At 36.2% G+C, this 72,089-nt stretch overlaps 3 protein-coding genes and 2 long non-coding RNA genes across 6 annotated transcripts; all 5 read left to right on the plus strand.

The window, feature by feature from the left end:
• The first annotated feature begins 5,130 nt into the window (after nt 1-5,130).
• Nucleotides 5,131-12,864, plus strand: LOC113724503 (uncharacterized). The gene is made up of 10 exons (XM_027247397.1): nt 5,131-5,187; nt 5,488-5,541; nt 5,653-5,747; nt 6,580-6,661; nt 7,157-7,544; nt 7,688-8,008; nt 8,100-8,327; nt 8,440-9,351; nt 9,442-12,067; nt 12,153-12,864. Exons 1-10 carry the CDS (start codon nt 5,131-5,133, stop codon nt 12,862-12,864), a joined length of 5,475 nt encoding a protein of 1,824 aa, XP_027103198.1.
• A 118-nt stretch (nt 12,865-12,982) lies between these two features.
• On the plus strand, nt 12,983-15,289 carry LOC113724504 (replication protein A 70 kDa DNA-binding subunit B-like). Its single transcript, XM_027247398.1, has 10 exons — nt 12,983-13,126; nt 13,267-13,492; nt 13,576-13,672; nt 13,781-13,905; nt 14,008-14,086; nt 14,184-14,313; nt 14,400-14,551; nt 14,654-14,774; nt 14,847-15,075; nt 15,162-15,289. The coding sequence occupies exons 1-10, from the start codon at nt 12,983-12,985 to the stop codon at nt 15,287-15,289; spliced, it is 1,431 nt and encodes a 476-aa protein (XP_027103199.1).
• A 12,042-nt stretch (nt 15,290-27,331) lies between these two features.
• On the plus strand, nt 27,332-32,397 carry LOC113727438 (uncharacterized). The gene is made up of 3 exons (XR_011839526.1): nt 27,332-27,668; nt 30,378-30,947; nt 32,183-32,397. It is a non-coding gene; the product is annotated as an uncharacterized lncRNA (long non-coding RNA).
• A 14,857-nt stretch (nt 32,398-47,254) lies between these two features.
• Nucleotides 47,255-52,555, plus strand: LOC113727440 (uncharacterized). Of its 2 annotated transcripts, XR_003457806.2 has the most exons (3): nt 47,280-47,737; nt 50,714-50,790; nt 52,146-52,555. It is a non-coding gene; the product is annotated as an uncharacterized lncRNA (long non-coding RNA). The 2 variants fall into 2 exon arrangements; XR_003457805.2 differs by lacking the exon at nt 50,714-50,790 and having other exon boundaries at nt 47,255-47,737.
• Nucleotides 52,556-60,378: 7,823 nt separating this feature from the next.
• LOC113727441 (uncharacterized) lies at nt 60,379-65,449 on the plus strand. The gene is made up of 2 exons (XM_072076091.1): nt 60,379-64,313; nt 64,505-65,449. The coding sequence occupies exons 1-2, from the start codon at nt 63,924-63,926 to the stop codon at nt 64,790-64,792; spliced, it is 678 nt and encodes a 225-aa protein (XP_071932192.1). The 5' UTR covers nt 60,379-63,923; the 3' UTR covers nt 64,793-65,449.
• The last annotated feature ends 6,640 nt before the right edge of the window (nt 65,450-72,089 follow it).

Raw genomic sequence — 72,089 nt, forward strand, 5'->3', positions numbered from 1 at the left:
TGACAACAAGATTACTCATCCGAAGATAAGTAACCACCTCTCATTTCATGAAGAGTTCGTTTGGTCCATCGGATCATATGATAATTTGGAGTTATTTACTTCTATTACTATAATGACATTTTATTCTAGCAAGTGCATCAAGTCTACTATTTCTCTATAACATAATCTAATTTGTGAACTAATTTCACCATGACTATAAATGACTATCAAGCTAAAGTTGATATTATTTTCTAAAACTTCCTAGATGACATAAAACATTCGAAACTCGAACTTATAAATGAATATATTTTAACAAATTTACGTTATAAATGACTATTTTATTCTTATTTTAACAAATAAAATAATAACTACTTGTTATTATTTCTCTCAAGCTCAACTAGGTTCGAACTCGAGATCGATGTTGAGCTCTAGTTTTACAATCAAAACTAATGGAGCTCGGGATCGTGCTGGAAGTCGAGAAAATTGAATCGATTCAACTCATTTTACAATCCTATAAATGATAACCTTTTCATTAAATCTATATGTTTTTTGTAAATTTAATATTAATATATGTAATCAAAAAATGAATGAAAAAAAAATTAAGCTTTAGACGAATCTATGTTAATCATATACCATGGTTTTGGACCGATGTGGTCATACAACTAACAAAATTAAACTTTTTATGCATTTACCCATTTTAAAGAAAAATATAATGTTTTCTCTGAATCCCACTCCTACGAATACAAAATTTATGTGTTGGAATACATTGGCCATGACAATTAAACTTTACTTTTTTGGACTAATTTACCCCTATTATTGATAGAATTAATAGTAGATTTGCCCAAAAGCAATTTTGGTCTATAAGTAAGTAAATACATCTCATCCTATTCCTGATGAAACACAAGGAACTTGGTTTTCTGTTAAACTAAACATCTAAAGTAAAACTAACCAAACGCTTGACAACTAGATTACTCATCCGAAGATAAGTAACCACCTCTCATTTCATGAAGAGTTCGTTTGGTCCATTAGATCATATGATAATTTGGGGTTATTTACTTCTATTACTATAATGACATTTTATTCTAACAACTACATTGACTCTATTATTTTCCTATAATATAATCTAATTTGTGAACTAATTTGACCATGACTATAAATGACTATCAAGTTAAAGTTGATGTTATTTTCTAAAACTTCCTAGGTAGCATAAAACATTCGAAACTCGAAGTTATAAATGAATATATTTAACAAATTGATGTTATAAATGACTATTTTATTCTTATTTTATAAATGACTATTTTACCAATGACTTGTTATAAATGACTATTCATTTATGTTATAAATTACTATTTTATTATTATTTTAATAAATAAAATAATTACCACTTATTATTATTTTTTCTCGAACTCAATTAAGCTCGAACTTGAAATTGATGATATTAAATTAGAGTTTTACAATGAAAGCTTGCGGAGAGCTCAGGATCGCGCTGGAAGTCAAAGAAAATTGAGTCAATTCATCTCATTGTTCATTCTTGATAATGCATATTTTTCATCTGGTGATGTCCCTAATCCCTCTGATAATGTGTCAAGAAGAATCCCTCGATTGCATCTCAGACGCTTTTGATGTCTCTAAGGTGCATCATATTATATTGAACAACTAGTACTCTTCTTTACTTTTCACCCCATGTCCTATTGCTGAGTTTTTGGCTATATTAGTTGACAAGTTTTAATCTGACTTCTTCTTCTATATTTTATTAATTCCCACACCACTTGTACAATTTTGATACTAGACTGTAGAGGCGTCCAATAGAATATCTGTGCCAATAGTAAAGCTGACGCTGGCCAGAAGGCTGCCACCTTGATTCTCATTTTCTTTGCAATCTCGAGTACCCATCCCATTGTCTCATCAGCAATAATGCATGTGATTTTGTCACCATCTGGGATTGACACCAGTTGCATTACAGTTGGTGCATTGTCCTCTTGTGATAATGACTAGAGGTATCTCGGCTGTGCGAGGCACAGCCTTGGCTCCTTTCATAACTTAATTGAACATATAACAGCAAAACTTTTTGGTACATAATAAACAAAAACATGAGAAAAATTGAGCATCAGAAGAAATTCCATCTATGAAGTTAGCTCTTATAAATCAAGGAGACAATAAACATAGCATCTATTAAATCCATAACTGATCTTGAAGTTAATGAAGGCAAGCAATGAAACAGGTGCACAGTTGAATACAATTGGGAAGGAAGAAATCTGATTTTTCTGTGCAACTTTTAGAAACAATTTATAAAGAAATAGAAAAAGAGACTTTAATTGATTACATAAAGGAGCTGTTTAAATGTAATAGTTGGTTAGCTACTAATCAAACATAATTAATCAATATCCAAGGATTAAAAGTTTTTCATTAATCTATAAAGCTTGATTTTATAGTCATAAATTAGACAATATATAAAAACAATACAAGTTCTTGTAGTTATGCAAAATGACTTGCAATTGAAATCTTTTGTCTTATCCTGTATGGTATATCTTTTGTCTTGATCCATCAAGATAGAAGTAGGGAGATAAAAAATAGGAGAAAAATCATAGATTTTTCGAAGGAGAGTTATGTCATGTGTCAAGAAATGGGAGTGCTACATTAAATTCCCATGTCTTCTTATATAATATGTAGACAATTAGAACAGAATGAAAATTGATCCAAGGGTTGTAATGTAGTATTAGTATATTAAAACTAATCTAATGGTGATGAATTAGACAGTACACTCACTTAATGAAATAATTAAGGTTTAAAAAATTCATTGGGCTTAGAAGGGGAATAAAAGAGCCAGACTTGCTCGGTTTGGCATGAAGAAAGAGCAGAAAAAAAAAACCGATATGCAAGTGGCAAGAAAAACCATGTACAAGAAAAATATTAGAGTTATGCAACTTGTCAAATTATTAGGAGGCCAAGTGGCATCAAGGGAGGCAAAGAACTAAACCTCCCTTTCTTCTTATATATAAGGTAGAAAAGACAAATGTTCACATATCAATAAATTAAAATAAAATTGATTCGAAAGTGTATATTCTATTAGTTGGCTATTTCAGTTTTGCATTTATAAGAAATTGGAACCATTTTTTTTTTATCAGTTTCCCACTTTGAAGATATCTCTTTCTTTTCCTCCGAGTTCAAAAATAGCCAAGATTTGATTAAGAAAGTTTAAATATTTTTTTAGCATGTAGATTAAAATAATAAAATTCTTGCTATCAGATTTGGATATTTCTTTTAATTTTTGAAAATGTGACAATTTTTCTATCATTTTTTGACGGCTTCTAAAATAGCAAAAGTTATATTAACAACGTAGCAAAAAAATAAAAAATATAAACTTAAAAAAAGACGAATAGAATTTTATGATTTTTAATAAAGTCAAGTTAATCTGTGAAATATAAGTTTAAATGATATTTCAAATCATAATAAATGTATAAATTCAAATAATGATAATGATAATAATATTATAATTGGATTACATCTGTCCAAGACCTAGAGCTTAAAATCAATTTTAATTTTTTTTTTGTTTTTGAAAATACGATGATCTGAAAAATACTCTCTCAAATTGACATCATGATAAATATAAATTGAAATAATGATAATAATAATAATAATAATTTGTAATTGAATTACATCTATCAAAAGCTTACAAATTGAAAAATCCAATAAAAATAATTGGACCTCATACTTGAATGTCAATGCCAGACCAAATTTGGTCATTGTGCAATGCAGTCCAATCTATCTATCCACCATTGCCTATAAAAAGAAAAGGAAAGAATGAAAGCTCAAAAATTCACCAAGAGTGGCATGTGTCAACGAGATAGCATGCTACAGTAACAGTGCAATGGCAAAAGAAAGAAAAGAAATAGAAGGCTTCGGACAAGAGAAGCTTTAGATTTAGACAATTTACAAAAAACATTTTACCTTGCAAGAAACATTTTACCTTGCCACTTGTCAGATAATTAAGAAGCCATGTGGCAAGAGAAAAGGAAAATACTAAACCTTGCTCTTTTCTTATATACAAGGTAGATTTGACAACTCTCTTGTGATCGAATTCTGTGTTTACGAATGTAACTCAAATACCCTGCCTGGCTAAGCACATAAGGCCAGTTCCATTAGGAGAAGTACTCATCACTTGTTGTGAGTATCAAAAATTAATTATTAGAGACCCGCCAACTTTACCGTCTGGTTCTTCAACAGAGTATTTTTGATGATTTTCACAGTAGCCTTAGATATTGATATTCATAGATGTAGTAATACAAAATAAAAGATCATTATTCATTAATACAATCAAATTGATCTTCTTCAAAAAATATATATTTTTTTGCAACTCTTTTTTTTTTAAAAAAAAAAGTGGAAGAACTTGAACCCGAAATCTCGCACTTACACTCCTTCCCTTCAAATATTATGATGCACAAAGCTTCCTTTTAAGCAAACATATTTATAAAGAGTTTTAAAAAATTATAACTTCAACTTGCATGAATTACTTATGATGCTTAATAGCAAGACAATAGCTAATGTCGTTTATTGAGTTGGATTTTTGCTTCCGCAATATCGTTTATTTCTTCTCTCAATTCAGTCCCCCAAACAGTCTCTTTCCCAGATTTCACCTACTAATTAACTAGTTAGTGTTCTTTTAATTCATTCGACTTTGGGTTGTAAACATTTTTGTTACCATTATCACGCAATCGTTATTTGTGGAATGCATAAACCTCTTGGGAGTTCCCTAATCGCACCAGCTGATGACAGAAAAATAAGTAGGCCTATCATTTAGGCTTTTCTAGTAGGACTTCTTGAAGGTGGACTTGTTCCCATCACAGAAGATCACATCTCGGCCGGAATTTAGTATATTTCTGTATCACTGTCAAGGCCCAAAATTAGTTCTATGAAACACTTTTCAACCTATATAGTAAAAGCGTGAATGGGTTCGGTGGTTGCTGTGCTAATGTGGATGTATTTTATTGGGTGGAATTTGGTCGTCAATCACGTGCGCCTCGCGTGCTTACATTCGTTCTTCGCTCGGAGGAGAAGTATAATTCTTGCTTTTGTCTGCTGGGAGGAGGAGTAGAATTGGTGCTTTTGTCCGATAGAAGAAAATGAGCACCAGCTGACCAGCTGATTGAACTTATGGCGGTCGATGATGGCTTGATTGATGACAGGTGTTGGGTGATGGGCTCAATGTGGGTTTGCATGCTTTTACGATTTCGCCCTTCTTTAAAAAAAAAAACAAGTTCACCGCTTTCTGTTTCTGAGCTTCTTACTTTCCTTTATCCTTTGTTCAAATGGGGTTTCGCCTCCGTTCAAGAGAGATGGCAAAAAAACCCTTTTTGCTCTTCTTTTTTTGATTGAGAGCACTGAAACCTCTTTCTCTCTCCGTTTGCCTGAGAGAAGAGCGCTCTCTGCCTTCTCTTCCCGAGGACAACCCCAAATCTCTTTCCTTTGATTGAAAGGACTGAAACCTCTTTGTTCCTCCAATGTATGCAGAGGTATCTATGCTACTGGTGCCGCCTTTTCCCCGAGGCATCATCATGGTCCGCGGTAAGTGTGCCTCATGCTGATTGTTCTTTCCTTGCCCTTCCTCTGTCCGCTTGTATGTGCTGCGTTATTAGCTCGTTTCTTTCTGTTCCCTTCTTTTCTTCCTCGGATCAGCTGTCTTACTGGCTTCTTGTGTCAAGCTTACTTCTTACTTCCCCTGTTATTGTTAGCTTTTTGCCTCCTGGTGAGCTTGCTGTCTGCATTGGCGTGTTTATTTGATTTTCTTCCCTCAATTTTATGCCCTGGTTTGCTGTTACTGTTGCATTTTCTGCTTGCTTTGCTTTACTCCTCATTTTGCTGTTCCTGCCGACGCTTTTGCTTTCCTGCCAACATTTTTTTACCTGCGTGCTTCGTTTCCGTCCTGTCAACTGTACTTACGGCCCTTTTTCCTTTGTAGCTCCTGTTCTGCCGTGCTTACCTCGTTCAGGTTTGCTTTCCCCACCTTCTGTTTTATACTTTCTGTCCATTTCTCATTGATTCTCTTATACCTTTTTCCCTTTTGATCTCTGCTGCGTATTATACCGCATTTACCCTTTCTCCTTGTCTCTTCTTAATCTTTTCCCGCCCCTCGTTGGTTTGTTTGGTGCAGGGACAGGTTCTGCCCTCTTTTCTGCTGCTCTACTGTTGGCTGAATACGCCTTGTTGTGTCTATCTAACGTTAAGGTAACATTCCTTGTTCTCTCTTCTACAAATGCTTAGCTTTTTTGCCTTGCCTGTTAGCTTGCTTCTGCCCACTACCCATTTGCTTCATGCTTTCTGCTGCGTCACTTTTTAAATATTATTTTTTGCCTTGCCTGTTAGCTTGCTTCTGCCTACTAACCATTTGCTTCATGCTTTCTGCTGCGCCACTTTTAAAATATTACAAAGGTATTCTCAACCATTTACCTTCTTTATTCTTATCTGCTTGGTTTCATGTAGCTGCCAAAGAACTTTACTTTGCCTTTTCTTTGCTCTGATTCCCCCCCCCCCACCCCCCAATAAGAAATATTTGTTGTGTGCCTTTGTTGTGGCATTTCTTTACGTTAACCTTTTTTGCTTCAGCTTTAGCCTCCTTTGTGCTTATTTTGTCGGCTCTATGCCTGTGCATTACATTGATGCGCTAGCCTTCCTTTCACCTTCTAAGGTATGTAGTTATTAGATCGAAAAAGTGCTCGCTTCAGTGGTGCTGTATAAGGACTTTGCTTTAGCTTTAATTTCCTCTGTCTTTTTTCTCCTTTGATAGTAGGCACTTAATGCATACCTTTGTTATGGCATTCCTTTATGTTGGCCTCTTTTCTCCTAAACTTTGGCCTCTGTTGTGCTTATTTTGTCGGCCCTATGATAGTGCATTAGAGATGTGTGTGAACCTCTCTTTCGCCTACTAACACATGTATTAATCAAACGGATTGAATGCTCAGCTAAGTGGTGCTGCATATAAACTTTTCTTTGGCTTCTCTTTCCTCTGTTTTTCCCCCCCTTGATGACAGCCATTTAGCGCGCCTTTGTTATGCCATTTCTTTGTGCTTGCCTTTTCCCTTGAGCTTAACCCTCCTTAGTGCTTATTTTTCGCAGTCCTATAGTAGTGCATTAGGGGTATGTGTTAGCTTTTCTTTCAACTACTGAGGTGTGTAGTAATCAGATGGATAGAAATGCTATGCGCCGCAAAAAATATGGCGAAATGTCTCCTACAAAGAAAGCCGACCTCCTGCGCTCTCGGAGAGAAGCGAGAGCAGCAAAGAGAGCTGAAAAACCTTTACCTGTTCGCGTTCGCAAGGTTCCTTTAGGCTATGTGGAATCTGGTGTGTCGTTGCCAAATGCTCGTTGTATGCCTTGCCGTGGTGCAGATCAGACGTCTGTTCATTCTCAATCGTTGGGGAACACAGATGTTGTGTTTCCCGCTGATAATGTCCTTGCGACTGGTGAAGGATTAGAATTCATGTCCGGGCAACTGCTTAGTCCCTTTGGTTCTTCTTCTTCTTCCTCCTTTAACAGAACAATTCCTGTCCATAAGCCGCCTCCTGCTGCAGGTATATCAACATTTCTCATCGTCCGATCCCTAGGACTGTTTAGCTCCCCCCTCTGAAGCGCCGTTAAACCTTATTCATCTCTATTGGCTGACATTCCTTCCTTGTACCTCTCAAATCAAATCTGCCTCTGTTCGTAACTGCAGACCTTCCGTTCCATCATAGCCTTGCGCCGGTAAAATATCAAAGGTCGTCTAATGGTGCGGACCCAACAAAAATCCCTGTTCATTCTACTGATTGCCAAGTCAGTGCTGGATCAAGTAAAGGAGTCCCTAAGAACATACTACCCTTTTCCCCTGAAAATGAACACTTCATGAACAATGAACATTCTGAAATTATGCTTGGCTTGTTCTCCTTGAATTCAACTCTTATCAACTCTGAACAACCAGTCCAGAAACATCTTCCTTGTGAAAGTAATTCTTTCACTACTCCATTTTCAGATTCTGTTTTACCCCCTCCTGGCACAGGTACTGCCTTACCTTGGCATATTCATTGTCTTTGTATCATTGCTGCACTGCTTCGACCAGGCTGTAAAAAAATGAATACTCATCTTTATAGCCTGGTTTCTGAGACCCTTTGCCCTTTCTCCGACGTGTCCCTTTAAGGGATTTTGGGCTATTTTTGAATGCTTATTTGGTCCTGGAAAGTATGTCGTCGGTTGTGAACCAGCAACTGGTCATTTGGAAATAGGAAGCAGGGAAGCAAATCCTTCTACTTCTCCATCTTTTAGCCGACCTCGTAGCAGGAAACGCAATGCTCCTGGAACTGTAGCCAACCAGAAATCAGGTTGTCATCAGTTTCTGATCTCCCTTGGTCGTTGACTCCCTTAAACTCAGATTTATCTATATATCCATCCAGCGCTAATAGAGACACTTGTATGTAAAAAATAAAACTGCAGCGATAGAACGAACACCTTCATCTTCGTATCTATCTCGTCTTGCCAATATTCCTTCTTCATCTCTGGTTCTACCAGATGCTCCTGATTGTGAGCACTGTGGAGCGAAGAGGTTCCATTTGGAGCCTCCTACATTTTGCTGCTCGGGAGGAGAAATCTCTATCGTCGCTCCTTCAATGCCTTACGATCTGAAACGTTTGTTCATTGGCAACGATGAAGAGAGTGCTCATTTCAGAAACAATGTGCGCACTTATAACAACAACCTGGGCTTCACAACCTTTGCTGCGAAGTATGACTCTGACCTAACAAAGAACACAAAAGGTGTTTATACCTTCCGTGTTCAGGGCCAGGTCTACCACTTCCTTGATGGCCTTATTCACTTGGGCGATAGACCATCTGGCATCCAATTATATTTCTTTGACACTGATGAAGAATTAGCAAAGAGGCTTGGTAACTCTGATAAGCTGCGCGAACACACTTTAAGATTACTTATGCGCGTTCTTTCTAATAATCCTTATACTCGCTTCTTTAAAAGCCTTAAGGATGTTCCGAACATTGACAACCTAAACATTGTCCTTAATTGTTATCCTTCACTTGACCAGCGCGTGTATAATCTTCCCTCTGCCTCTCAAGTAGCAGCTATATGGACTGAAAGTGAAGATCAGTCATCTGATAGGCGCGCTCATATTCGGGTCTATTCTCGCTCAGCTGGTAGCCATAGGATCCAGCATTATTATGGTTGTTATGACCCTTTACAGTACCCTCTCCTTTTCCCCCGTGGTGAGTGTGGTTGGCACCATGGAATTAAGAGACTTCACAAAAGGAAAAGAGGAGGGGACTCCTGTGAAAGTGATATTACCCTTGATCCAGCTTCAGTTAGATCCTCATCAGAATTAATAGATTTAGAACAGAGAGGCGAGTACATTTCTCCCTTGTTATAAGTTACTCAATCCATCCGTTGCATTATATCATCTAATCATGTCCAACCTATTTTTCGTCTTTTAGCTGCTGATCGAGGCAAAACAGAGGCTGATACTGTATCAGTTAGGGAGTACTACTATTATAGGTTTCAAATAAGGGACACTGATGAGTCAATGTTGTTACACACCCTTAGATTGCTACAGCAGTTTTCGGTTGATGGTTATGTCAAGATAGAAACATCTAGGCTTGACTTCCATAGACATCGGCAAAACAAGATACGCTCCGAAATTCTTCAAGGAGTTCTTGATAGTGTTTCGATTGGCCAAACTGCTGGTTCTAAGGTTGGTCGTAAGGTCATCTTGCCTGGTTCCTTTATAGGTGGGCCGAGGGATATGCGTCGTCGCTACCTTGATGCGATGGCGCTGGTCCAAAAGTACGGAAAACCGGACATTTTCCTTACAATGACATGTAATCCAGCATGGAAAGAGATTCAAGAGAACTTGAAATACCATGAAAAACCTCAAGACAGGCCGGACCTTCTAGCCAGAGTTTTTAGATCCAAGTTTGAAATGCTTAAAGCAGAGATCCTGAATAGGCAAATCTTTGGCGAAGTTGCAGCGTGTGTTTATGTGATCGAGTTTCAGAAACGGGGATTTCCTCATGCCCATTTATTATTGATCTTAAAGCCTGGTCATAAGCTACTTAACCCGGAGTCATATGACAAAATAGTTTGTGCTGAGCTGCCCGACAAAGATCGCTATCCTCACTTGTATTCTCTCGTTATCAAACATATGATCCATGGTCCTTGCGGGGCCATGGATAAATCTTGCCCTTGCATGAGAGACGGAACCTGCAAAAATCGCTATCCAAAAAACTTTTGTGCACAAACAACCCATGGTGAGGATACTTATCCATACTACAGAAGAAGAGACGACGGCAAGAGTATCAAAGTTCGCAGATTTACTCTTGATAATAGGTGGGTTGTGCCTTATAACCCTTACCTACTTGCTTTATTTGATTGCCACATCAACGTGGAAATCTGTTCAACTCTTAAGCTCGTGAAGTACTTGTATAAGTATGTTTTCAAAGGACATGATCTGGTGAGCTTTAAGATTATTTCTTATGAATCAGTCAATGATATTGATGAAATAAGAGACTTTCAGAAAGGTAGATGGGTTTCACCTCCGGAAGCTTTTTGGCGTATTTATGAATTCAAGCTCAATGAAATGACTCCAGCAGTTTACACTCTTCAAGTTCATCTTCCAGACCAGCAGCTTGTTTCCTTCGACAAGAATTCTGACCTGTTGCAATTACTGAACAAAGTTGATTTTTCTAAATCAATGTTAACTCAGTTTTTCCACATGAATAGAACAAATCACAGAGCACAAACCCTGAAATGCTTCTATAGAGATTTCCCTGAACATTTTGTTTGGTCTCCTAAATATAAGGAGTGGACTGAACGAAAGCGTCGAAAAGTCATTGGCCGGATGGTGACTGTTAGTCCAAAAGAAGGAGAGAGATATTATTTGAGGTTGCTTTTAACTCACATTGCTGGGCCGACGTCTTTTGAAGCCCTTTTGTCTGTTAACGGGCAAAGATTAGCTTCGTTTAGAGAGTCTGCTTTAGCTCTCGGCCTTCTGCAGTCTGATGCATACATAGAGGACACGCTTCGGGAAGCAGTGGCATTCCAAATGCCGTCCTCATTGCATTTATTGTTTGCCACTCTCCTTGTGTACTGTTCTCCGACGAATCCTAGATTGCTTTGGGACAGCTTTGAACTTGACCTTTCTGCCGACTACCATCACCAGCAACCATTCCATCGCCTTTCTTCTCTTGAAATTAAAAGAAAGGTTTTGCAGGATATAAACAGTTCACTCGAACAAATGGGCAAGAGCCTTGCTGAATTTCACTTTGTCTCCAATGAATTTACATCCAGTTATGTTGAAAGGCTAACAAAGGAGATTGAGAGTGAAAAAAGCTTACCCGTAGATCCTGAGGATCTGTTGTTGTCTCACAAGTTGAACCCTGAGCAAAAACATGCCTATGATCTAATTCTGAGAGCATGCTTTTCCTTACAAGGACAAGCTTTTTTCATTGATGGCCCCGGCGGGACCGGAAAAACTTTTCTGTATAGGTCACTCCTCGCCACCTTGCGCTCACAGAACCATGTTGCAATTGCAGTGGCAACATCTGGAATTGCAGCATCGATCCTTCCCGGTGGAAGGACAGCTCACTCGAGATTCAAGATACCGCTTGATTTCTCGAAAACTAAAACTTGTCAGCTTAGTAAACAAAGCTCAGCTTCAAAACTCCTTTTTGAATCTACCCTTATTTTGTGGGATGAAGCTTCCATGGCTAAGCGGGAAACAATTGAAGCATTTGACGAATTGCTAAAAGATTTAATGGATTCAGATTTGCCTTTTGGAGGAAAGGTTGTTGTTTTCAGCGGCGATTTCCGACAAACTCTGCCAATCATTGAGCAAGCGACTAAGGAAGTTCTCATAGAATCGACCTTCCCCGTTTCTCCCTTGTGGTCTAAACTACACAAAATCAGGCTCACAAAAAACATGCGAGCTATGCTTGATCCAGGCTTTTCTCAATTCCTTTTAAGAGTAGGAGAGGGGACAGAACCTGTGGACGATCGAGGCGAGATAACTTTATCCCCAGATATAGTTATTCCTTATGTAGATAAAGAGGTGTCTTTGAATAGGTTAGCTTGCCACATCTAATCAAAATCAGCCGTTTTTATAGTTATTCCTTCTACTGCCATTATTAATGAATATTTTTATGTACAGGTTAATAGAAAGTGTTTTTCCAGATCTGGACTTCTATACCCATGATCCTTACAACCTGATAAATAGATGCATCCTTGCTCCTAAAAATAGCTCTGTCGACGAGCTCAATGAAATGATGATTAGGAAGTTTCCTGGAAACCGTCAAACTTACATTAGCTCAGACAAGACTGTAGATCAACGCCACCAAAGCGATTATGAGGACTTCCTCAATTCGCAGAATCCTAAAGGTCTCCCTCCTCATAAGTTGTTGTTGAAGAAAAACTGTCCAATAATGCTTCTAAGAAATTTAAACCCAGCTGAAGGTCTCTGCAATGGAACAAGGTTGATATGCAGAGATCTCGCACAACACACAATTTCTGCCGAGATTGTTTTTGGCCATCACAGAGGAAAAACAGTTTTTATTCCAAGGATACCTCTTCAGTCGCCTGACAACGATAAGAATGGGATTCCATTCATGCGAACGCAGTTTCCTGTCCGCCTTTGCTTCGCCCTGACCATCAATAAATCACAGGGTCAAACACTTGACTACGTCGGCATCTATCTACGAGAACCAGTTTTTTCTCATGGACAGTTGTATGTTGCTTTGTCCAGAGCTAAGACTGCCGCTAAAGTCAGAATTCTTCTTGTTCCTGGAACATTTGAAGGCACAAAAATAGATTGCAAAACTCGGAATGTTGTCTGTCATGAAATTTTTAGATTAACCCAGGAATAGATCATTTTCTACTGCGATCATGCTGCGGCAAGGTGTTATTCAGCTTTTTAATTCTTAGATATTGTGTTCTTGGATATTTTATTCGTTTCACTTACGCAGCAACTTATGTGTTTATAGGATGGCTAACTTGCTGCCGATGCGGGATATTGTGCCTCATATGAAAAATTGGAGCTGCGACATCACTGTTCAAGAAAGGCAACAGATAACCAGCTCAATGGGAACACCGACAAAGAAGCAAAAGTTTGTTTTCTACGATTCAGAAGTTAGTCAAAACTAATGCTCTGTTTTAGAAGTAATTAGTTAAGTAGGTTGTTCTCTTGCTTTCTTAATCTTGTGTTTCTTTTGCTGCTTTAAATAGGGGACGAGGGTCGAAGGAATCATCTTCAATGATGACATTCCTAGAATGAGTCAGATCTTGCAGATTATAAAAAGTATAGAATCTCCAATGCTGAAGTCAGACCTATACCAGCAAAGTTCCAGACGTTTGGCCTTACAGTTCAATGGGTAATCAGTAGCAGGACTGTCATTGACAAAATTCCTGATGATGATGAAGTCATGCCTGTGAGTTTCTGCTATTCAAAGTTTACTGATTTAGTTCAGTACATGGATGACAAAACTAAATCAGTAGGTGAGTGCTTCAATGCTTTACTCTTAATAAGTTTACATTCTCAAGACCGTTTTTTATAATCAGCTTCTCTGTGTTATTCATAGACGTGCTGGGAGTTGTCATTAGTGCACTTGAGAGGAAAACAATTACTAAAAACTCAAGGCAATCAGATGTTCAGAAATTTGTTCTGCTTAATGAAGAGTAAGTCCTTTAAACTCCAGCTTAACCAAAGCTTCACATTGCGCCTCCTGCTCTTTCTCTGCAACCATTTTCCCAATCTGTGACTGTTAACTTTGATCCCAACTACAGATCACACACTGTCCTACTGTCTCTATGGGATACCTTTCTAGCTAATGAGGGAGAAGACATACTATCTAAGCTTCACAGCTATCCTGTGATCATTGCTCGCAGAGTCAAAGTGAATAACTATAATGGTTTGCTCCCAACATTTATTTTTTACCTTTTCACTTACGTTTATCCTCCTATAGTCATCTGCAACCCCTGTAAATCTTTCTCCATTTCTTTTTGCCATATAGGGGTCGCACTAGGTACTTGGTTTGATTCAGCGATTCTTGTTGATCCACCTATACAAGAAGCCAGGGAACTCAAGAACTGGTACAATATATTTACAGTCATCATTCTGTACAGAGTTTAAATGGAAAAACTGTCCTGCCTTCCAGTTCTAACATTTTTTATGTCTCCTTTGGCCCAGGGCCTTGAGAAACACTGACTTGATTAAAGAGCTTGTTGAAAACAAGGCCTATATTAAATATAATCCACAGCTGTCATTAAAATCAGACCAGAAAACTACTTGGATTTGTAACATAACTTCATCACAAAAGGTCTGTCACCAGCAACTGTTTACCTCCTTTTGTACTTTTCCTCATGTATGAACACTTTTTTCGACTCATGCTTGCTGGTCTTTCAGACTATATGGGTGAAGGCGCAGATCTCTTTTGAACACATCTTCCAAAAATATTGGTACATGAGCTGTAAAAACTGTTGCCGAGCTACATCAGCAGGCCATGAAGTTGTGTTTACATGTAACTCGTGCAAAGAGAAACATCCTGCAGTTCCTAGGTACTAAATAATATACGTTTCATGTATTGCTTTCTATTCGCTATTATCTAATACTGATCGAGTCAATAAATGCCTCCCTGCATACTGTGTGCCCCTTTTCAGATGCCGCTTTGATGTTGATTTGACTGATAGCACTGGTGTGATACCGGCTTCATTGTTTGGCGAACTAGCAGAGAAGCTATTAACATTTAATGCGCTAGAAGCAATGCAGCATTTTAATGAGGTTCTTACCTCGTAAATCTTAATACTAAAGATATTATCCAATTTTTACTCTTATTTTTTGTTTTCTTAACAGAATGTTGAGCTGCCACTCGAGTTTGTCCACAATGAGCTCAAATCAAAAAACTTTCTCCTACACATCAAACCTGTACAAGCACAGCTGGCCGATGCAAGGCAGCGTTACACGATTATATACTACTCTGAAATTCATGACGCTACTGATTCTGTCCAGTTAGCAATGCAAACAAAAGATGACTCTCCTTTTCCTAGCAAAGATTCTGACACCATACAGTTAGGGACTCCAGGTAAAGAACCAGATACCTGATTTCTTTTCTACACTTATCTGCTAAATTTATGCATATCATGACATGTCACAAATTTATGATCACAGGAGAGAATAGTGCTCGTTCAAAGATTTGTGTTCGACTTTCTGATAGGTTTGATGAACCACAAAACATTGACCTGGAGCAAGATGGAAATCCAGAATGCAGCTCTAACAAGAAGCAAAAACTGAACTAGGTTGCTGCTGCGGCCTCTTGCATCCACCTGATCTTTACGTGTTGGAACTAACCTGGTGTCATCTATTTTTTCCAAAGTTTCTTTTCCAATCTTACAAGGCTTATTTAAGTGCCAACGAAGGATGTGTTTTTGTCCATGGATACCCCTTTAACTTCTTTTGTTCTACGGCCTTTTGTCTTTGCTACTAAGCTGCAATCAGCAATAACTATGTATCTAGATTGGTGCGTTACAACTGTTATGTACTTGTTGCAGTAGCCTTTAAATTCAACCTCTGTTGTGTTCAGTTTATTAATTGCCCTCCTGGTGGATGTGATATTTCTTGTGCATCAATTTTTCAGAATGCATTCCTCAGAACATATTCAAGTCTTCCCCTTGGCATAACTCTCTTATTAAATATCACACCTGCTTTATCACCTGAACTTACTCTTCTCACCAGCTCAGCCTCCGGGATCTATTATCCGTAAAATCTGTAGTTGCTCAGGCTTCAATAAATTTAAGGAAAAACAACTTTTCCCTTTGTCCAACCTTGAATAACTTTAAGAAAGACAGACATGACAGATCATTAAGCCATTTGCTTGCGAAAAAATGGGAGCCAGACTAAATATAAAAACCTTTATTACCAAAAATAAAAAACTATTAGCCATCCATTCTTTATATATACCTGCTACTTAAATAGAGTATACATTCCAAGCAAATCACTGCAACAAGTTAACTTTTCCGCTTCTTTCCCCAGGTTATCCCTACCATTTGCCACTTTTCTTTACCTGCGTATAGTTACATCTTTCCTGGTTTTTTTAAAAATTAACTTCTCTGATTAGATCGATGGCAGAAGAATTATCCACCCATGGATTGACAAACAGCAGCTCGATAGCCTGTTGTTTTCTGCTTAAATGCAACCACAGAGGAGAGGTATAATCATTCGTTCGTGTGCTGGAAAATGCATGTTGACGATATACAGCCAATTTACATATATTCATTTAACATTTCCTATTCGTATCTCTAAATACACAGATTTTGCCCGCTGAATTCAAGCTATTACTAAATCAGCACCGCCACAGTACAATCATTCTCAGGCATGGAATTCATAAATGGCCTGTTGTCGTCGGCGATCGTTCATTTGAAGAAGGTTGGGATGAATATTGCCATGAAAATGTCACAACCAGACATGATATGTTGCTTCTACGGCATATCGGCAATCTCGTCTTCGATGTCATTCATTTTTCCGAGCTGCAACAACAAGTTTACCTATCTTGGACAGTTCCATTGCCAAGTTTATTACAATCTGGTGCTGACCCTCCCCAAGGTCAGTTTATGCCTCGCTTTATATCATGTTGTTACTTGTACCAAATTTCTCCCTAATTTATTATCTACTGGATACCTTCTCATCCTGCAGATTCTGTGATGCTTCAGCAGTCGGTTGCTTCATCAATGAAACCCAATTTAGCCCAAAACCTCACTGACTCGGTTTCCTTCTATCAAACCTTTCATGCAGCAACTCCAAACACATTGGTAACTTATCCTTGATCTATTTCTTTCTCCTCCTCTTACTACATTGCTATAAACAAGCTCTATACATTATGTACTCGGAACTAACTTTCATCCATTTCTATTAGAAAATCCCAAGATTCGTCGATCGCTTTGTTAATGAACAAAGAACACCGACGCTTCTCATTAGGACTGGAGAAAATCTCACAGAGATTGGTGTGAAAGGGAAAAAGTTAAAAAAAAATTGGAGAAACTTCGTCCTCCAGCATCGATTGCAGCACAATGAGATCCTTGTGTTTGTTCCAGAATCAGCAACTACCTTCACAGTTTTAATATTTGATGATCGTGGAGTCGAGAGGGTCTTTCCATGGTCTTGCATCTTCAGAATTTTTTCTAATTGTCCTATTTCTACCTAGATTAGGTAGTATGGTTTTCTCTGTAAACAAAATTCGCTTTTCTCTTGAAGCTTTTTATCAAACATGGTCGAAATTTTTTCCCCTTCGAGCGCACTATACATTCTTACTAAATATAACTGATTTGCAATGAATTTATGCATGCGGCAACAACATTTCAAATACGTAACATCGCTCTTTACCGCTAATTTTCTTCGCATACGCAGTAATTAATTTTATTGACTCTGGCATGAAACACAACTACACGGACGGATTTCCACCTTTCAATACATCAACTGCTTAATTCATTCTCCCGACAATAACTTCATTTAGGAGACAATTCCATTCGCTGCAAAGAAACAATACATTTCAATTGTGAGACATTTCCATAGAATAAACAATATGCAAACTATTGAACAGCATCAGAGTCAATTCTTATTGTAAATTTAAAAAACAACGGAAATTATCAACCTTCCACAAGAAAATAGAAAAAAAAACCCTTTGTTCATTGTTTAATAATTTTAGATCTCACATTTACTTCTCTCAACACTTCACCACGTCTCTACATCAAACAAAACAATCCTGATAAACTTCAATTTTACTCGCCTCCATTTTTCCTATTCAATCTTTTCAACAGCATGTTGAATGCAAACTTTCATTTACTCACGTTTTTTCTTGCACCATTGCTTACTTCAAGGGTTAATCATTTTTTAACCAACTAACTCAGACACAATACATATACTTTATGATATTTTCGCTGGTAAAACTGGGCATTTTCTGGGCAACATGGAATTAACACCGCGCATCGCGCGGTGATCCCCTCCTAGTATACTTTAAGCTATGGTCAAGAAAGGCCAGCCGTTTTGAACTTGTGTCTGAAGACAAGCAGTGCACCTTCAAAAAAAAAAAAAAACCAGTGCTTTAATAAACAAATCGTTTTGCATTAATTAAATGTGTATTGGAACTGGTATAAAATATGATTTACGGAAAACATCTCTTTAGTATGGCCTCGCATGAGATCCCATCAGACCACTTTCAATTGTGAGTTAGAAAATGCAAAAACAATGGCCATTATAATAAGTTGTTTAATTTGAATAATATGCCTGAAATGAATAATCCTACTATTGTATGATAGGAAACTTGGGCTGTAAGTACCAACTGGTGATATTGGAATCAATGTGTAGGGCTAAACTCAACATACCTCAAGATAAAAAAAAAAAAGGTTTGAATTTTCTTAAGATGGGCTGGACCAAGTTGAAAATGGTTCTTCAATGGGTAATGTTACAATATTGGCTGCGGGAAGGTCTACAAATGGTCTGGGACTTTTGGTGGTTGTCATGCTGTATTTGAAGCTGATTCCCTCTTGGCAATATATTTTGTTAACAACGCTTTAGCTAATCATACTTAATATAATCTTATATGTAAAAGACATGAGAAAATCGCAGATGGGATTGTACTCTTTCTTAATTCTAGAGAGAAGGCAAAACGTAAATGGATGTTTTGACGAAATTTATTTAGAATTCACAATGATGCATGACCTTGGTAAAGGTGACATTACATGAAAACTTGTTGAGCATAACATGCAGCAGACATCTAATAAGTATGTGATTTGGCTTCGGCCTTCACTTCATTGAAAAAAAGAAGGTTCAGCCCTATGAATAAGACTTTCGGGCAACGTTTTGCTTTAAGTATGCGCATACCTTTGGCATAATATTGATGGAACGTTTAAAAGAATGAAGCCTAGTAGTCTAGTGTTCAAAGAAGATTTCAGCCAAAAGTGTTGGGTAGAAGACTTTCTGCGTAAAGGAGCAATTCAGGTTGTAGATGCCAACTTGCTCAAGCCCGAGGTTGAGCATCTAAATGAGAATTTAGAAAGACAAAAGAAATTTTTAACTACAATGTGAAGGATGAAACAAGTTATTTTCTCATGTTTATATTGACGTCAAAACAACTTCAGTATGTTACCAGTGCATTCAGTTTCATATTAACTGCAATTCCATATGGCATTCCATTCGGAATAATGGTATGCGCTGAGTTTCTATGTGAGGAAACAACTTCCTATCAAACTTCTGAAACTTGAGGGATGAAGTTCTGGGCTCTAGGCGATATCAAATCCTACTGAATATTCCTGATTTTGGAGGAAAAGAAAAAGTGGAAATAAGAAACATTTAACACCAGATTATATTGTGTCAGTGATTGGCAATGGAGATTCCACTTTTACATGGTTCGAAAATTAATGGCACCCTCTGTTGCGGAAATATGGCCGTACTATAGTGAGGCAGTTTTGTAGTATTAAACTGCCAATGGGAAGAAGAAAGGGATGAGACTGTGTCTTTCTTCATTATGCCAGCAGTGTTATGACCTGCCTTTATCATGAGTTATGTGTAGAAATATCGATTGGATACTAAAGACAGGTTGATAAGGTGGGGCGTCATTGCTGATCAGTGGTGTCCATTGTGTAACCGTTTGCTGATTTCTTCACTGCTCTTATTCAACTATTTGTCAGTTAACCATCTTCCTTGGTTAGTTAACTATTCCTGTGTTCCATATCGAGACATTGTCCCAGAAATCAAGCTAATTTGCTTTATCTGCCACAATACTGCTACATTGTGGCTGAGATAAAGTCCCCAATTCACTTTCGGAGAAGACTTGGGACTCCAATTATTGAATACTTGAAGTGTAATCGTTGTGCTGACTTGGACTTAGACTTTTCAATAAGCTGGCACATATATTATCGATATGAATGTAATAAAGAAAAGATGGATATCTTCTTTTTTTTTTTTTTTTGGAATAAAAATTAGTACAAATACCTTTGCTCTACAAGTGCAATCTCCATCACTCATGTTTTCTTAAGGAAGAACATAGGCAGGGGATTCCTTCCGACCATGCCCTGCCCGTCCCCTTCTTTCCCAGCCCCATTTGGCCCCCGATGGGTGAATGCTATCGCTATTATCTCAGTCTTTGCATCCTTCGTATTCTTGTCTCCTTTCGATGAATAATCTAATTAAGAACCAACTTTATTTTAAGTAATGTACATCCAATCTCATTTTGCATGTTAAAGACTTAATTTGCATCCTTGAGCTAGCAAAACGTCCCAAATTACCTCATTTCTAAGCACTCTTGATAGAAATAGGTGAAATTAATGTGTATGTACAATATTTTTCTTCATTGACAAAGGAGAGTAGCTTTATTTTTTTTCCTAGCAAGGTTGACTCACCCCCTTTTTTTTAATGATAAAGGAGAGCAGTTGGGATGTGCATAATCCTAAGTTTCCATACCTCTCTTAATAGTGTGAAAGATTGGGATGCGTCAGTAACTTTAGATTGTGAATTAGTTAGCATTCAATTTTATGTTATTTGATTTTATTATTATTATTATTATCTTTTTGTTCAAGAAAGATTCTAAATCTTACAAGGATTAAAAAAAAAAAGAATTTGAGAGTCAAACTAAAGATCTCGCGACATTTTTATTAATGTTGTTACCAAATTGAGTTAGGTCATGAAGACGTACGTGCGCAAATATAATTTGCAAAGCAAGAGTATAATAATACTATTGTTTGTGAAGTTGCACCAAAAAAAATAGAAAGGTAAAAATTAAATTGATCAAAACATTAAGGATACAGAGTGGAATTAGGGCAAATTAGAAATTGCAAGGGAGAGGGTCGCAGGGGTTGTAGATTTGAACTTTGATCCCCTATAAATTTTGAGAAATACTTTTGAAGTCCTCCTCCTCGCTGCCATATAATTTTGGGAGAAGGCCCAATTGACTTCCGCCTCGCTCCCTCCCCAAGCTTTTGCTTTAAGAAAAGCTCTTAAAATTTACTCGTCAAATGTTCTTAGATTTTGCATTTGGCTATAGTTGGTCCACTTTTTATAACTTTTGTTCCTCATTTTGGACAATGCTCTTTAATTGATTTAGTTTGTGAATTCTCTTGGATAAAGTATTGCATTTTAATATAGCAACTAGATCTATTAATAGTTGGTCTTCCTTTTGTACAAATTATCTCAAATAATTGAAATTGCAATTGGTCGGAATTCGTTGTCGTGAAAACCTATAAGATATATATGAAGATCATTTAATCCATCCTTTCTATTTAAGATTTGAGATTGACTTACTTTCCAAAATTAGAGAGTATAGAGCAACTCATTTATAGCTATATAAAGTGTTTGTATCTCTTGCTTTATTTGCAGTCATCTTGTGATGACAAGAATTTTCTTCTTCCTTGTCTTCTTTTGTTAATTTTGTGTAAACTCCAAGACATCTTCACTTCAACGTAACCACCGAGTTTTGGATCAATAGCCGCAAAATAGGAATTAAATCCCTTTTTGGCCTATTGTGAAAAAAATTCAAAGGAAGTGTCAGAATATTTCTTTAGTCTAGTTGGATCTGTATACTTGCTAGTCCCTTGTATAGTTTCTTTAGACTCCTCTTCTTGTAGAATAAGATTAGTTTCTAAGAATGTTATCATTGCAGCAAAAAAAAAAAAAAAAAAATTCTCTTCAACATACTTCTACATGTCATCAAATGAAGTTAAAAGATAGGAAGCAAAGATTTTTTACTCACTTTCAATTTGCTTCTTACAGGACTATATTTGAATGAGTGGGAACAAAAAAAAGAGAGATAAGTTTGTATTACTAAATGTGAATGGTAACCCTGGCAAGGTACCCTTTTGTATTTATAGTCACCAAACAACCTTGACTGTGGCACCATCTGCAATGAAGACTGAAACTGAGGAAAACGATTGAATGATGAATTTAAGCAATACAATTTCATAGATTTACGTCTAAGATCAGCAAAATTTGTTTGTACGTCTTTCGCCTTGATCGGGAAGATAAGTATAAAATACAAAATAGTGTTCTGTGTTGAATGGGAAGATAATGTTCCGATTATGTAGAAAAATGGTATTGTATTGTCGTTGTACATCCCAAAGTCTTGGTTAACTTGGTTTGTCCTAGCCCATTAGTCCAGAATACACGTTGAAGACTTGTAACAATGTCATGGAGAAAAAACAGATGAACAGAAAATGAGTTGAGAGATTGAGTGCAACCGAAAGTGAGTTGAGAGCGAGTGCTCAATATAGCCACAAAACTTGGAGTAATGAACGGTTGTTCATTTCGAAAATTCCTGTATGGGAGAACACAAGATACATATAATGTAACTCAATGTTGAGACTCCTAGATGTTTTCTTAAAGATCAAAATGTGAAAGAAAAGGTAATCCAACTATTTGTTTTAAGTGTAATATGCATCTTTTTAGAGAAATTTCTAATATTATGATGATTTTTAAAAAAATTCTACAAAGGGGCATTTTGTGTATGGGATTCTGTAAAAGGGTTGTTCGCATTTGTCAAATGCGAGTTCCTTGAGCTCGCATTTATCAAATGCGAACTCTTCTGAATTTTCCAACGACCGACATACAAAAAAAAGAAAAGAAAAAGAGGTTGAAGACCTCGCATTTAAAAAATGCGAGGTAGTACCTGACATTAGAGGTGGCAAAATGGGCGGGATGGGCGGGATTTGCTTGGGTTTGAGATGGAACCGAGTCATATGGGTTTGGGCCTAACATTACCCATATGTGTTTTGGGACTAACTTGGGCGGGATCAGTTTGGGATGAGTTTAGATTGATCCCGCCCAATACCCAAATCCATTTTCTACATATTTTTTTTCCTTTAATTCATTTTTTATTTTTATATAATTTTAATATTTTTGATTTATTAAATTTCTTTTAGTTTTATTAAATAAACATGCAAGTGCTTTATACTCAAGATTCCCATAAAAAATTGGATTAACAAATAAAAGAAAAGATAGATATACAGCCATATTCCAACATATATCAAGATGGCCAAGATCCTTAGGATGTTGAATATTTATCCTCATCATTGTCCAAGGATGACAGGTCTAAACTAACTGAAATGTTGGAAATTCTTATGGATAATGACTAGGAAGACTACTAGATTATATTCGCTGATATGACTATAAAAATTGTTAAAGATAATTTTTGAATCTAAGACTCCGTTTGGATTGACTATTTTTTCAAAAAAATAAGTTTTTCAAATACAATGTTACAGTAATATACAATAACTCAAGAAACATCCCATCCATATTAGTATATCAAATATTTCAAAAAAATTTTATAGTAAAAATTTTTCATATACACTGCTACAATAAAATATTTCAAAAACACCCCCCAAAAACAGTTAATCCAAACGGAGCCCTTGTCATTTGAGCCCAATGGGTACCCAAGTATTTCCCATCCTTTCCCATTCATTAATGGGTATAGTTGGGATGTGTCCCAACTTAAACCCAATACCAAATTATAATACCCATCCCGCCCAAAATTCCTTTGGGCATGGGTAGCCCATTGGGACTTGGGACAAATTGCCAGCTCTACCTGACATTACTTTGTCTCTTTCACCTAAACCCAAAAACAGAGCTCTGTTCTTTACATCAAACATTCGGCATTCAAATCTGTGAGCAGAGCAGCAGAAATTGGAACGAAACTTTGCACATCCAGCTCACTCTCTCTTGTCTTTGCTTAGCTAGACACCAGTCCAAGCTTCCAAGAGGAAATTGCCCGAAATCCCTCACTCTCTCTCTTTCTCGTCGGTTGTTGTCCGCCATTGTTGACCTTCCACCAGATTTCTGAGCTTCCACCATACGCCATTTGCACGCCAGCCAGCTGCCATTTCTGCCTCAGCAGTCATCCCCAACCAATTTTGTGACCCATTGCGCTGCACATTTTCTTTTCCCTTCGCAAATGGCTTTCAAATTCGTGGCTGTGCTTTGCAGCTCACAAACAGCATAAAAGGCATGAACTTTTGTGTTCAGATTGAGAAAGCGGCGACCAAGAGAAGAGAGAGTGAGGAGTGAGCTGGACGGAGAGAGTGAAGGGAGAGTGAGACAGACTTGAATGCCGAAATTGGGAACTCTGTTTGTGTTCAGATTGAATACCTTGCATTCAAGAAATGCGAGGTATCTCAGCTCGCATTCTCCAAATGCGTGCTTGTTTTTATTTTTTATTTTGGAAACACTTACCCCGCATTTGTGAAATGAGAGATATCTAAACTCGCATTTCACAAACGCGAAGATCATATTTGTGGAACCAACTTCACAAATTACCCCCTTTGTAGAATAATTTTTTTTTTTCATCACAATTTAAGAATTTTCTCCTTATATGTTTCTACGGTTTCAATCTTTGAAAGATTATGTAACGGGGTTTTTTTTTCGATAGTTTCTTCCAATTTTTTTAGGCACTTTCTTCCAATTTTGGTAATTTAATTCTTTGATACTTCATTTGTTGCTTGTTGGGTCCAGGCACTGTCATTTTTGATACTTTCATTTGATAGTCTATTTGCTCAAACAAATAAGTTTTTGGTCTCAGTTAAAAAAAAAATTTTTATTTTGGACCAACAGGTTCAACCAGCTTTCTGTGTTTTTGATCTATTTTCTAAGCATGTTTCTAAGTTTAAAGAAGATCGAGTTTAGTTTGAAGGGACATCAGCCTGATTACTAAGAGGTTCGTGGTTGCTATAGTGAGGCAGTTTGGTAGTATTAAACTGCCAATGGGAAGAAGAAAGGGATGAGACTGTCTTTCTTCATTAAGCCAGCAATGGAATTGTTATGACCTGCCTTTATCATGAGCTATGTGTAGAAATATCGATTGGATACTAAAGACAGGTTGATAAGGTGGGGCGTCATTGCTGATCAGTGGTGTCCATTGTGTAACCGTTTGCTGATTTCTTCAATGCTCTTATTCAACTATTTGTCAGTTAACCATCTTCCTTGGTTAGTTAACTATTCCTGTGTTCCATATCGAGACATTGTCCCAGAAATCAAGCTAATTTGCGTTATCTGCTACATTGTGGCTGAGATAAAGTCCACAATTCACTTTCGGAGAAGACTTGGGACTCCAATTATTGAATACTTGAAGTGTAATTGTTGTGCAGACTGGGACTTGGACTTGGGCTTGGACTTGGACTTTTCAATAAGCCAGTATATATTTTCTTATACTATATAAGAATGAGTTGTGGTTTTGAATTTCAGTCGCATAAATAAGGGCATTTGGAAAATGTGGAATAATGTGTAGTTTTTTTTAAAAATTTTTAGTACAACTGATGACAGCATGTTTTTGGGTTTGTTTATGGAAATGTCCTCATGTTTGTACATTTAAAACTTTTATTTATAAAGATATTTGGTTATTTCTACAATGTGAAATTATTTTTGAATCTCACTACAAGAAATATATTTTTCAGTGACAAAAATTTATGTGACAACAAAAATCTTGTCACAGATAACCTAATTCAGTGACGACATTAGGTGTCATCACTGATGAGTACAGCACAAACATAATCAGTGACAACATTGGAAGTTGTCATTCTCAACTCGTCACGAAATAGTTGGCGCGCATCTCATTTGATGCCGCAGGAAATGATTTTATGACAACTCAAGTAAAGTCGTCACAAATGCTCTCTCTACAGTGACAACATAACTTGTTGTCATTGAAGGTCTACCCGATTCCAATTTTGTGACAATTTTTTGCATCACTGTATACTACAGTATTTTCATCAACTTTCACTAATTTTACTATGACACCCTAATTTTATTTTTTAGCCTCCAATTCTTTTATATTAGCAAAAGCACCGAAGATATGACACCCTAATTTTATAATTTAGCCCCTATTCATTACGTATTAGCAAAATGCAAATGATATAATAACAAACTATTTTTAGATATTTGTAATTTTTGCTAAGTTGACATAATAGACATGTCTGAGCATAAAATTTTTTTCACAAATTTTTTATTATTCCTTATAACAACCCCCAAAATTCAATAACTGAAATAATTTGAAAAAGTGTAATTGAATATAATTTGTAGTCTAATGTTAGCACTGTGAAAGATTAGTATAACGTGTAATACATCATAAGTAATAATTATTTTCATATGGAATGGGTATATACGAAATTAAAATTATTCAGTAAAATATCTGTCGTGCAATAAGATTGAGAGTTGTAACACATTTAACAGAATATTTGATTACATGTTTCTTTTAATTTATTATAAAAACTAAGTAATAGACAAAGGGTAGGATAAGCAAGAGTAAGAAGTGCTATACTGTATATAAGCAATTCTATAGTATTTTCATCAAATTTCACTAATTCTACTATGGCACCCTAATTTTATTATTTAGCCCCCAATTCTTTTATATGAGCAAAAGCACCGAAGATATGACACCCTAATTTTATAATTTAGCCCCTATTCATTACATATTAGCAAAATGCAAATGATATAATAACAAACTATTTTTAGATATTTGTAATGTTTGCTAAGTTGACATAATAGACATGTCTGAGCATAAAAATTTATTATTCCTTATAACAACCCCCAAAAATCAATAACTGAAATAATTTGAAAAAGTGTAATTGAATATAATTTGTAGTCTAATGTTAGCACTGTGAAAGATTAGTATAACGTGTAATACATCATAAGTAATAATTATTTTCATATGGAATGGGTATATGCGAAATTAAAATTATTCAGTAAAATATCTGTTGTGCAATAAGATTGAGAGTTGCCACACAATTAACAGAATATTTGATTACATGTTTCTTTTAATTTATTATAAAAACTAAGTAATAGACAAAGAGTAGTATAAGCATGAGTAAGAAGTGCTATACTGTATATAAGCGATTCTATGCATGTTAAATTTTTGAAACATGTTTTATTGTGTAAGTTTTATTGTAAGGTAATTTCTTAAATAATTTGTATATTGAGTTGTCCAAACCCAAAAAGATGTATATAGACACAAACAAGCACACATATATATACATGCACAAAAAAGAAATCAATATCAAATAATTTATTTGATATTTATAGATGAGATTAAGGAAAAAAAAAAAAGAGATTAAGTATGAAAAAAAAATCTGAAAAAAAAATTGGCTAAAAAAAAAAGAAAAAAGATGTATGAAGCAAAAGGCGTGAATCCTGGAATCTCAAAGACGTGCTTAGATGCCAAAAAAAAGAGCGCCAGTCTGAAATCTGAAAGAGGCGCGAGGCGGGTGGCTGAAATCTCTACAAAACGACGTCGTTTTGGTTGTTCACACACAAACAAAAGTCTCGCCGCTTCTCTCTTCCAACACTTAGACAAATTTAGGCTAGGTTTTAGAGGAGAAAAAGAGAAACAGAAAGCAGAGAAGCGGCTAGGGTTCTTGGAAGGGAGGCCTTGAGCGTGAAAAGAAAAAAAATAGAGTGAAGGAAGAGTGGCGGCTGACGGGAAGATCAGGAGAGAAAGACGCGGCAACGGACAGAGGAGGAAGAACCAGGTCACCACCAGTCCGCGTCCGCTCTGCTGCTGTCTGCCATCGCCAACACCGCGCACAACCTCCTGGGCTGCTGCCGTTCTCTGTAACACTAGATGAAGGCTCTCGGACGAAGTCAGACCTAGTCATCTTCCAATTCCAACTCACCGTCTTCGGCTTCGTCATAATCGCCGTCGCCACCGCTCAAGTAAGAGCACTATAAGTCGCCCCTTTTTCTTTGAATTTCAGTTCCTTCCCAAGTCCTCTAAGCATGTCTGCCATGGCTTCGTTTATTGCAATTGCCCCGTTGATTGTTCAAATTTTAGCATGCGCATGTTATATCATGATTGAATTTGAAATCCCTTGTACTTCTAATGATTTTGGGGCCAACCGTGGCTTCATTTGAGCAAAGAATTGCTGGAATTTTTCATGTTCGTTTACTGTTTGTTGAAATGCTCAAGTGGTCTAACAGCAGAATTGATCCTTAGAAATTCCTTTACTGAAGGGAATCAATATGTTGGGCTAAACATTGGCAGGTATGTAGGGCTGTCAACGGTCCGGGTCTGGACCCGGACCCGGACCGGACCCGCCTATATTTGCCGGGTACGGATAGAGATATAGACCCGCGACCCGGACCCGGACCCGGACCCATTTTGTCTAATAAAATTACGGGTCGGATACGGAATATACAATTCCGACCCGTATCCGACCCGGACCCGTTTTAATTAATTAATAATTAAAAATATATAGATATCTATCATAATTATTCATATGTATTTCCAAATTTTTCTAACCCTAATACCCACTCCGGCACTCCCCACCACCGCACCGCACATCCCTTCTGGTTTCTTCCCCTCAATCCCTCACACTCTTTTCTCTTTTGCCTTGCCTCCCGTAGTCCTGTGTCCGCCGCCTCCGCCAGAGTCCAGACGCCAGTGAAGTGAAACCAGCGACGCTGTCTGACTCTCTCCATCTCCAGCTCCAAAGAAACCGCCGGATCTGGCCATCTCCAAGGAAGCCCAGCTCTTGCAGAGTTGCAGTCTCACTCTCTCCTCTTTTCCGGTGAACAATTGAAGAAGACCGCGACCCACAAACATTTTCCTCTCCGTAGTCCGCACCAGGTATGTGCTTCCTATATTCTCACTTTCATCTAGTAGCCAATCTGTGGACTCCTTAAGAATCCTTTTGTTTATTTTTCTTTCTTACAGTCACTGACCGTATGTATATAAAAATTTAACAATTGAATCCATAATTCCATATTACAAATTCCGAGAAATCAACGAAAGGCCAAGAACATGACCAACAAAACTGGAGCACCAGGAGGATATTATCTAATCAAGTCTTAAAAAAAAAAGGCTACTTGACCAGTAATGTGCAGAGTGCATGAAGATATTTTGTAAACTAACGAGGGAGAACAATTGTGTAAATCATCGACTTTAATAAAGAACAATTGTAAGATCATCTGTATCACAAAGTACGTGGATCCTATTGTGTGTGGTTTGTGATTTAGATTTGTAATTTGTAATTTATGTTTGTGATTGGTTTCGAATAAGTTTGTAATTTAGCGTAAAACATATTTTATTTGTAATTTTCGGCAAGAAAAGCTTGAATCTGCTTCTTCGGCAAATTAACTAACTCCCCTGATTTCGCAAAGGCTTGCACAGTCCGCAAAATGTGATAAAAATCAGGCTACAAAGTTGTAGCATGAATGGGTTTTCGACGGGTCGGGTAGGCCCGACCCGGATTTGGGACCCGTCGGGTGCGGGTCCGATAGAAATAATAAGGACCCGTCGGGTATTCGGGCCGAATCCGGGATTAATCCAGTATAACGGGTCCGGGTCCGGAATTATTAATTCCGGCCCGGACCCGACTCGTTGACAGGCCTACAGGTATGGTTGGTGGTGGACAGAAGTCCTGGAATCCCCCAGCACACCAATCAAATTGGCAGGTAGCAAACTTTTCAAGACTTGAAACTTGTTTTCTTTCAAGCTAATAATAATTTGCCTTAAAAACTTAATAATTAGTTTACAAATCCCAAAGTTCACTTGCTGTTTAACGTGAACAAAGAGTGGTATTAGAGCTGATCACGGGTGTTAATATGCAAAACCTTTGTCAGCAATTTTAAAGTTTTCAAACCTATATTTGGTCAGCAATTTTAACATTTAGTTTCCTTTGAACATTCACAGAGGTTCACTTTTATTTGATGTGACATGATTAAACTTTCTCTTTGAATGGTAGGACTGATCACATATTTGCTGCATTATTTGTGCTGCTCTTGGTTTTGTTGGTTAGTGTCTCAGAACTTTTTTGTTCAGGATCGTCCTAATTTGCTGCTAGTTGTAGAGTGGCACATGGGAGGATAATTGTTTAGCATGAAACAGTTATTCCCTTGGTATGATGCTGGATGCTTTCACTAGAATCTCATTGGGTTACAGATTTTTCAGTTTTAAATTTAAGTGCTTGTTTATGCATTTCAATCCTTCCAGATATTGTCAGCTCATGTAGCTAAAATTAAGTCTCTGTAAAAATTAGTTGACACTTGTACTCTTTTGAGCTAGCCAAAATTCTACAAAATTTGACAGTTAATATGCTTCCATTAAATTTGATATCCATGTTACCCCTAGTTTCTATAACTGCTTGGACTGTATATTAGTGTTAAAACAAACTTAAAAGATTCTTAAAGCCTTCTGAAAATGCCTAATACGAATGCATTTGACCTAATTAACGGCATCAAAGTTGTATTTTCCCTTTTTCCTCATTATGTGCCAAGTCATTTTTTCTGATAGCTTGTGTTCCCTTCTTTTGAAACTTTTACGAGTTTGTTATGTTGTGTCTTGAACAATTTGCATCTTTGACTATTATTTCTCATCTAATCATTCATATTTACAAGCTTAGGCTTTTGGCATTTTGCTTGTAGGGAGATTGTTTATCGCCCATGCAAGGAGTGCCACTTGGTCAGAATCTGATTCCGGATTGAGCTTATTATGGCAAAGGAAGTTTATGGGAGCAGAAATCTCTTTCTGCACTTCTTCAATCTGCTGCAGATCCATTTTACATGAGGCCTGATGGGCAAGAAGACGAAGCTGTGGAAAGGGACGTGCAAAAACTGCGACAAAATGTAGAAGCCGGATATATGATGAGTTACAAGGCTGAGAATGGTATGCCTTCTGCAGGGTCTGGAAACTGCTCTTTGGTTCTGAAGCAGCCACATCTGAGTGGAATCCAAGCAGAAGAAAGCTTGAAGAAAGTGGACAGCTTCTCCCGATGGATGGCTAAAGAATTAGGTGAAGTTGAGGAATTGCCCTTGCAATCAACCAATGGATACTCATGGAGTGTGATACAGACTGAGGATGTGGTTGGTGATTCCTGTACTCCTACCCAGCTGCAACTGGATGCAAACACATTAAATTTCTCACTCTCCCAAGATCAACTATTTAGCATCACTGATTTTTGACCAAATTGGGCTTACTCAAGGTTGGAGACCAAGGTATATTTGAAGGGACTATACCGTAAGAACATTTTTACAATCTTGACAAACCAGTTCTCTGGAATTAATGTTTCATTCTTAGTCTATGCCTTGAATTTCACTTCGTTTCAATCTCTCTACTTTTTGTAATTTTAGCCCCTTAGACACAGATCAAAAGGATATATGGTTGCAAAGTTCAGTAATAGATTGAAATAACATGCATGTCTTTGTAAATGCACCTTCTGAGCTTTGTGTTCTGTTGATCTCATTGATTATGCCTATCCAGCTGCAAAACTAATGGATGCACCTGGACAGAGGTTGTCCTGTTACTCCTGTACCTTACTACCATGGAAACATTTTTGTATACTAATTTACCCTGAGCTGCTGATCATGACACTGGCAGTCAAAGCACATTGAGATGTAATAGATGGGATTGGTTTAGGTTCCTTTGTCCTGTCATCTCTCAAAATGCGTTATATTGCATCTACTGCTCCAAGTGGAAGTGTAATTTATCTACAAATATTTTTAGCATAGCTATTTCATCTCTTAATTGCTAAAGACAGTCAAAGTTATTATATGTGGCATATGTACACTTTGCTTTTTCTGTACTTCAATATGTCTTGAAGGTAAGAGCAGTTGCCTTCTACTTGAAACATAACTTTGTGGCTCTCAGGCGGGAGTATGCCTTTGTGGCTTCTTGAAACATAACTTTGCGGCTAGTTGAAATATTTTTCCTTTTAAATTAATTTGGCAAGTCTCATTGAGGCAACAGTTAGGTTTCGTGAGTTCCCCTTTTGAGATGGTTTTTCACTTTGGGATGTATTCCACTTTTTTCTTTGTCGAACTCATCTAAATTTTTCTGTATCAGAATTTTTTTTTTGTGCTAAGGAAAAAGAGGCACCTGTGATTGTGTGTGTGTGTGTGTGTTTTTTTTTCTTGATATACTGTGTGGTTCACGATCATCTAGGCTCTCAATGATTTTAGGATTTTATTGTTGTTATTGTTATTGTTATTGCATATATATTTGTGAACATGCAGATATTTATTGTGTTTGTATTGTTATTCTATATTTCACAGAATATACATTCATTGTCTTATTTGCTATAATTTCACTTTATTTTTGTGTTAAGCAATTTACTTAGATTGCTATAATTTCAAATTAGAGTGACATTAGTTTTTATAATATGGTGCCTATCTAGAAGTGTAGTTCCAGTTTTAACACCTGTGCTCATTGCTTCAATTTTGGTAACGTGTAGGTTCTAACACGATTCCCAAGAAGAAGAAGCCAGTCATTGCTGTGAAGATGGTTTTTGATTTGAAGACTACAAGGCCTATCGTGCTCATGTTTTGTTCTAGATGGGAATCGTGCTCATATTTTTGTATAGAACTTGACTACTCTCTATTGTGGATGGGAAATCACTAGTATTATAACTGAATGGCTTATTTTGGATGGTGCATGCTTTATGACTCATTTGAGGCAACATTTATATATATATATATATATATGTATTTGGGTTGATCTTCTATTGGAAATGAATGTTGGCTTTCTTTTCGTATGTTGGCTTTTTTTTTTCTCATTGCTACTCAATGAACGTTTTGTGATTGTTGGCAGCTATGTTGCGTAATTAACATTAGATTATTGCTTTTTACAAAAAAAATAAATGACAATAAAAAAGTTGTCACTGCTAACAAGTTTCACTAGTGACACCAGAAAGTGGTCACTTTTTATGGATGGAAAACAATGACAACAAAAGTCGTCACTGAACGGAAGCATAATGTGACAACTCCAAGGGTTGATTATGACAAGAATTTAGCCAGCTTAGTGACAATAAAAGTCGTCACATAATGTACAATAATGAGTGACGACAAGAGTCATCACAAAAGCGAAATCGTTTGTGACGACTTTTAACAGTTGTCACATGGACCCTCTTTTGTGACATAGAACTAGTGACAGCTCTGTGACAGCAGTAAAAGTCGTCACTGATTTTTTTTGTGACGACTTCTGAATTTTTAGTGACGACTTTCGCCTGTCACAGAAACGCAATTTTCTTGTAGTGTCTTTTGCATCGAGTACAACACATATAAGTTTATGTGTTGGTATAATTATTGAAATGGTGCTATAAACACATTTAATTGAAGTGTGGTTTTTGTTGTGCAATTAATTCCTTATAATATAACCCTCACTACCTCGGACCTAATTAATAAACTTCAACTAATCAAAATTCTTATATTGAACAAAATTGAATTAATTATTCTCTAAGTAACAGCTGTTTCTAATTATTCACACATGCATCCATTTGCTTTTTGCTCTTCCATTTTTCCTTAACATTTATGAATGTAGGATCTTTCTTCTTCCTAACCTTAAATTGCGCCAATTATGCATACCACTCTATAAAACATTTTTTTTTATTCCTATCACTCTATAAAACTAAGATCAGTTTCCTGCCTTTTTCAATTTTGTTTTAAAGTCATATATTTCTTTGTGTTTCTTCCAAGGGTGAAAAAGCTAATTGGGAAGAAAGATGTAAAGGTAAAATTAATGCAAATTATTATGAAACTTATGTTGGATGATCATTATCACAATCACGGCCAACTTGTTCCAATTCTTCTTCTTTATTTATGATTTAATTGTATCAAAGTTTGAAGTTTATAAATTAGAATTTTGTTGATTTAACTACTCCTTTCAGTTTAGGACAACCTTCCAAAGAGGTATTTTCTGTTCCACTAAATTTTCGTTTGCTTGCTTTCATGTATGATTGTTTTCCACTAGCATAATTTCATTATTCATATGGAATTTTTGAAACATATAGTGAATGCTTGATCATCATTGTAAGGTTAGTAGTGAAAATACCACATCTGCAAGCAAATATTGGGAAATATCATTAACTACTTTCTACTTATGGCTTCCAACTCCAATTCATGTGTGCAATTTCTTCTCATTTTGGCTTTCATGGTGGGTTTGTTCAACCAAACAACCTCTTTTCATGTGAGGGTGTTTTTCTATTGTATTTCACCATTACGATTGAGATGTGCTATCAAAAAAGAAACAAAATTTCACATTGTCCTATAGTGTGAATCTTTCAAGAGAGCGTAAAGGGCATTCTCTTTAGGGGTAAATTGTAACAATGGATCACTTTTTCCTTTCAAGAATGCTTTTTGAAATAAACACCTTGAACTCCCAAAGAAGTTTTACTCATGTTTGTTTGTCCAATGCAATAAATTTGGTGCCCACATTGCTGATTGCTTTAGGAGAGGCAAAAGTGCAAAAATTATCCTCAATAAGTTGTACGAGTCAACTCTTAATTTCAATTTATTAGTTCTCAATGGATTTCCATCAATATGAACTTATAAATTTATTTCCTTCTAAAAATCCTGCTTTTGGTTCATGTTATGTTTTGTTTTCCTATTGATTAGAATAATTATAAATTCTATGCTCCAATGTACATCATGCTTGACGGATTGCTTGATGAGACCAAAAATATATTAGACATCAACTTACTTGGATTTCGGATTCTATGTGTACAAAAACTTAAGGGCTTCATCTATCATAGTTACGATGGATTGTTTGATACTTCTAAGTTATTTGTGTGATGCTTTTGAGCTTTGCATAATATAATTACAATGTTGACTCTTGCTTTTCGAGTGTGAAGTTTGTCAAAATTGATGTGGATGAGATAAAACTAGCTAAGAATAAAGTTAAGTGTTAAACTTTTTTAATTTTGTAATGAGCTATAGTATAAGGATGTGAATTATCTATTTGACATTAAAAAAAGTTTTTGCTCTCATTTGTTATGTTGATGTTGAATAATAAAAAGTAATATATTATAACTTCAATTTTGGATGTTTTCTTATTATGTTATTCAGTTAGCCTTTTTGACATTTCGTTCTATGTTCTTGATTAACATATGCAGAAGAAATACTATTTGCTTTTAAAATTAACTTTATTTTTGTGTAAGGTGTGAAAGAATTTGTTGATAGGTAATTCTACTTCAATTGATATGATACTTACTTTATATACAGGATTTTTTAATAAATTATATCTGCAATACTTTCTACTTTCTCAATCTTATTGTATTTTTCTAAAGAATTATGTAAAAAATTTTAAATAAAGACATCCAACACTCTTGCGTTGCGTAGGCTTTCAGACCCTAATATTATCGATATGAATGTGATAAAGAAAAATGGACATTGTACAATATCTTCTTTATTTTTTTGGGGTAAAAATTAATACAAATATCTTTGCTCTAGAAGTGCAATCCCCATCACTCATGTTTTCTTAAGCAAGAACACAGGCAAGGGAATCCTTTCGACCATCGTCCCCTTCTTTCCCAGTCATATTTGGCCCCTTTGTGGCACGATCGGCGAATGCTATCACTCTCTCAGACTTTGCATCCTTCATATTCTTGTCTCCTTTCGATGAATAATCTAATCAAGAACTACTTTATTTTAAGTAATGAACATCCATTCCCAGTTTGCATCCTTGAGTTACGAAAACGTCCCAAATTACCTTATTTCTTGGCACTCTTGATAGAAATAGGTGAAATTAATATGTGGATGTACAATATTTTTCTTCATTGACAAAGCATAGTAGCTTTATTTTTTTTCTTAGGCAGGACTCAACTCATTTTTTTAATGATAAAGGAGAGCATTTGGAATGTGCGCAATCCTAAGTTTCCGTACCTCTCTTAAATAGTGTGAAAGATTGGGATGGGTCAGTAACTTTATATTGTGAATTAGTTAGCATACAATCTTATGTTATTTAATTTTATTTTTATTGTTATTATTTTGATTCAAGAAAGACTTTGAACCTCACAAGGAGATAAGATAAAAAATGAGAATTTGAAAATCAAACCAATAATCTCACGACAACTTGATTAATGTTGCCAACCAATTGAGTTTGGTCATGAAGACACACGTGTGCAAATATAATTTGCAAAGTAAGAGTGTAATAATACTATTACATGTGAAGTTGCACCGAAAGAATAGAAATAAGGATGACAATGGGGGCGGGTGCTCACGGGGGGCTAATGGGGTAGGGATTGAGGCCAGGGCGGGGGGAATTTTTTTCCCCCCGCTTAGAAATTGGGCGGGGGGTAGGGGAGTGTAACCCCGCCCTGCCACCCGCTTTAAAAAAATAAATATATAAAAAATATATATGTATATAATTATATATATAATATTAATTAGTTACAAACTTATGATAATGATATTATTAGTTATATGTATTATATAATGTATATTAGTATATGTAATATAATTGATATTATCAATTGTACTAATAATTATATATGTGTACTAATACAAATTATTAATTGGTTATATTAAATTTATTAATACATTTATACTAAATCCTTAATTACACTTAATACAATGACATATTTTTTTTAAAAAAAACACAAGTATAATAATGAATTAGTGATTGTATTTGTGCCAAAAGTGAAAACTTGACTACTTTAGTTGTATTTATTCATCATATTGGATTGTATTGAAATAACTTTTGTTTGATTGTTTTTATAAGTTTCAATTGTGAAATTACAATGAATAATAATTTGGTGATGTGTTGATATTTTAATATTTGATTATTTGTTAAAATTTAACTATAATAAAATTATATAACAAATTTTTATTAGTCCTGTGGGTGCTGGGTGAGGCGAGGACGGGGCGGGGGGAGCGGAGGACGAGGGAAGGGGTGGGGGCGGGAGGAATTTGTAGATCCCCCGTCCCCACCCCGTTGCCATTCTTAAATAGAAAGGTAAAAAGTGAATTGATAAAAACATTAAGGATACAGAGTGGAATTAGTGCAAATGAGAAATTGCAAGAGAGAGAGTGGGTGGGGTTGTAGTTTTGAACTTTGATACCCCATTAATTTTGAGAAATACTTTTGAAGTCCTTATCTCGCTGCCTTATAATTTTGGGAAAATGCCCCATGACCATTGCCGTCCACCTCACCTCCACCCCAAGCTTTTGCTTTAAGAAAAGCTTTTAAAAATTTACTCGTCCAATGTTCTTAGATTTTGTGTTTGGCTATAGTTGGTCCACATTTTATAACTTTCGTTCCTCATTTCGGACAATGCTCCTTAATTGATTTAATTGTGAATTCTCTTGGATAAAGTATTATTGCATTTTAATATAGAAGCTCTATTAATAATTGGTCTTCCTTTTGTACAAATTATCTCAAATAATTGAAATTACAACTGGTCTGAAATTCTTCTCGTGAAAATCTATAAGATATCTATGAAGATCATTTAATCCATACTTCCTATTTAAGATCCGAGATCGACTTATTTTCCAAAATATGAGAGCATAGAGCAACTCATTTGTAGTTTACATAAGTGTCTGCATCTCTTGCTTTATTTGAGGTCATCTTGTGATGACAAGAATTTTCTTCTTTCTTGTTTTCTTTTGTTAATTTTGTGTAAACTCAAAGATTTTTTCCCTTCAACATACTTCTACATGTCATCAAATGAAGTTAAAGATAGGAAGCAAAGATTTTTTCCCTTCAACATACTTCTACATGTCATCATATGAAGTTAAAAGATAGGAAGCAAAGATTTTTTTCTCACACCTTCAATTTGCTTCTCATTGGACTATATTTGAAAGAGTGGGAACCAAAAAAAAAAGAGATAAATTTGTATCACTAAATGCAAATGTTAACACCGGCAAAGTACCCTTTTGTATTTGTAGTCACCTCACCACCTTGACGACTATGGCATTGTCAGCAATAAAGACTGCAACTGAGGAAAACGATTGAATGATGAATTTAAGCAATACAATTTCATAGATTTACGTCTAAGATCAGCAAAATTTGTTTGTATGTCTTTCGGCTTGATTGGGAAGATGAGTATAAAATACAAAATTGTGTTCTGCGTCGAATGGGAAGATAATGTTCCGATTATGTGGAAAAATGGCATTGTGGTGTCGTTGTACATCCCAAATTCTTGGTCGTCTCGGTTTGTCTTAGCCCGTTAGCCCATAATACACGTCGAAGGCTTATAAAAATGTCTTGAAGAAAAAACAGATGAAGAAGTTGAGAGAGCGAGTGCAACCGAAAGTGAGTTGTGAGCGAGTGCTCAATATAGCCACAAAAATTGGTGTAATGAACGGTTGTTCTTGACAGGTATTGAGTTTGTATAATAATAAATACCTATTCAAATAAAATATAAATTTTGCATAGAATGGTTAGAACGGTCGAATCCACGGGGACTGAGAATAATTCGTTTCTTCTAGAGCACAGAGTAAGGGAAATATTTATAAAAATGAGAATAATTAAATAACTCAAATAACAAGGCCTAACTGACCAAGGAATAATTTCGGAAATGATTCACTAAAATTGATCACTGATGCAATAATAAATTAACTTATTAACGGATAAACAAAGTTATAACTGGCAAACCAGCGATGACAATCAACTTCTTCTTCCTATATTGATGATTAAGGTACGATGGTTAACTACTGCCCTAATTAAGAAATAACCATAGGTACGACCTTATAATTCAATTTTTCAATTGCTTTAAGAAGTAGAGAAGCCCTATTCTAACTAAATAACACGTTACAAGAGTTATTTTAAATTAACTTATATGTTCCTGACACAAATCCAATCATGCCAGTTACGATTATTGTAAAGCAATTAAATAATTATGGATTTAACTATTCTAATTGATTTTAGGTTATTAGATTGAATTAAATATCGGACGCCCTTGATCTTCAAACAATATAATAGCAATAAGAAATTAAATTAGAGAACATACGAATTCCAGTAATAAAAGAACTAAATATTATCAAGTCAATCTCATAATTTTAGATGAACCAATTCCTCTGTTATTTTTTACTAGAATAAAGTGTTTAGTTCGTCATCATGAAAAAAGGCGCGCGCGAAATATTTGAGTTTAGTGCTACAGCCATTCTCCAAAAAGTGCGATGAACAAGAAAAGAAAAGACGTCCGTTCATTTCTTATGACAAAGGAGAAAATAAAAAGTTACGATGCTATTTTTTCGGATTTCATCTCCTATATCTCTTATAAAAAGATTGTTTCCAAAAAGTCAAGATAACTAACTAAACTGGTGTCCTAACAGAAATAGGAGGCTAGTTGTGAGAGAGTCTGACTTCCATGGTTTGAAACTGACTAAAATTCAAGATTGAAAGTCACGTGCCTGATCCCAAGTTTCTGGACATGTAAAGTTAGAGCCTGATGCACCCACGTCGAAGTGTATAGAAACCTAGTTAAAAACTACGTTCTTAAATTCTTTTCGTTCTGGATCCCTACAAACAACACCAATCACCAAAAATAAATAGAATATGCCAATTAATGCAATGCTTGGCTAAAATTAAGGGGAAAATAATCGTAAATTAAATGACAAAATGCAACCTATTAGTTCTTTTCGAAAAATGACTGTATGGAAGGACACGAGCACTTAATGTTGTGACTCATATATGTTTTCTTAAAGATCAAAATGTGAATGAAAAAGTTAGCCAAATATTCTTTTAAGTGTAATCTACATCTTTTTATATGTTTCTACGGTTTTAATCTTTAAAAGATTATGTAAAAGGGTATTTTTTAATACTTTCTTCCGAGTTTTTTAGACGCTTTCTTCCAATTTTGGTAATTTAATTCTTTGATACTTCATTTGTTGTTTGTTGGGTTCAGGCACTGTCATTTTTTATACTTTCATTTGATAGTTTATTTGCTTAAACATATAACTTTTTGATCTGAGTTTAAAAAAAAAAAAAAAACTTTGGCCCAACAGGTTCGATCATCTTTCAACTTTCATTTAAAAAAAAAAAATCAAATTTCCAAGCATGTTTCTAATTTTAAAGAAGATCGAGTTTAGTTTGAAGAGACATTAGCCCAATTAATAAAAGATTCATGGTTGGATTCTTTTGTCTTTTGTATTGGATTCTATTGTTTAATTGTTATACAAATTTGGATTTTATATTCATCATGTGTTGTTAAAGTGTATGTCTAGAGTTATGGATGAACTTCCTGTATCTTGTTTGTGATGTTTACTTGGTTATTTGATACTATAATTTTGAACAAGTTATTTAACAATTTTATTTATCTAATCATGATTACTGGCCATTAACTATGATAATTTCAAAGTATTAGATTTGCAATGAGAATTAAAATTTAACACTAAGTGTACTCACGAAAATAGATGTGCACTTTTTTTTTGGCTCTGGTCGTATTATTTTATATAATTTCACCGAAAAAATGAACTTATATTTAATTTTATAACTACGAGAGTAGTTATAGTTTGATAACAAGTATAGATGATTCACTACAAGAATATGTTTTACATAGATTAGAAAATTACACCGTGTTTAGTTAAGATAGTAATATTTAATTAACCAGTAATTTTACTTGTAAGAGTAGGAAGAAATTTCATAACCGTAGGAGCTTTGAAATGTCATTTTCACTTTATTTAATTTTATGATTGTAGATTAGATTTACTTGCTTTAATTTGTGGTTATCTAAAGAATAAAGAAATTGAAAACTATTGATAATTGACAATTTTTTCTGGGGGATTGACACCTAATATCCCCCTATAAATGATCTGGGAGAAAATAGAGGGTATTTAGGTTTTTAAAATTTGATTAAAGTAAAAAATAAAAAAGAACCGGCGTTGACTTGGTATACAGAAGTATGTTTTGATCTGGAAGATAATTCCATAACCAAATTTCATCCGGTCAGAATTCATGCTATTAGTGTCTCATCTTTGTCCTGGCATACGTGCATTAGATGTACCAAGTGTCTGGTATATATATAGATAAGTACATGTAATAGACATTGTTAGCTCGTGTCTGTTTTCTTAAATGCTAGCAAAACTGAGAGTATGGTCATGAAGAAATTATCTCACTTGTATTTTCCCCTTGGACTCTTCTTGCTAGGTTCTCTCTTATCTTGCTTAGCCGCCCCCAACATTACCTCGGATCAATCAGCCCTTGTCTCATTGAAAGCCAAAATCACTGGGGATCCTCACGAAATCTTGGCAAGCAACTGGTCGGCTACTTTCTCAGTTTGTGACTGGAGAGGAGTCACTTGCGGCTCTCGCCACCGCAGAGTCACTGCCTTGAATATCTCCAACTTGGGCCTTACTGGCACGGTGGCACCATTCCTCCGCAACTGGGCAATCTCTCCTTTCTCACGTCCCTAGATATGAGCAGGAACAACTTTTACGGAGAACTTCCCCATGAATTGATTCGTCTGTCCAGGTTACGAGTCCTCAGTTTAGGCATTAACATGCTTAGAGGAAATATTCCCTCTTGGGTTGGTTCCTTCCAACAACTCCGACAATTTTTTCTAAAGAACAATAGCTTTACAGGCTTTATCCCACCTTCTATCTCCAACATGTCAAAGCTGGAGACATTAAATCTGCAGTTTAATTCTCTACAAGGAGCAATACCAATGGAGATTGGGAAATTAAAAAAGTTGAAGCAAATTGTCCTCGACTTTAATCAGCTTTCCGGTTTTCTGCCACTGGGGCTGTTCAATATTTCCTCACTGGAAGCTATTGCTCTTCGAAGTAATAGCTTATCTGGCAGTCTTCCATCCAGCATATGTCCCCGTCTTCGGGCTCACATTGCTTGACCTTTCCCTCAACAAATTAAGTGGTGTGATACCACCATCGTTATCGGAGTGTTCGAAGCTTCAGCTACTGAGGTTGGGTGGCAACAATTTGAGTGGAGTGATACCGGAAGGATTTGGGAACTTGACGGCGCTCAAGCGACTACATCTTGGCTGGAACAATTTGGTTGGAGTGATACCGGAAGGATATGGGAACTTGACGGCGCTAGGGGAACTATGTCTTGGGGACAACAATTTGATTGGAGTGATACCGGAAGGATTTGGGAACTTGACGGCGCTGGTGGAACTATGTCTTGGGGGCAGCAATTTGATTGGTACCATCCTACCTCTTGAATTTTAGCATGTATCAGATAAATGCGCATATAACTATTTGCCGTATTTACCTGACAATCAAATTCAAATATAAAACTATTGATTAATAATTTAAAAGGCTAGCCTAACTGGACACACGACAATACGGCTCCATGTTTTGAGTTTATTGCCAAAATAACTCTTCTTTCGAAACAAATATCCAAAGTAACCTAGTTTTAAAATTTATTACCTTTATAATTCTTTTTTTGTCACATAGGTTGCATATGTGGCAGGATAGAGATAGAAGCACATTCCATCTCTCTTTCCCAACTAATATTTTCCCTAATTCTCTCTTTGAACCTTCCCACCTTTTTTTTCGGTTCGTTATTTTTCGTTCTTTCATTATTTTTCCTTGTCAAATGTAATTGCCAGAAGCCAATATTTATATTAACAACATCTAAAACTTCATTGTCATTCCTGATATTATATCTGTGGATGAAAATATTCTTCTCAATTTGATAATCTCAAGGTAAATGAAGATTATTCTCTTATCTTTTCTATTGTGCAATTTTTGGAACATTCCTATGGCCTTCAAAAATTTTGAATACTAATTGTTTTAACAAATGATTTCTCACACCGTGTGTTTGATAAAATGTTAATAGGAAAACTACATAACAACATAGATTCATACTCAATATGTTTGATTTCCGCCACATATATAAGCATGTTCATTTGTAGCGCCTCTCTATCACATGATCAAATAATCTCGTATACTTGAAGTATTTTTGTACATTTATTCAACATCAATTAATGGCTTGTGTTACTTTCAAGAAACTTTAGCATTATCTCAATTGCAATAGTTTGATTACTTTTTGTAAAAGTTCTTTTCAAGCAGTCGGAAGCATAACATAAAACAAATATGATAGCCTTGAAGTTTTTGTAACTTTTTCTTGTTATTGCTTACAATTTTCATTGCAACTTTTGTATTTTGCAAATTTATTTTTGAAAAATATATGCAATAAGTTTGATACATTTAAAAAAATTACAAAGAGCACTAATAGCAAGGTCAATAATGGAAGAATTTATTTTAAATAATTATAAGGAAATTATTAAAGTTATGCAATCTTCTGGTGCCTCTATAATAAAAAAATTTAAATTTTTAATTTTTGTTGGAAAGTATAGACTAGATTAAAGCTTTCCTTTATTGTTATACTACATGGCAATCAGGGTAATTAGATGCCAACAATAACATCGATTTGGGAATAAAATTTGAAAGTGAATCATATTGGGAATATTTTTTAGAAAGAGTGTTATTTTGGCAAAAAACTCCCATGTTTTAATTGTCATTGAGGGAAATTTGACTAAATGCAAAGAGGCATTTACATAATAAGTTGCGTGTATTACTAAGTGTCCCTTGACCTTGGTATGCATTACAAGGTTCGTAATCTAATGTAACTTTGTTTTATATTTTAGAATAAATATTTCAAAGCTAATTAATCTCATGTCACCAAAGCTAGAAACATCAATTCTCTACGAGGGACAATTCTAATAGAGATTCGGAATCTAAACAAAAATGAAGATAGTGAACATCAACAATTAACTATCAGATTTCCTGTCCTTTGCCATGGGGGGTGTTCAATATTTCGTCATTGGAGACTATTACTTTTGCTGGTAATAGCCCAACTCTTTTTGCATTTTAGCTGAAATTAGAAAAAAAAAAGAAGTTATATATTCTTTAAAAATTAAATAATTTAGTGATTAGTAATGTGAAGGCTTGTATGAAGGAAATCCGGAGGTACACAAATTATAGAATAACATAAAGGTAATTACTTATCAAACCTGAAAAAATAGTTGGTAACACTTTCGGTAACTAAAGAAGAATACAAAGAATTTTCTTATTAAACATATGTGGTAGTAAAAAAGACCGTACAACATTCTAGCGCAAGTAAATTAATCCGTAGCATGCACTAACATTTGTAGACGTGGTAACTCTCTAGGCAGTGTTCCGCACGAGCTTGGCCGCCTAAAGCATCTTGCAAAACTTGCTTTGGGCTCCAATAGCCTAACTGGATCCATACCAGCCCAAATCTTCAACATCTCGACACTGCGAGAACTGGACCTATCGAACAATACGCTTTCTGGGAGGCTTCCATCATCCATGGGTTATGGATTGGTCAACCTTGAAGTGCTTGCTGTCTTTTCAAATGAGTTTGATGGAGTGCTACCAGCCTCAACCTCACACGCGTCTAAGCTTACTCATTTAGACTTGGGTGGAAATAGATTCAGCGGTCCAGTTCCAAACTCTCTTGGAAACCTAAGACTTCTAAGAGATTTGGATCTCGTTGATAATCATTTGACAACTGAACCTTCATCGAGAGAATTGAGCTTTATCAGTTACTTAACAAATTGCAATTGTCTCAAACTATTAGGTTTTGCTGAAAATCCGCTGCACGGTTTTCTTCCGATGTCAGTTGGGAATCTCTCAACTTCTATGGAGAGATTCTATGCATATGGTTGCGGAATAAAGGGAAGCATTCCCGATGGAATTGGGAATTTGAGCAGCCTAATCATTTTGAATCTATATGGAAATCACCTGAGTGGGCCCGTTCCGGTGACAATGAAATACTTGCAAAATCTTCAAGCATTGTTTTTGGATGATAATCAATTAAGTGGTTCAATTCCAGATTGCATTTGCAAGTTAAAGAGATTGTACCAAATCTATCCGGGGCAAAACATCTTTCGTGGCTCAATGCCATCATGCCTAAATAATATAAGTTCCTTGGAAGAAATTGACTTTGCCGGGAACTTATTAAACTCAAGCATACCTGGTAGCTTGTGGAACCTCACTGATCTCTTGACGTTGAACCTGTCATATAATTCATTGAGTGGCTCACTACCTTATGAAACTGGAAATTTGAAGGTAGTAACACTATTAGATTTGTCGGGAAATCACCTTAATGGGAATATTCCAAGTTCCTTAGGAGGCTTGCAAAGTTTAGCAAAGCTTTCATTAGCACAAAATAAACTTCAGGGACCTGTTCCAGACTCTCTCAATCAGATGTTAAGCTTGGAATTTTTGGAGCTATCCAATAATAATCTATCAGGTCCAATACCAAAGTCCTTGGAGACACTTATATATCTCAAATACATTAATCTTTTTTTCAACCACTTAAGAGGAGAAATTCCCTCTAGTGGTCCTTTCAAGAAGTTCACATACGAATCATTCATGTTTAATGATGACTTGTGTGGCGCTCAAAGATTTCATGTTCCTCCATGTCGTTCTCCTCGGATTCACAAATCGAGTCAAAAGAAAGTATTTCACCTGCTAGGCATTCTATCAGGTATTGCAGCAACAATAATTGCTGTTACAGCTGCTGCAATTTTACTTTTAAGATGCCCAAGGAAAGATGGGGTTTCAAGAAATACTGATTTGTTGCCCATGGGTTTGCCAAAAATGATTTCATACTCTGAACTTGTGCAAGCAACCAATGGTTATGATGAAACGAATTTACTTGGCAAAGGGAGTTTTGGATCTGTATATAAGGGTATTTTAACGGATAGGACAGTTGTAGCCGTAAAAGTTTTCACTTTACTAGCAGATGTCAATTCCAGGAGTTTTGATACAGAATGTGAAGTTCTACGCAATCTTCGCCATAGAAACCTAACCAAAGTGATTGGTAGCTGCTCTAACTTGGACTTTAAAGCCTTAGTGCTTGATTATAAGTCTAATGGGAGCCTTGAGAAATGGTTGTACTCCCACAACCATTGCCTGGATCTGCTGCAAAGGATAAGCATAATGATGGATGTTGCTTCCGCATTGGAATATCTCCATTTTGGTTATACAACACCAATGGTTCACTGCGATCTGAAACCTAGCAACATATTGCTCGACGAAAATATGGTTGCTCATGTAAGTGATTTTGGCATGACAAAGTTTCTGGATGAGAGAAATAGTGTTCTGCATACCAAGACACTTGCAACGCTTGGATACTTGGCACCAGGTTTGGCATATTTGACTTCTTTTTAGTTGCTTTTTTTATCTGTTTTTTTTCATGAACTATATGTCAATCTTCCAAGTTTTCTATTTTTCTCACTTTAAGGGTGATGGATTGCCTTTCATATCACAGAGTATGGACTTGAAGGGCAGGTGTCAACAAGGGTTGATGTGTATAGTTTTGGCATAGTTTTGATGGAAACCTTTTCAAGAATGAAGCCTAGTGATGAAATGTTCAAAGATGATTTGAGCCTGAAGAGTTGGATTGAAGAATCTCTGCCTAATGCAACAACTCAGGTTGTAGATGCAAACCTACTTGGGCGACAAGATGAGCATTTCAATGAGAAATTGGAGTGTATTTCAGTGATCTTCAAATTGGCTTTGAGTTGCTGTGCTAAATGCCCGCGAGATCGGACTAATATGAAGGATGTTGTGGCAGCACTTCAAAAGATAAAATGTCAAATTAAGTATTTTCCGAATACCTCGGCATGAAAGTACGTTCTTTTACTTAATCCAACTGATCATGTTTGTTCCACTCAAATAATCTTTCTGTGAGGACCCCAAAAATATATATATAAACCTGTGCATATTTCATTTGCATTTTCTTTAATTCTTTAATAATTTCTAGCATTACTTTCACCTGTTTCCAAATAAGTTCGTAAAAACACTTGTCATGTGAGAAATAATATAATTTTCCTAAGTTATGAAATTTCTTGGTTTTGTTAGACTAAATTAAAATCTTTGGAGTTAGAATAATTTATCGCCTTAACATAAAATGCTAAAATACTTAGTCTTCTCTATGTTAAAATTTATACTACCTAAGTAGATTAATTATATAAAATTTCTTGAATTTCAATAATTAATTCCAATTAGTTGCTAACGTTAAATGTTAATAAGAATTTTCGCGTTAAGATGAAAACCAATGAATTTTAGATAAATATGATTCTAATATACTAAACATACTTAAGGCGTGAAAAATTCGATAAATATATCCTTATCTTTCTTTGTTTTCACAATAAGTGCATAAAAATAATTTTTATGTGCAAATTGACATCCTTGGATTTGATTATTATTTCACTTGACTTTACATTACTAAATCGATAAATTTCGAGTTAGACTAACTCTATTCCTTGAGAAATAATAATTGGAAATTCTAATAATTAATTTACTATCGCTAAATAATATAAAAATTACTAGGAATCTCAATATTCAAGTTTAATCGATAATTATTCGATAAAAATGGTTTAAGTATACTAGTGTATATTTAGGCGTTCAAATCACACTTGGGGATAATTCTTAGAATTAAGGTGGAATTGAGAAATTAAGTTGAAGTTAGGGAGCAAAGTAAAAAGACTAAAATGCCCTTACCTTTCCATGCAAACCAAACAAAACCTCTGACCGCAAGTTCAATTACTGCAACTATCACCAATTCTATACGCAACCGATTTTAATACACGAAACCTCTACTCCTAAAACCGCGGCACCTTATACCATTACCCCATTTCACATCCGAAACCACGGCACCACAATACTTCCTCATCATCTCATATTACAAACCGCGGCACCTTATCTGCCATTCATCTCCATTTCCTCTCCATTGTTACCTCAGCCCAAACCACAACAACATTTCCTCACCTTGTAATCATCGACCAAGAGAGAGAGAGAGAGAGAGCTGCACTCTGCAAGCCGAGAGTGAGAGTGAGGGAGAGCCGAGCTTCTTGTTTCTTTTCTTTCCGTCCGTAAGCTAGAGAGGGAAGAGAGGGACTTGCGATTCATTTTGTCTTCTAACCGTGAGCTGGTGAAGGGACTAAGGGCTGAACTTTCTCCATTCCAGCCGCAACCCAGAGCAAGGGAGAGAGAGAGCTAGTGGTCTGCATTTTCTGGGCTGCCGAAGGGAGGAGGACTATTTCTGCTGCTAACCGTGTGTGTGAGCTCCATTTGAGGTAACTTCTGAACTGAAATTAGTTGGTTATAGGCAAGTGAGGTCAGCTATGGACTTGCATGTGGTGCTTGTGAGGTTAGATGAGGAATTGTGACTTAAGAAATCTGATTTGGAAAAGAATTAAAGCTGTCGAAAGTTTGAAGCTGGAATTGCGGCTTGTTTCTGGAAATTTCGGTTCTTACTTTGCTAGCTGTGATCATCTGAGCATAAGGCTGTGATTAGCTAAGTTGATAACACAAAGATTAATGTACGCATGCTGGATTGAGTGTCCGGATGAGGAATTAGGAGCTTGAGAAAAATCCGATCCAGTGAAAATGATTTCTGTCGTGAGTTTGAGATGAAAAATGCAGTTGTAATCTGCTTAATTTCGACAATCTGAGCATGAAACCGTGTTTAGCTAATTAAAACTAGGATGGTTAAGCTGATTAGGGCCTTGCATGATAATTTTATGAAGTTGGATGATGAATTAAGGAGCTTAGGAAAATTCTGTTTTGATGAAAAATTTCTACCGAGAGTCTACCTTGAATAATATAGCTTCATTTGGTTTAATCTTGTTGCTTTGAGCCTATAACCATAACTAACTAGCTAATAACGAGATAATTGAGCTTTGCATGTGGCTAATTAGTTGGGTTAAAACCGAAATAAAATCAATGCAATCAGTTTTCATGCCACAACAACCGAGGTTTGAAGCTGGAAATTTCTGGAAATTTTGGAGGATTTTTTGTTGTTAATCGAAAGTAATTCCTGAGCTAGATATGTTAATTAACTAGTTAAGTGATGACATGTTGAATTGAGACCTTAATACTCTGTTTTAGCCAAGGAAAAAGTTGTAATAAAAACATACAATCGCTGGAAAATTTTGTGAACTACCGTGAGGTTGAACCTGGAAATTTTGAGGTTTATGACCATTGTTTGAATTTAATTCCGAACTAGAAGTGTTAATTGGTTAAGATAAGTTAATGCATGAAATATATGTGTCATAAGTCTTGTAAGATATCAGTTGTAAAGTACTTTATCCGTTGGATGAATTGACCAAAGATGTTGAAACATAGCTGCTGCAATTTTTTTTCCAGCTTAGCCGATGGTGGCTCTTTTGAGTTTTAATGGAAACTTGGTGAGTGGGCTCTATGAATTCCCACAATGACTTGGATGATCTGATTAGCTAGTCAAGTATTTGCTTGTCGGATTTGAGTACTTAATATCATGTATTAGCCGAGTAAAAAGTTGGATTTATGATCAATTAGCTGCTGGAAATTCTGTTTAGCCAAGGACAGATTTATTGTGGTGGAATTATTTGCCAAAATCACATGCTATTTGTTTTATTTCATGTCGGAAAATTTTGATAGTGGGCTCTATGAACTCCCACCCTTGGATTGATGATGGATATAATGCTAGTTTAGTGTTTAAATAGGTAGATTAATGATACCTAGCTAGTCTAGACTCCAAAAGATGCATAGTTCAAAAATGTTCAGAATTGCCCTGTTTTAATCGCACCCCTTTTGCAAAATTTTGAGGGTTTCATGACTTGTATATCATGTTGATATGTTGAATATATGGTGTCCAAAGTTTCATTGAAAAATATTGAGGTTAGGTTGGTCAAATAAATCGATTTAACAAAGCTAGTAAATCTGGAACTATTTCCGAAATGCTCTGACCAGCTTTCGTATTTCGGCCATAATTTTGAACTCCGATGTCGAAATCGAGTGCCGTCAGCGGCATTTGAAACTAGACATTCCAACCTTTCCGACGATATAAAATGCACATTCTGGTTCCATGTATGTGAGCCAAAACAACTATTTTAAGTCGGCTGTTCTGTTTCTCTGCTTTACAAGAACAAAATGCTGAGGCTGCAACTTGTGACTCGAATTCGAGCTAGTTGTGTGCCGAATTTCAAAATGATTTCTTCTGTGAAATTATAGCTCTATGAATGTATTTTCTAACGCCTTAAACCATGCCAAATTCTGAGTTAATTTGAGTGATCTGTGATCAAAATATGAAACCTGCTCTGTCCTTGAAAACCCTGATTTTTAGACAGATTTGATGCAAGGTTTGGCAAAGACTTGCTAACTGAATATTTTGATGCTAAACACTTACCAAATGTACCATGAACCAGGTTTGGAGGAATTTTCCTTTGACCAAATGTCTGAAATGGAAAAACAAAAGGTTCAAGGCAATTTTGTCTTAGTATTTGCGAAATTTTAGGTGTTTGATCGACCACCTTTCCGAAGTTATTTTTCCATGAAATTTGGTAGAGGAACAACCCTTGTATGGTAGTATTATACTGCTAATTATGGTGTTATTCTGAGGCCATTTCATGGGTCAAATAAATTACCAAAGTTCATGACTCGAGTTTGAAACACCCATGTTTCACATGGGAGTTTTAGTAACTTTGAGCTACCGTATCTTGGTGCTCAAAACCCCGTTTCTCGTTCCATTTGTTTTGTTATACTCTTGAATTACAACACTAATAGAGTTGCAAATTTCAAAAGCTAGTTCCAAACAAGTGAATTTTGCCGAAATTCCAAAGTTGGCCAAAAACCAACTTTAATCTGCCTTATGAACCAAAACAGTAACTTTGAGCCCATTTTGACTATCTTCCATTTAGAATCATGAAAAAGTGTATTCTAGGAACTTTTAGCATTTTGAAGGAAGTTTCCAACGGTACCAAGTTTTCCAATCTTTGACATGTAAAAGGTGAGCTACGATTTTTCAAAGTATTGCATCAAAACTGAAATTTTCCGAATTCCAAGGAAATGGAGTTTTTCAAGTACTCCTTATTCCTTCGATAATATTCAAATGTCTTATCCTTGAATTTCATGATGTAGACTTAATTTCTCTTGTACCTTGAAACCCCGCTTGAGAATCTAGATTTAGGATAATTAAGACTTGTTCACGAGATTTTTCCTAAGTTTGTACTATGTCACGATTTTCAGCAATAGTAGGGATTGTAAATGATAGACTATTACTATTCGTTCAGGCGCACACGAGGACCTTTAAGAGGATCCGACAGAGGACGCTTGAACTTCAAATTGAACCTATTGCCCTTGTTGCTAGGTGAGTGTTCCATATAGGAATACGTAATTTAGTAAGTCTAGGACATGCTCATTTCATGATCGTTAAGTGTTTACCATACTCGTGCCTATTTAAGAAATATATATATGCATTGCATATCGACATGAATTGGTTAAATGATTAACCCTATCAAATGATCTTATAAACTCAATACGTGCTTAGCCTGCTTGTTTTATGCTTATTGGGTTAAAGTGCTCTTGTGACTCGTTATGTGACAATTTGGAAAATGAGTTCCGATCCATCGAAGTGCGCAGTGTGTACTTTATCACACTAGCCGTTCGAGTGGTGACTTGCGTGAAACATTTTCTCGTGAATCTAAATGTAGTAACGTCGTTGGAGTGAATCTCCTCGACTCTCACATGGAAAAAATGGGATAATGGCCAATGATGGCCTATTAATATGGCAAATGCCTGCCAAATAACCGTCATTACTCAACCGTTAACCGTCAACCGTGAACCGTTAACCGTGAACCGTTTACCAACCCACATGACTACCTGACTATTTGCTCATATGATTTCTAATCTATATGATTATTCGATATCCGTGAATTACATGCTCCCATGAAATCAACTTGTATTGCTTACGTGCTTACGTGCTAAGTATCCACTTGATTACTTGATTATCATGAATCACATGTTATATGAAGTTGTCCATCATTGTTAGGCGAGTGTGTACTTTACCTCACTCGACCTATGCAAATGATGAATTTTACTTTTTGTCGAATTACTTGGTTACCTGTGCATGTTGTAAGCTATAAGCTGAACTTGGGCCCTGCCTCGGTTACTGACCTACTCGAGCCAGGACTGGGCTCGGTCGGGTAGGTTGGAACCCTGGACAACCGTTTCGGTTTACTCGAGTACTACCACTGGAGGGATAAGGTGATGGCCAGTCAACCGTGGGGATCCGGGAGTTATAAGGTGCCGATGACCGACAAAGTTCCACTGGAACACCGTATCCTTTCGTGCTTGCTTTACTATTAATAATATTATTGCTCTCCTAGTTGGCATTCTCGGGTAAGACTCCTCATGAGCATTAACCTCTGAGATAAAGCAATCCTTGTAATGTTCTTCTAGTCGGACGAGCCACTATTTGTTTGACTGAAATTTTATGAAAATATATTTATATGGCCATTCATTCCAAAAGTACTAGTCCTACATGTGTTTTCAAGGTAGCAATTACCCGTGTAATGATTATCACCTCATGGTAACATGCCATTGTGTAACCTCGAATCATGCATATGATATGCACAACTTACTTGACCTATTTGAACTGTTAGAGCGTTTTGGAACCTCACTGGGCTGTGTAGCTCATCCCACGTTGTGGTTTTCTTTTTACAGGTTCTGACAACTGAGGAAGACTTGAGATCTACTTGTACTTTAAGCATGTAGTTTGAATTAAACAATGTAGCCGTCTCAAATGTGCTCGGAAGTAGTACTAGATTGTTTACTTTCATGAATGTAATTTGAGTTAAACATTGTAGTTTTGCCTTAGGTTGCCACTTGAAGCTGGAAAAGTGTAAACCCTGGATTTGTATGTGGCTTGTATAAATTTGTTACTTGGCTTGTAAGGATGTATTTGAATTGATGTTTTGTTTCTTGGGTTGTATTCGGGAAGGTATTTTAAGAATCGATGTTGGCTATCTTAAGGCACTGTTATCTCTGAAGTTAATGTGATTCTAGAAACCGGCCTATTTGGAGGGAAACGATGTTGTAATAGATTAGGTTATACTTCGGAAGGATTTTTGCTAGCTTGCTTGCGTGAGTCCTGGCGAGAGCTAGGCAGACGGCCCGCCAACCCTCTGGTTCGCCTTAGGGGAAAGTGGGGTCGCCACACTTTCCAATATCTTTTGTTGCACGATGATGCCAAGATTTGAAACATGAAGCAAAATAAGTTATATTATCCACCTTAAGTATGCTGATATATCAATAATATATTATCAAGGGAAATGGGGCAGGAGCGGTCATGATTTGGCCTCAACAAATTGTGTGGTCCAGATCACAAGTTGTGCATCGATTTTCACACCATGTGTGGGACCCACAAAATTTTGTACTAAAATTACACGTTGTGCAAATAAAGTTACGCTGTGTGCAATCAAAATTACGCGCTGTTGAAAATGGCCACAACCGCAACGGTTGCCCTTGTCCATTATTAAGATGCCAAAGTTTTCTTTCTCGTGTCTAAACATCTTGCTCTGTCAATCTATTTGTTTGTACCCAGTTTCAAGTTCATTTTCTTAGTTGTCATTTGAAAGGCATCCAGAGGAAAAACTGCATTTGCATAGTTCTGTTTCGTGAAAATCTTTATTAGAGTTAATATTTTGCACGCTTAAACCTGTTTCTTCCTTTTTTCTTTTGCTTGTGCCATAATCTTCCGCGACCAAGAATGATGATGACAATGATGAACCTTGAGTAGGCAGTGGCACTACTAGTACTAAAGTGGGTGTTGGAGATTTAATTTGTTCATTCATGGCGTCTTTCGATTTTGGGTGATGATAGTGGTAAATTCGTCTATAGATACCGAAGCTCTAAGAGGATTTGAAAGGCATCCAGGGAACTTTTCTGTCTTTTACAATGATATTAGTCACAAGAACTTAAAACAATCACACACAGTTTGACATCTAATCTCCAACCAAACACAGGATAGGATTGTTTTTTAACTTATCCTATCCAACCGAGAACCAACCAAACGCTAGATAACTTGGATTATTTATCTGGGGATGACTCAATTCGGGATTAATAATCTAAGCATTAGTCATCACATTTCATCTAGTCCATGAACCAAACGGACCTTAAGTATTCAGTCTTTGAATGGCTAAAAACCTCCCCTGAGGTTTTTAACAATTTTACTAAGCTCTTCTGAGATTTGAAAAATAACACCCATCTCCCTTGATTTGATAGTTTTAGTAACAAAATCTTAAAATAATATTGATTTGGTCAAATTTTTAATTGAATATCCAAAAATGCCCTTGTGTAATGAGTTCTAATTTATTTCCCTATACAATTATAAGATTATCTAGTATAAAATGTGCCGAATTTTTTATGTTCATACCTACTATTTGATAAATAACTATAATAATAATAATTTTATCACTATGATAAGATACTTTTGATAATATTTTATTATGGATTTAGATTTATAAGATAGAAAAAAAATGTTGAAATAATTCATTTAGAGTTTATGAATTTTTCGAGTAGTAGGATTATCATAATTTAGTAGTGATTTTAGACTATTTTTTTTATTTATTATTAATTTTAACACCAAAAAATAGAAAACAAAAATCAGCAAAAACATTGGATTACATATGAGTTAACTCATAAAAAAAATCACTAGTTCGACATTTGATTACGATAGAAACTAGAGGTAATAATGGTAGTTCTACAGTTTTAGTGGTAAAAAATTAAAAAGAAGGAATAAGAAGAAAAAAGAATGAAAAAATTAATTTAAAAGTCATTCTAAGCATAAGCATACCAAACAAGAGAATTTCATTAAAATATTTAAGGATAGTATTGTCATTTTAAATGACAAGGGAGTATGTGTAATTTTTTAAATCTTGAGGGAGCTAAATAAAATTGTTAAAAACCTCAACAGAGGTTTCTGAAATTATCCCTAATTTTTTAGATATTCAACTTCTAATTAAATGGCCAACTGGTTTGAAAAATATAGTCTTCATATGCTTGCGCTTTGGTACGTACAATAATCCTTATCATACAATATTTTGTTGAATAATTTGAAAGGAAAAGAGAAGATTCCTCCAGAAAATTATGAAATACAAGAAGTAAATTTGGAGGATGTATGGGTTAGGTGATTCACGAGGAGGGAATGTAAGTGGGTTGGCTGGTTCGGGAGGGAGAGAATGTAAGTGAGAAGTCCTGCCCTTCTACTTACATTATAAAAAAAACATTTAAAAAAATCAAATCTGCAAAGTAGTTATGTTTCTAAAATTCTAGTATTACACCCAAAAAAGAAAAATAATCCAATCCTACTTATACTGAATAGGATACTTTAAAGCACTTAAACTAATATTTTCTTGAATATAAATTGACCAGGTTGATATAGTGTCTTACCAATCACAGTAGTAAGTTGAATCGATTATCAATTGTTTTCTTTAGTTAAGTCAACATTTTACAAGAGGGCTAATGTAATTTTGCATCTTTAGCGCATTGGGATCAACTATTGAATTCAAGAATATTTTTCTAGGATGAGGCAAATTTCAGAAACTTTTGAAATCGAAATAACTTTATACCCTGCTAAAATGCACACTGTGAAGTGCTAAATGGATGGCCATTAAAGAAACCCCCCTGTGGCCATGAAAGACATTGAGTCCTAAGTCAAGGAAATTTATTTAGAACTTATAAGTACAACCAATTAGAACTGTGGATAGCACAATTAATTTTTTTGCCTTGAATTTATTTAGTATTACAACACAATGGGAAGAAATTTAATCCCTGAATCAAGTACAGTTGAAAACAAAGTAGGCTAGAGAAGTTAAAAATATATTAAAAAAATGAAAAGGCCATACTAAAAAGAACAATGTTTTTGCCTTGGCAACTTGTATCTCTTAACGTTAATTGATGTTCTTTTAGGGGCAAAAACTAAAGAAATAAAAGCTATAACCTATGTATCTATTCATGCTTAACTAAAATTTATAATACAACATTATAAAACCATATTAAAATATTCCAATAAAAATTTAGTCCTACTTAAACTTCACATGACAATTTAAAGTCCTTAAACTGATATTTTATGGAAGATAAACTAAATTAGCTGATTTAAGATGAATCAATATCAATAGTTTTCTTCAAAGGGTAATGTAATTTTGCATCCTGAAAGTATTGGGATCAAGATTCTTTTACCATAAGTTCTACCCGTGACTATTTAGTCCCTAAAAATCTATTTTCTTAATCAGTTTGACTCCATTTAATAGTGGTGATTGTTGTTCTTAAAAGGGTGAAAAAAGCATGCACAATCTCTAGCCTAGTGAAAAATAAGCATTTGAATGGAAAATTAGAGGATAACAAGATTACACGAAAGTTTTTCTTCAAAATGGGGAGAGAGAACACCTAGTTTGATCATTAAATTTGTAAGTATTACCTTATTGATCATGATTAGAATTCTGGTTGACTTCTCATCTCCTAATCTGTTATGTTACTCTCCATGTAGGTTGTTGGATACTTTATAACGTATCAGACAATCAAATGCATGAGCTAGTGTTGTATGAGCTAAAGTCTGCCAACGATAAGCCCAAGCGGGATCCAATGGATTGATATGATTTTCTTGAGCATCTTCAATGGTTTCATTTCCTATACACATGAGCAGGTTTGATGTTACTGCATCACCATGTTCTACTTTAGGTCACGTTTTGAGTTTGGAGCCAATCTGTGGTGGTTGTGATCTTTGTCTAATTTGGGAACCATTCTCTTTGCAACCTTAGCTTAAATTTAATATATTCTGAGGCTTCAATTTTACTTTCTGAAGGTAACAACCTCTTTATTGTTGAGCTATACTACAATTCAAGAAAAACTACAACATGAGAGTCCAGTGTCCTTTTGTTTTGCTTTCTCATTTCTCTCTCAAATTTTTTCCCCTTTCTTTCCTTTTCTTCTTTTTAGTTTTATGTAGATTTTTTGCAGAAAACATTAGGAGGACATGATATTGATAGGTGTCGAGTCTGTACAACAATAAATATCTACTCAATTAAAATACAAATTTTATATATAACGGTGAGTAATGTCGAATCCACAAGGACTGAGGAAAATTCATTTCTTCTAGAGTCCAGAGTATAGGGGATTTTTAGTAAAATGGCAATATTAAACAACTCAAATAAAATAAATAAATGAAAAATAAATGACAATTTATTAAAATTGAAGTAATAATAGACAAACTCTAGCCAAGGAATAACTTCGAAAATTGTTCACTTAATTGATCATTGATGCAATAATAATTTCATTTATTCATTGATAAACAAGTTATAATTGCCAAACACATGATAACAATCAATTCCTCCTTACTGTATTGGTGGCCAAGATACGACCGTTAACCACTGCCCTAATTAAGAAGTAACCTTAGGTAAAATCTTAGAGTTCAATTTCCTAATAACCTTAAGAATTAGAGAAGCCCAGTTCTAATCAAATAACATACTATGAGAGTTATTTTAGTTAGATCCTATGTTTCCCTGACACAAATCCAATCATGTCAGTCACCACTAATTTAAAACAATTAAACAATTACATATTTAACTGCTCTAACTGATTTTAGGTTATTAGATTAATTTAAATACCTGGCCCTTGATATTCAAATAATATAATAACCACAAAAAATTAAATCAGAGAACATATGAACACCAGTAAATAAAAGAAATAAATATAATCAATTCGATCTCACAATTTTAGATGAACCAAATCCTCCATTGTTCTTTGATTAGAATGAAAAGCTTAGTTTATACCCAAGGAGGAAGCCATGTGCCAAGTATTAGAAATAATTCCTGCGGCCATTCTCTCTAAATCTAAATTGATATCAAAGAGAGAAGGAAAGACGTCTGTCTGCTTCTCCCTGATAAAGGAGAAAAGAAAAGTTACTATCTAATGTCTTGGACCTGTAGCTTTTATTATTCCTATCGAAACTACTTTTCCTAAAACAAAACAAACTCCTAATAGATAGACTAGATTAATCTCTTAGTAAGAATAGGAAACTATTCAGTTGATAAAGAGTCTTTTCCACGGCTCCAATAGAAGACTAGAAGTCACGCGCCAACTCCCGAGTTTCCGAACTTGCATAATTAAATTTTGATGCGCCCACATTGAATTGTACAAAAATTAGTTAAAATTTACATTTTTAACTTGTTTTCACTCCGAATCCCTATAACCAACACCAATCATTAAATATAAGCAAAATCTATCAATTAATGCAATATTTGGTAAAATAAAAGAGGGAAATGACAGGTGCCGAACCTGTGCAATAATAATAAATAAAACCTAACTACCACCAAAAGTAGTCAATAATCAATTTTAGGTACTGGAGCAGGGACTTTAAGTATGCAATAGGTTACTTGATTCATCCTGTTCCCGAAGAATTTGCTTAATTCGATATACCCGAATCAATTATCTGACTAAATTTACTAACTAGTAGACAGTGGCAAGTAGGGTCGTCTCCTCAGGGACTGGGAAGAAATTTATTTCCTTTCAAGTCAAGATAAAATGGGGGGTTTGGGATTAAATGCTAATGAACTAAATAAATCAAATGCAGAAAATAATTAATTAAAAGGAATAATTGGGAGAACTCTAGCCAAGGGTACACTTCAGAAATGGTTCACGCACCGATCATCGATTCACAGATAATTTCAATATTTATTAATAAATTAGTTATAGTTGTCATGCACGTGATAAACAACCAACATTTCTTTAATTTCTCGATAGTTAAGGTATGACTATTAACTATTTCTCCAACCCGGAAACAACCCTAGGTACGACCGTAAGATTTAATTTCTAGATTGCATTAATAATTAGAAAAACTCAATCCTAACTAACAAATACACTACAAAAGTTTGTTTAAGTTAGATCATATGTTTCCCTGACACAAATCTAATTACGCTAGTTGCTACTGAGATAGAGATATTCGAACAATTACGGATTCAATTACCCCCGAATTAGCAAAATAGCCTATATCAATAACTAAGGGTTAAAAACAAAAAAGCCCTCTGTGCTAAACCTAATATACAAATAAGCCCTCTATGATTTCAAAATATAAAACGCGACACCTCGTGCTTTGAACTAAGTTGTAACACTGATGGAAATCGGTAAAATTAACAGGAACTGATAAAAGGACCAAAATGCCCTTGTATAATACCCAAAAGGCAATTGAACGGACTCATTTCTTCCCTTCAAACCCTACGAAGAGAGAGAGAGAGAGAGAGAGAGAGAGAGAGGGGGGGAAAGCAAGATATTTTTGACGTTTTCTTGTATAATGTCCAAATTGACGTCTTCTTGCAGATATTTTTTCCCCGCGCATTGTAATTGATGGAAAGTTGAAAGTCTAGTCCCTGCTTTATGCTCCTAGCACGGTGGACCTCTACTTGCTCTAACAAACCGTTCCAAGCACAGTTGTAAAATCAGAGAACATTTGAACTCCTAGTAGCCGTCTCTTTAATTTCTCCGGTTGCTGTTATTGTGAAGCTGTGGACATTCTTGAAACTGTTGCAAAGTTCAGCTGCTTCATTATCTTGTTGGACCCAGGCTTCGATGCACCAGTAGTCACTGAAATCTTAATTTGAACTCTTTTTGAGTACCATTAAGTGAGTCTAATATGCTACCACTCGCATGCCGGATTCTCCAACGTGGAAGAAATTTTGACTTGGCTTAAATGCAGATGAAAGAGACGGCTTCTAAAGCCCCTTCTAGCCTGGAACGAGAAAGGGAAATGATGTAATGATACTCTTCACTCCATATATATAGATGGCGCGTGCAATGTTTTATTGGGGGCTAAGGGGTACAATAGGAATATTTGCTAAAAATTAAGTATAAAGAATTTGTTTTTAACTTCCAGTACATCAGTACCGTTAATTTTACCGATTTCCGTCACTGTTACAACTTAGTTCGAAGCACAAGGTGTCGCGTTGTATATTTTGAAACCATAGATGGCTTATTTGTATATTAGGTTTAGCACAGGGGTCTTTTTTGTTTTTAACCCAATAATTAATTATTGCGCATTAATCAATCAAACACAAGAGCTATAACAATTAAAAGTAGGAAACATAAAAATACCAATAAATGAAGGAAACAATTAAAAATGGTTTAGATCTCACAGTAATTGCCGAACTAAATCGGCAGTTGCCCCCTTGACTAGAATTAGGGATTTAGTTCTTGTAAGCACAAATTTTGTTGCCTAAAATAAAAGACAAGAAAACTTGCACAAATATCAAATTTATTAAATTAAATAATAAGCGGGTTACAATATCTGAAAGTTCTTGAATCAAAGAAATTAATCCCCTGATTCTTTTCTTCAAATAGCTTCAATTGAAGGGCCGAAAAGACTTGTTCTCCAATCGAAAGGGTGTTTCCTACAATTTCGGTGTAGAAAACGATTGATTTGATGATGGTGTCAAACATTTAGAACTTCAAGTCTTCAACACCGATAGCATAAGGATTTGTTTGACTTGATTTGGACTTAGATTTGAGGAAGAAAACTCTTGAAAAAATTTGACAGAATTTCTCCAGAATTTAGGGATTTTTCTCGTATCTTTGCCTTGAGAGAAGACCTTTATTTATAGCCAAAATATGTAGGCTAAGTTTTCAAGAAAACCCTCAGAATCTTCCTGCATTTTGGATTACTTGTTACTCAAGAAATCCATTTAACTTTGGCTTAAATAATGGGCCAACCCAAATAGTCCATTGTGAATTAATAAATCAATTAATTCACTTCCACTTAAATGGACATTGCAAATTTAATTTCATTTAATAGCCCATATAATATTGGCCCAATTTGCAAGTTCAAAACATAATGAACTTCTACAATTTAACTTAATTTAATCAAGATCAATTTAATTTAAATCAATCTTAACTAAATAAATTAAATAAATTTTCTTTGTCTACAAATGCCCCCACTTCAAGATTTGGTGAAGCATTGCATGCAATCGCTGGAGGCAAGACTTGAAGTATCAATCTTTTACTGTTGACTTAAAGTCAAACCAAATTAGATGCTTCAAACGTTCAGCATATGGGTGACCCATTCTTTGTCTAGCAGAGAATCATTCATATCAATTGAAGAATTGCATCTCAAATTCCAATTGAGTAGGCAATGGTCATGAGTCTCCACTTTGAATCTTTCAATTCTTAATTTAGTAGTCTTTGGAAATGCCGCCCCGCAATACCAGACCACAGCTTTGATTAGTCAAAATTAGAAACTCCCATCTTGTTATGCGATGTCGGCTTCTGCGTGAAAACTATATGCCAAAATTTGGAGTTTGCTCTTAGGTCGCTGACTACCAAATCTTGCTTTTGGCACTTGGCAATATGGAATTCGCAAAGTTTCAACACTTCCTAAATCGAAAATGTACTTTCAAAACAAATGTTGGCAACCTCTGACTGCCGAATTTCAAGAGCTTCATAAACCGACTTTCAACTTTTGAAGTTAATCTTATGAACCAAATTCATGTGATTCCAAAATATTAAATGGTAATCACTGAATTTAGTAGCTGTCCAAAATTTAAAACTTCTTAAAATGATTCATCCAAGCACCTCTGATTGCCGAATTTCAAGAGCTTCCTAAACCGACTTTCAGCTTTTGAAGTTAATCTTAGGAACCAAATTCATTTGATTCCAAAAAATAAAATGGCAATCACTGAATTCAGTAGCTGCCCAAAATTTAAAACTTCTTAAAATGATTCATCCAAGCACTTTGTAAAGCCGCACAAGACATGTTTTTGTCTTGAAGCTGTGACAAACATCTTTACTGAAAACTACCACAATATTTGAGGAAGAAACCTGTTTCACACGTGCACCCTGAAGGTAATCATCTTTACTGCCTTTTGATAACTACATGTTGGTCGAGTAACAGATGTCCGCCAAATTTCATTGAGATCTATCAAAACTTGATTTATTTCCACCTTGGAAAAAATGTTTTTTTTTTTTTTGCACAGGACGATCTCAAAGAGATTTTTTTTCCCCTCTAGGTTGCATCTCGTGCTCATACCTTTCATTTGAAGCAAATTGGTGCTCTAATTTTGTCCACAATTTTAGGACCACAGCTCTTGAAATTCACAACACCAAGGTAATTTGCATACTCCATGACCTTACTTCTTGTCAATGCCAGAACCCCCTCTTGTTTTTTTTTGCCTGACGTGAAAGGAGGATCCCAGACACATCCTGTATGGTGGACATTTAATTTGAATAAGGCGCAACCGCAAACTCCCATGAGAGCCATGCTATGGCTTGAGGAGTACATGAAGAAGATGGCACAACCAAAATTTGAAGAGGTGCAACCGTAAACTCCCACGAGAGCCTGTTATGGCTTGAGGAGTACAAAAGAGATGGCGCAGCCAAAATTTAAAGAACGTGCAACCGCAAACTCCCACGGTAGCCTATTATGGCTTGAGAAGTACAAAGAAAATGGCGCAACCAAAATTTGAAGAAAGTGTAACTGCAAACTCCCATGAGAACCTATTATGGCTTGAGAAGTACAAAGAAGATGGCGCAACCAAAATTTGAAGAAAGTGTAACTGCAAACTCCCATGACAACCTATTATGGCTTGAGAAGTACAAAGAAGATGGCGCAACCAAAATTTGAAGAAAGCACAACCGCAAACTCCCACGAGAGCCATATTATGGCTTGAGGAGTACATAAAGAATGAGACACGATTACCCATTTCAATAAAAACTCACCCAAAATTCAAGAAGTCTTTTACTATCTTCGATCATGTCATTTTAACCAAAATTTCTTTTTCCTTGCTTTTGTTGCAGATTAGTCTTGATACAATGGTGGTGTTCAAGGAAGTTATATCTTCAAACGAAAAGTGTCTCATTATCGCTGACAGCGATGGTGACTCTGGTGACAAAGGAACGAAATTATTGGTGCATCCCTCTATACAAGGAACTTACTCTGATAAGTGGCCTTCTCACCAGTACCCAAAACTGAAGGACTGGTCACTTGAACTTTCTCAAGATGACGGCACGAAAGTTCACTCCTTGAGATCCCTTATTCACAATAAGGAGCCAAGGACAACTCCCTTTGAAACCCTTGGCAGGCAGATCATAGACGGAGATGCACACTGGGGTCCTTCCTTGAGACTCAATTGTGCATTCAGTTACATCGAAAATTACTGGGAGTGATTGGAGGATATCTTCGGCAGGAGCAAACAAGTGCTCCGTGAAAATTACTTGTTTGACGCCTTATATGCTTCACTTTTCACATATGATAGGAATTCCCATGTACTTAGGGCATTCTGCGAGGCGTGGTAGCCGGACACTAATACCTTGCATACATCTGTCGGAGAATTGTCTCTCTCACTTTGGAACTTGCACAAGTTAGGAGGACTTCCAATCATCGGGGGTATCTATGAAGAGGTAATTCCATGAGTAGAGGAGCTAACTGGAGTTAATGAAAAGAAATTAAGGCATATTTCACAAAACTGTGAGTATTTGTTCGCAGCCTTACATCATCTTCAACATGGGGAATCCAACAAAACTGGAATTTCTGCTGCCCAATAAATTAAGTTCTGGTTTAAAGGCAAAACCAAGTACTCAAAGCCAAAACAGAGAAGGATAAAGAGGGCATCTTGTGCTCAAACGACCCAAAATCCGGATGGTGGAATTGGACAACCACGCAAATTTTCAAGTCAATACAATGGCATATTTGATACCATCCGAGTTAAAATTCACTTGCGGGAAGAGACTTGTCTTGCAGCATTTATATCTTGCTGGTTTTGTGTCTTTGTTTTACCAGATGAGAACATCCATTATATTAGACCATCTACTTTCAAAATGACTAATACGATGGCTGCCAGTCGTAAGACTTGCCTTGCTGTTCCTGTCCTGCTAAACATATACCGTGGGCTCCATAAAATTTGAAACTCAACTACCCCAGGGTGTGCACGTATGGCTTTTCCAGTGCACTACATATATGCTTGGTTAGCTAGTTATTTCTCTACCCATTATTCGATTCCAAATACCATACTTGGACCCACCATGACCAACTATTTTGGAGAGGGTGGTGCACGATACTTTGATGAAAATAGTGCTCACGACCTCATTCATCAGGGAGACAAAGCAACTTGGGGAATCACTTCTCTTGTAAAGAAGCGCAATGAACTTTTTATTGACAATGGCAAATTAGCGAATCTTGAACAAAGTTATTTTGTAAGCGCCAGCTCAAATTACTTAGTTTTGCATGCTGAAGGGGATTTCCTTGTTGAGCCATATAGTCCATATAGATTCGCGCGGCAATTCAGGTTTTATCAAGTTCCTCCACAGGAACTCGGGGCAGATGTTCGTTCCACAAATTATGACTTGAGTCGAATACTCTGGCGCATTGCCATTTGCAGTAAAACAGAGTCAAAGGTACTTTTTTCTAACTATCCCTTGAATGCTAGCAAGCACACAGCTTCAGGCTTTCAAACATGGTAGTCTATGGAGCATGATGATCATCTCCTCAAAGGGCGTAATGCTTTGATTAAGAGTGTCCAATCGAATGGGGAGCAGAAAAAGTCAAAAATGAAGGAACTTGCAAACCTGAACAATCTTTCCAAGGTTGGCAATAGTCTTGAGATGAAGCAAAAGACTATGAGAAGCGAGAAGGAAATTTTGAAGAGTTCAAACAACAAGGCTGCTACCCCTGAGGACCTTACTCCTAATGAAGAATTTTCGAAGGGTACTTCATTTCATCTTCCTTCAAACATTGTGAAGGCTATTGATCATGATTCTTGCAATTCACATGAGAAGAAGAGTTACGAACTTTTTAATAAGGATGATGAGCAATCCACTAGCACGGACCAACATTGGAAGCGCAAGAAATCCAAGGTAATGACTTTCCCCTTGGATGATATTGGTTTAGATTCTAAAGAACTCTTTAAAAATATTTCGGATATATCTGTGCCTGGTATAAGCCGTGCTAATATTGTAAGGATTCTCCTTGCCTTCTTTAATTTAGCATTTGAAATTTGCTTGTTAATTTCACATTCATGATTTGTCTCATAACGTTTTTCCTACAGTTGGATGGTCAAGACTTGATCTTCATTGATGATGGAGAACTAAGCCAAGCATCAGTTGAAGGACCTACTGCATTTGAACTTCTGGACAAACAAGTGGTTAGCTCTACCCAACAAAAGGGTGCTAGTGAGAGTTCCAAAAAGGCAGTAGAGGATGGAAATGTGATTCAGCAAATCACGCCACAGAAGACGGAACATATGACTCCATCGGCAAAAAAGAAACTCAAAGTTTCTGATCCTCCATCGTGGCCAAGGGCACCTCAAGTGTCTGAATTTTGCCCCAAAGTGTGATCTCAACATGCCGTCGATACTATATCCAAATGTTGTGGAATAACTTGAGGGTGATGATATCTCAAACAACCTTGCAGCGCTTGTCTGCGCTTGAAATGAAAGCCAACGAAATCATGGAGGAAATGCAAAGATTCAATGCCACAAATATCTAAAATTTTCAAGACCTTTTAAAGGCTTTCTTTGCAAATGCAGCTCGTTATGTCGCAGTGAAATCTTCTCTTTCAAACAAAATTTCAACTGAATCATATGATGAGTTGCTTTCTACGGCCATCTAACATCTTAGAGATGCTCAGAGTAAGGAGAAACAACAAGCGGAAAAGATCTCAACGCATATGCTGAAGCTTAAGGAGATTGATCGCGAGGAAATAGAGTTGAGGAAGCGACTTGAGTTCTTGGATACCCACAAAAAGGAGACGCTTTCACTGCTACGCGAAGAGCAAGATGAGTTTACCTGAGTGTAAGGCGTAATGGTCGACTTACAAAATGAAGTTCGAAAGATTGAGAATTTCCCGCCCTTACTTACTGAGGAAAGTCAAACTTTGGACAAGATGCAAGCATTACTTGAAAACAACCGAAAGGAGTTGTCGTCATTTGAATTCTAGGAATAGTTGTCATCTTTTACTTTGTTTCAAATTTCATCTTTTGTTAATTGCTCAAAGCGTGTAGTTATGAGTACAAGCACTTCATAATAAAACTTGATTTTTTTTCTTTTCATCACATTCTTGCAGACGTTCTCGTCTTTACTTGCTCTTTCGATAGCCACCATTTTAGACTATCAACTGTAGTATGAACAATTCCATCTTTGCATAGTTTTGATCACACTTGAAAAGGTAATTATCCAAATAATTTGGTAATCCAAATAATTTGGTAATCTGAATAATACATTTTCAAGTATATGTCACAAAATAATTCGAACTGTCCTAAAGATGAACCTTCTCTCTTATTTTTTATCAAAAGAATCATCCGGACAAAGACTTTAGTTTTATAAGGTTGTAACTGAACTTAAAAGTTGCCCTCTAAATTGCCTATGTATCCCAAAAGAGAATCAAGTCACACGTAATTTCTACCGTTCACAATTTAAACTCTTGCGGGTCAGGAGTATTCTTTTGTTTACCACCTTAGATTTGGTGGAGTATTTCAGCAGTTTAACCACGTGCTACACTATTGATGGTTGTTATCCACAGTTTTAGCTCATGCGGGTCTGGAGCAACATGCAGTTTCAACTCATGCGTCATGGAGTAATTTTTTATGTCAGTTTTAGCTCATGCAGTTCGATGTTAGTTCTCTTACGTTGCTCCTCAGGTAATTTTTGATACTTGAGATAATCAACGAGGGATTGTCTCCAATCTTCTTTGTTAATTTCATAAGTTGAGACTACATGAGCGTCGCCTCCTTCAACATCTTCATCATCAACTAGTAACGGGACTATCCACTTTTGACATACCCAAACTTGTATCTCATGATTCGGGATGGTAAGTGAAGAGGCTAGCACAGCTAATGCGTCAGCTTGCTTATTTTCTCTTCTAGGAACATACTTAATACTTGCACCTCCAATCCGCCTCATAAGTCGCGTTGCATATTTGTGATATGGAATAAACTCGGCCTTTTTGACTTCATAACTTCCCAAAAGTTAGTTAACCATTAATTGAGAGTTACCATAGATTTGAATGTCCAACTGTTCTATATCGAAAGCTATTTCAAGTCCGAGTATGAGAGTTTGGTACTCAGCGATATTGTTTGAACAATGTTGATTTAGAGTAAAAGAGAATAGCAATATCCCTCCATCAGGAGTTACGAATACAATCCCCGCTCCAACCCCATGACGATGAGCAGCACCATCAAAATACATTCTCCATGGTGGGCGAATCTCAATAAAGAGTACATCCTCATCTGGTAAGTCATCACTTAACTCCCATTCAGCAGGTATCGGGTGATCAGCAAGAAAATCTACCATAACTTCTCCTTTTATAACTTTTTGAGGCACATAAATAATCTCAAACTGTTGTAGCTGAAGATACCATCTAGCTAAACGGTCGGATAATACTGGCCTACTCATCACATACTTTATGGGATTCGCCCTGGAAATGAGCCTCACATTATGTGCTTGAAAGTAATGTTTTAACTTCTGTATTGCAAAAATAAGAACTAAACACAACTTTTCAATCGGCGAATAGTTTAGTTCGTTAGGGGTCATCATTCTGCTTAAATAATAAAGGGCAACCTCTTTTCCTTCATTATTTTCTTGCGTAAGCAATGCCCCCACTGACCGTTCTTGGGTAGCAATATAAAGAAGCAATGGCTTTCCATGAATAGGTGCAGGCAAAACAGGTGCTTTCATAAGATAAAACTTAATGCTATTGAATGCATTACTACAGTCTCATCCCATTGAAATGACACATCTTTCTTCATCAAGCGACTAAATGGTTGACACCTTCCTGCCAAATTTGAGATAAATCTCCGCAGATAAGCTAATCGCCCTTAAAGACTTTTCAATTCATGAATGTCACAAGGTTCAGGCATTCTCAATATAACATCAATTTTGGCCTGATCAATTTCAATACCCCGATGGCGAGCCATAAAATCAGGAAATTTTTCAGACGTGACTCCAAATGCACACTTGAGAGGGTTCATTTTGAGTTGATACGTTCTCAACTGATAAAAAATTTGTCTCAAGTCCTCCAAGTGATTATTTTTTTTTATTTAACGATTAAATCATTCATATAACGCTCGATATTTTTATGAAACATGTCGTTAAAGATGCTTTGCATTGTTCTTTGATATGTCGCTCCAACATTTTTGAGACCAAAGGGCATTACTTTATAACAATAAATACCCTTAGGAGTACGAAATGCAGTGAGCTTCTCATCCTTCGGTGCTAATCGAATTTGATTATATCCAGAAGAGCCATCTATAAATGACAGAACTTCATGCCCAGTAGTTGCATCAATCATGAGATCAGTGATCGGTAAAGGAAAATCATCTTTAGGACAAGTATTGTTAAGAACTCTGAAATCGACGCAGATGCAGATTTGCCCATTCTTCTTTCGCACAGGTACGATACTTGAAATCCATGTGGGATATTTAACTTCACGAATAAACCAAGTCTCAATAAGTTTATTGACTTCAATTTCGATCAATGTAATCAAATCGGGTCTAAACCGCCGTTGTGCTTGCTTCACAGGTCGAACTCTCTTTTTAACAGCCAAATGATAGACGATCACTTTTGGGTCTAAACTTGGCATTTCCTTATAAGCCCATGCAAAAACATCTTGATACTCCCGCAAGAGTTCAATGTATGCCTTTTCTTCGTCAGGGTTCAATAAAGCACTTATGTATATTGGACGCGGGTCCTCTGAAGTACCAAGATTAATTTCCTTTAGATCATCCACAGTGGCTTTAACACCTTTTTTCATTTCAGGTGGAGCGTTTTCAGCATCTTCTTCTTTTTCAGGAGAGTCACTGTCAATTAGGGTTATATGATTGCATAAAACAACACTCTCTTCATCATTTTCTTTTGGTCTTGTGTACACCACGGTATGCTTCCTGACCCTCAACTCAGTTCCACACTTTATTACTAGGTCTGTGCATCTTCTCATTCTCGATGGAATAATGCTACCAAATTTATGAGAACAATCAGAAGGTTCTTCAAGATTTTGCAATAACTTTGCCATTTTTCCCTTACTCTTATGAGAGTTTTGAGGTTTTTGTTTTCTTTGCGTTCCTAACCTCTTAAAAACAGATACCCGCGGAGCTTTATTCTCCTTTTTGTGAAAAGTTTGAAATTTACCGGATATTTGAGAAGACTCATCCTCCATAGCAATATATTGGCTGCTAGCTCTGTTGATCTTGATGCGGATTGGTATAGGGAAGGAATAGCCAAGATCAAATTTGGGATTTTCAAAGGCATATCCTTTTTCTTTTAACATATTTTGGGTATGATTCAACCCATGCATCATGTCACTAGTGGATTGACAGGACGGAACATTTGACACAGCAAATTCTTTGAGATCGTATCCAACCTTAGCGAGAAGCTTATAAGCAATGGGATCAAAATCTTTTTTGATTCTTGATTTTGGTATGGTGTCTTGTTCGACTTCAGATTCTTTGGTTAAAAGATTAGACCTTTTAAGTGGAGGAAATGACGCCTTCTTTGTATCAAGATGAACTACCGGAAGAGTCAAACCTTTTAGAGGATCATGTTGAATTGCAGGTGACTGTCCCTGTTCCATTCTTGACTTAGGAGGATAGCGAAAAATAACTGATTCATTGTTTGGCAATGAAACATCAGTTTCTTCATGAATTTCCTCTTTTGATTTCGAATTTATCGCTTTCTCCCCTTTTGCCCTCGACGATTTGGGGTTCTGGATTTTATCCATAGATAGAGGTTGTTCAGACTTATCCTTCGCATTGTGACTTTTGATATAAAATTTGGCATTAGCGATATATGCTTCCGCCTCAGTGAAAGGATTATCATCGCCTTTCACACTTCTTGTCACCCCATTTTGACAATAGTTGAAACATTGATGAAGAGTTGATGGTACAACTCCATTTTTATGAATCCAGGGCCTTTCCAACAGTACATTGTATGTTGTTTTAGCATCTATCACGTACAACAATGCTCTGGATGACATGTCATCAATGACTATCTCCAAATTCAGTGATCCAAGAGCTCTTTGCCCTCCTTGATTAAAACCTTGAATCATCAGTCGGCTGTTGGAGAGTTCATCGACTGAGATACCGAGCTTCTTCAGAGTTTTTAAAGAAAGAATATTGACTGCGGAACCTCCATCTATCAAAATTCTATTCACTTTTTACTCATTTGCATAATCAGTCACAAACAAAGGGTGGTTATGCGGTGTTGACCCAAGCAACAAGTCTTCACTAGTGAAAGTGACACTTGTGACGTTCACCTCTTCATTGCCGGTGGGCACACGACCTTTTTCATCGCCGGTAGGCACACGGGCTATCTCACAGAGAGATTCATGAGTATTATCTTTTTATTTTTCGACATGATCCACTCACGTTGTGTGACTTGTGACCACATCAACATCAAAGAATTCTTTTGGCATGAATTCTTTTAGAGTGACAGAAGTTCGTGACTTTTGCTTGCAGATTCGACTTCCTTGAAAATTACGACAGTCATTGTTTCTCTTTACATCCTTCTCTTTCCCCTTCCAGATCATCAAACTTTTTGTTAAAACCTTGTTTACCTTACTAGATGGACAGGAATGTCGCCTTCTTTTTCGCGTGACTAAAGTCCACCCTTCATCATCCACATTAGGCAGTAATGTCTTCTCACCTTTATATGCATGTTTTTGAAGAGTTGAAGGAGTACTTTCTTGTTTGATTTCTATGGGATCAAGTGATCCAAATTGAATTGTTGGCAATGCAGGTACCCTAACCTTTTTAACCTCCATGGATTGCAGAAAATCAATGGTGGTTTGATTCACACTTGCCTTGTCTTTCTCAAGGAGAATTTTTCCTTGTCTCGCCAACTCCATTACTTTGTCTTTAAAGACAAAGCATTTTTGAATGAGATGCCCAACCAAGCGGTGATACTTGCAATAGTTTGGATCATCAGTGTTCTTGGACTCGTCAGGTCGCTTTATCTCAGGAAGTGTGATCAAATTTATACTTAGCAGATCATTAAACATACCAGGGACATCAGAATTAAGGAAAGGGTACTCCTTATCTTGCATCTTCTTGAGAGTCGATTTCCTCTTTTCTTGTTCTTGATGTGCATTGATCTTCTTGTATTCTCTCCTGACAGTTTTGGGAATGACATTAAAAGGTGTTATACTTGTAGCCATAGCCTCCTTTTTTTAATTTTTGAATGGTGGCTTGCCCCCTTTCCTCGCTTCTTGTCTCTCTTTAGCCTTGTGAGGGTCAGGAACTGGCGATTCTTGTCCATCAAGGTTAATTTCTAACTTATGGATTTTTGTGGACAATTCATCAAACTTTTCTGGTTGTACACCTGTAAGATGTACATGAGTCTCCAGTGCATATCTTGAATACACATCTCGATCGCGGAAGATTCAGAAATTCGATCTTTGCAATTTAAACTTAGATTCCTCCAACGGTCGATGAAATCAATGACAGGTTCATTCTTCCATTGGCGTGTATTAGAGAGTTCAGTCATGTTGACAGTTCTCTTTGTGCTATAGAAGCGACTAAGAAATTCATGTTCTAGCTGCTCCCAACTGTCAATGGTTCCAGACTCCAGCTCTGTATACCAATCAAAGGCATTTCCCTTCAACGAGCGAATAAACTGCTTAACGAGCAAGTCACCATCAGTGCCCGCATTGTTACAAGTTTCCACGAAGTGTGCAATATGTTGTTTAGAATTGTCCTTGCCATCAAATTGTTGAAATTTTGGAGGTTGATATCCCACGAGCATTTTCAGACTTTCCACTCTAGCGGTGTAAGGTTTGGTCTAACCACTATATGATTTGGTACTTCCACCAATCTTGTCCTTGATTGTGTCTTCGATAAACTCTTTTAAATTATCAACATGAATAGTGCCATCATGGGAGATTGAAAATTTCTTCGTGGCTTGTGACCTCGCATCTTCTTTCTCCTTCTCCCTTGATGATGAGTCACCTTCATCTTGCACCTTGAATTTCTGTTTGGACTAAGGCTATTTTCGTCGATATTTTCTACCATAGCCATTAATTTGACTACTTTGGTATCTTGATTTTGAGCATGCACTACTAGCCCTTCGACAATTTTGGCTAGATTCGAAATCTGATCTTTCACAGTGGTAGTGTTAGTCATCATGACGGGCATCACCATAAAGGCAGCCGCATCACTTAGGCTATCAATGGATTCATCATGGGTTTCTTTCTTGTTAGGAAGCATCTCGAGATTTGCTTCTTCAGTCATAACGTTCATCTTGGCCTTCTCTGCTAACTTCTTGGCCTTGTTCCTTGTTAGAGGTGCAGTATACTACGTCCCTTGAGTGGTTAAGACATCAGCAACTAAGCCTTCAAGAGAAAAGTTCACCTTCTTGAACTCTATTGAATTTTGAGACTGGTAAGTTGTTGGAAGAAAAGAGATGAGAGACAGAGATAGTCCCACCGGGCGTGCCAGAAATTTGTAAGCACAAATTTTGTTGCTTAAAATAAAAGACAAGAAAACTTGTACAAATATCAAATTTATTAAATTAAATAATAAACGGGTTACAATCTCTGAAAGTTCCTGAATCAAAGAAATTAATCCCCTGATTCTTTTTTTCGAATAGCTTCAATTGAATGGCCGAAAAAATTTGTTCTCCAATCAAAAGGGTGTTTCCTACAAT

Source organism: Coffea arabica, chromosome 2c (genome assembly GCF_036785885.1).
Source record: "Coffea arabica cultivar ET-39 chromosome 2c, Coffea Arabica ET-39 HiFi, whole genome shotgun sequence".
In the NCBI taxonomy this organism is placed as follows: Eukaryota; Viridiplantae; Streptophyta; class Magnoliopsida; order Gentianales; family Rubiaceae; genus Coffea; species Coffea arabica.

Coding starts and splice junctions, on each gene's coding strand:
- LOC113724504 (XM_027247398.1), top strand. CDS start 12,983: ATGGCTAACTTGCTGCCGATGCGGGATATTGTGCCTCATATGAAAAAT. Junction 13,493..13,575: donor TGACAAAACTAAATCAGTAG/GTGAGTGCTTCA, acceptor TGTTATTCATAG/ACGTGCTGGGAGTTGTCATT. Junction 13,906..14,007: donor CAAAGTGAATAACTATAATG/GTTTGCTCCCAA, acceptor TTTGCCATATAG/GGGTCGCACTAGGTACTTGG.
- LOC113727441 (XM_072076091.1), top strand. CDS start 63,924: ATGGAGCATGATGATCATCTCCTCAAAGGGCGTAATGCTTTGATTAAG. Junction 64,314..64,504: donor GGAAGCGCAAGAAATCCAAG/GTAATGACTTTC, acceptor TTTTTCCTACAG/TTGGATGGTCAAGACTTGAT.
- LOC113724503 (XM_027247397.1), top strand. CDS start 5,131: ATGGCGGTCGATGATGGCTTGATTGATGACAGGTGTTGGGTGATGGGC. Junction 5,748..6,579: donor CTTGCTGTCTGCATTGGCGT/GTTTATTTGATT, acceptor TTTTTGCTTCAG/CTTTAGCCTCCTTTGTGCTT. Junction 9,352..9,441: donor AATAGATTTAGAACAGAGAG/GCGAGTACATTT, acceptor TTCGTCTTTTAG/CTGCTGATCGAGGCAAAACA.